General features: G+C 33.1%; 2 protein-coding genes and 1 pseudogene across 2 annotated transcripts; all 3 read left to right on the forward strand.

Annotated features, from left to right (window-relative positions):
- Positions 1 to 22,145: 22,145 nt before the first annotated feature.
- LOC145633117 (shikimate O-hydroxycinnamoyltransferase pseudogene) lies at positions 22,146 to 24,939 on the forward strand (annotated as a pseudogene).
- Positions 24,940 to 28,492: 3,553 nt separating this feature from the next.
- On the forward strand, positions 28,493 to 37,086 carry LOC145632241 (putative elongation factor TypA-like SVR3, chloroplastic). Its single transcript, XM_081684566.1, has 14 exons — positions 28,493 to 28,846; positions 29,540 to 29,649; positions 29,758 to 29,961; positions 31,470 to 31,646; positions 32,120 to 32,272; positions 32,730 to 32,819; positions 32,936 to 33,070; positions 33,196 to 33,312; positions 33,517 to 33,668; positions 33,752 to 33,836; positions 35,185 to 35,279; positions 35,791 to 35,956; positions 36,143 to 36,338; positions 36,556 to 37,086. The coding sequence occupies exons 1-14, from the start codon at positions 28,597 to 28,599 to the stop codon at positions 36,687 to 36,689; spliced, it is 2,064 nt and encodes a 687-aa protein (XP_081540692.1). The 5' UTR covers positions 28,493 to 28,596; the 3' UTR covers positions 36,690 to 37,086.
- Positions 37,087 to 41,611: 4,525 nt separating this feature from the next.
- LOC145633119 (putative mitochondrial protein AtMg00310) lies at positions 41,612 to 42,334 on the forward strand. Its single transcript, XM_081685405.1, has 2 exons — positions 41,612 to 41,947; positions 42,029 to 42,334. The coding sequence occupies exons 1-2, from the start codon at positions 41,612 to 41,614 to the stop codon at positions 42,332 to 42,334; spliced, it is 642 nt and encodes a 213-aa protein (XP_081541531.1).
- The last annotated feature ends 27,351 nt before the right edge of the window (positions 42,335 to 69,685 follow it).

Below are 69,685 nucleotides of genomic sequence, written 5' to 3' on the forward strand. Positions count from 1 at the left end.
TTGGAATTGGAGGGAAAAAGGAGAGAAAGACAAAAAAAAAGAGAGAGAGTTTATTTTTAAAGTCGCGCGATCTTTAATGGCCGGAAAATAAAGTCAATTGTCGGAAATTGGTCAAAGATCCCTCGTTACAACCTAAATGAGATAAAATTTATATAAGGACTTTTCTCACAAAGTCAACCACTTAAACTTTCTTTTCTTTATACTTCCTCTAATCTATTTTACTTGACTTGTTTCTTTTATCACATTTACCAATGCACAATTTTAATGATCAATAACTTTAATTCTCTATAAGTAAAAATTATAAAAGTTGTATATTATGATAATACTTATTGAGACGAATTCAAAAAAATCCCACGTGTATAGAATTCGAATGCTACTATCTATATGACTATATCACAGGTGAAATCGCTGCTACAACTGACGGTCTCTTTAAATTCACTAAACATCAAATTGATGCATTAAAAGTACAAGCAATATCCCCTGAAATAGAAAGCTACAAAGCAAGCACATTTGAAGTGTTAACCGGGCATGTGTGGCAGAGCACTTGTAAGGCTCGTGGCTTAACCGGTGATCAATGCGTGAAGCTCTATCTCGTAACTGAAGGACGTTCAAGGCTAAAGGATCCAACCATACCAGAAGGGTACTTCGGAAATGTAATCATGAAGACGGTATGCATTGCTAAAGCAGAAGAAGTCATTTGTAAACCATTGTGGTATGTAGCCAAAATGGTTCACGAAGCACTAAAAAGAATGGAAGATTCGGAGTATTGGAGATCTTCCATTGATTACCTAGAATCCCAACCAGATGTAATGGCTCCTTTTCGTGAGGGTAAGGCTATCACATGTCCAAACCTTTTGATGAATTCTTTTGGTAGGTTACCATTACATGAAGCAGATTTTGGATGGGGTAAGCCATTGTTTGTAGGTTATGTTGCACTCAAAAGTGAGAGCTATACCTACTTGCTTCCAAATCCTAATAGGGATGATAGTTTTTTATTGGACATTAATCTTTTTACTGCTCATATGTCTAATTTGAAAAACTATTTGTATGACTTGTAATTTTGTAAGCTACTTTTACTTTTATCACCAAATTTTTGGAATATTTTTACTTTAGTATTATTCTTATATTCATTTTGAGTGCAATTTTTTCGTTGTTTCAAACTGATGTATTTATATAACTATGGCCCTGTTCTATTCATCTTTACAAAATAATATTAAGTAAAAATAATTCCAGTTCAGTAAAAATAAGTCCAGTTCAGTAAAATTAGTTTTAGTTCAGTAAAAATAATTTCAGTTCAGTAAAAATAAGTCCAGTTCAGTAAAATTCATTTTTCTTAAAGAAGAATTATAATAAAAAAATCAGTAAAAATAATTTCAGTTCAGCAAAAATAATTTCAGTTCAGTAAAATAAATTTAATTTAAGTAAAAATAATTTAAGTTCAGCAAAAATAATTTCATTTAAGTAAAAATAATTTCATTTCAGCAAAATTAAGGTGAAGAGAACAGGGCCTATGTAAATAAAATAATGTTATATATATGAGATACCGAAAAATTTGTGTCATATATTTTCCGTATATATTTTATTATGAGAATAATATATTTAGTTATATTTATGTTAACATAATATTTAGTGAATATATCATTAGGATTATGGTATATCTTTTAGGAAGATTATTTCCTATCTTATAAGCGTAGATTTTGTATAAATACTTTACGATGAATAACAAACAAGCAATACAAAGTCATTCCATCATTCTCTCAAGGTGAATAGAACAAACTCTTATTAACACAACATTATCTACTTTTTGATTGTTTTAGTAGTGACTACCGTATTATTTAATGATATAATATGATCGGTTTATTTTTTCACGTTATAAAATGGCCACTGTTAATCTTATGATATCTATAATGTAAAAATAAATTTTGAAAATTTTTATATAATATAAAATAAATATTTTTTGAGAAACTATTAAAATAAAAATAATTATTACATAAATGAAACTAAAAATTTGATAATTGATAAGTACTATTTAATACTAATGATAAAATAATATAATTAATTAATTGAAAAAATTATGTCAAACTATATAATCATTAAAACATTATAGTAGTTATATTTCAAACGACTACGGTAAAATTTTCAGGTTTGAAGACTTTAATTAGTCATACAAATATTTCTTAAATAATTGCATGTGAATGGTAAAAAGCTTAATGTTTAATGATAAGCTACGATCCTTATTTGGACGTGGAACAAAATATGCTTCCCCTTCTATTCTTCAAATCTAATACCTCCACGACCAACAAATTTGGGCTTTCCCCAACCAAAATCAGCTTCATATATGTTTCGGATGAACTCCGATACCGTGATGTCCTGGGGTTGGTAAAGGTTTACCGTCCAATTCGCTACCTGCACAGTCAGCACAGATTAACTAGCCCGGGGGAGGTTATCCGGGAATAACCACTCCGATGCTAAAGTCAGTAATCCGTGGAAGCAAGAATGAAAAGAGAGAAGGTGTTTAGAGAGAGAGAGATATTTTTTTTTTATCGTCCCCCTGTTGTGAGAATGCACCTGGGTATATATAGGGAAAAACCAAGCTGGTGCCACCTTGTGATGTTAGGTGGCAAACCAACTTTGAACGTAGCAGGTGCCAACGTGGCCGGGAGCAGCTCTCCACGGGCCGGGAGCAGCTCTCCACGTGGCCGAGAGGAAAGCCGTTAAGGTTTATCGAGTTCGGCTAAATAGGCATAGGCAAGATTTTAACTTTCGGCCTATTTACATTTCTATCGGTATTATCCCGTACAATATAAGGGCAATCGACCCCAAGAGTTAATCGAAAGATTTGGACATGTAACGGTTTGAGCCCGTCGAGCACACGTTGTTAGCTCGGGTTGTGATTCAAGGTAATCGATTGCTGATCTCAAGTACTCCATGTTTGCCACTGTTTTGGGAAATTCCCTGTTTCTCATAGTGAGAAACGAAATTTATTTTATATGGGGGCATTTTTATGAATAAATCAACAACCTTTTCATTATTGTGGGCTCTACAATTGAATAAAGTTGAATAAAGTTCTTGATTTATTTACGAAATGTCATATTAGTCCACTATGAGAAAGTGGGGCATCCTCCACTCTTTTTAGTGCGTCGTGCACAACACTGACCCCATACCATACTGGTTTTGAAATTCTGTCACAAGCTCTCGCGGTAAATGTTGTAAAGAATAGAACATTGCCATAATACCCTTGTGGTAGTGTTGGATCTGCCCGTCTTGAGCGTCCATCGGTTGGTATGTAGAGCTTCACGCACGTATTGATCACTTGCTATGTTGCGCGGCTTTCATGCACATCGCCATATAGATGTCCGGCTAGCACCTCGTATAAACTTAGCTTGTACTGTAGCTTTGTTCTTCTTGGGAATGAGATGTTGCTTCTAACTTCAAGGAATTAATTTGATCACTAACACTTTGTTTGGATAGGAAGAAATAGAAGGAAAAGAAGAGAAGAGAAATGGAGGGGGACAAAATCTCTTGTTTGGGTAAAAGATTGGGGGAAGGAAGAGGAAGGAGAGGGAGGGATCCATTTTCCCTTTCTCTATAATAACCATAATCTCTCCAAAATTGGAGAGATTTGGAGGGAAAATGGAGCTCACCTCCCCCTCCCTTTCTTTTCCCTTCCCTTCCTCCATTTTCCCTCCCCTTCTTTTCCTTCCTTCTTTGCTATCCAAACAAAGCGTAAAAGTTTAAACATGCACTCCCTAGCAGTTTCCATGAATGTCACCTTAATAGAATTAAGAAAAGGGGAAAATGACATTTATTAGATATCATTGAAAGTTGTCCAAGATTTAAATTAAGGATTTAATAGAGCAAGATAGGCACGATTATCTTAAGTATAACACATATACTTTGTATAAATTTATACATGACTATATTACTATTTTTTTTTAGGAAAAATGTTATACATAGCCCTTAGGGCTACATATAAGCATTAAATTTATGCTTGAAAATCGTAAAAAGTTAAGAAATCATCAAAATATAAACACTAATAACACTGATTTACGTGTGTTTTTGTCATAAATTCCTAATTTTATACAATTTTCAAGAATATAATTAATGCTTATATATAGCCTTTAGGGCTACATATAACATTACCCTTTTTTTAAAAAAGATTAATGGAAATATATGATGATTAAATTTTTTGGAACTTTAATCAAAAAAATTTATTCGTAAGTAAACAATCTTGAATATATTTATTTATAATTAAGAAGGAAGTGTGTTTATCTCAACAAATTATTATTATTATTATTATTATTATTATTATTATTATTATTATTATTATTATTATTATTATTATTATGTTCCACCCTATTCATCCTTCAGGCTAATTCGGATTTGAAATCAGTTTTAGATGGTTAGGTTTCAATCCTCTCCCAATTGTTATTGAAGTGTGTTTATCCCAGCAAATTATTTGGTATTACGAACACCGAAAGCTAACATCAAAGTGTGAAATACTTTTTAACTAGATTAGGTCCCGTGCCATGCACGGTTAATTTCAGTATTATTGTAAAAAAAAGTATGAACTAAATTATTGAAATATTTATTAAAATGAAATATATTCATGAAAAAACCGATTAGCTAAATATGTAATTTAAAGTTAAACAGTTGAGCATATGATTATTTTTTGTATTTCTATATATGTGGTAATGTAATAGTGTTATTTTTCTTATTAACTAAATGAAAAATTTTAAAGCTATGTACTAACCCTGTGAATAAATTTTCTTTGTGCACATAAGTAAGATCACCCTATTATTTCATTCAAAACCATCCAACCTAAAATAATATTATTCTAATCATTATTCCAATAACATCTTATTTCTTATTCAACTTCTCCTACTATCAACTCTAATTCAAATATCAATGTATTTTAAATTATATTTTGGTATTATATATATACATACATTATATAATAATTAATAGTTATCAATCAATAAGTTATATAGTTAATTATTGATATTTTTACATATATAGATATTGATTATCAAGATAAGTTGTTTGACAAAAATAAGTAATGAAAATCTTATGTTGATAATCTATATGATATTTTTTTTCCTAAAAAAATTGTTTATTTATTCTTTCTATAATTAAATTTCTAGATGATAATTAATTTTTTTGCAATTAAAGTTACTTACGTTTTTTATAACTTTTTTTTTACCTCATTTAAACTTTATTAAAAAGAAGATCCAAAATATATATATATAGTATATTTTTTAGAACACATCAGGCGATGACACGTGTCATTGCTGGTGTGTCTTTTAGTATATACTAGGTTAACTCCCGTGTTATGCACGGTAATAATTAAACTTTATAACAAAAATAATACAGAATGATGTTAAAAAAATATTTGTAACAAAATAATACTTAAGGATATTGATGATTAAAGTTATGTCTCGACAAATGTGCAAATCCAACTATAACATATAAAAAAACGGAGCAGTATAATATAATAAAATAATTTTGTTTGGTTGTTCTTACAAACATTATGCATAATTTTAAGATTTATACAAAGTATGCTATCAAAATATTTTTTTCTATTTTTAATTAAAATAAATTTTAAGTTGGAGGAAAAAAATTGATAATATTATAATAATCTTGGATAATGATATACGAAGTATTTCAATACCTTAATTTTAATCTATGTTACTATATTTGTAACTAAAAGATTCCTAGTATATAAAATATATATTACAAAAATAATAATAAAAAAATTAATTGAGTATGATTGGATTAAATGTGTTGTCAAAATGGAAATAAGTATAATTGTAGGTTAAAAATTGGAAGTCATTCAAATTTGGCAATAAATAAAGAAAAAAAAAAGGCGGGAAATTTTTTAATGACATCATGACAAGTGTCACTTTAGGTTCGCTTTTAGTATAGGTTAATTGATTGATTGATGATTATTGATGATTTACATATCTATACTCTATACTTAGTATTTAAAAACTATAACCAAGGAAAACACATGTCTCTATCATATTACACTTCAATATCTTTTTCTCTAATCCAAATGCCACATGTATTCTTACATCATTAATTAATTTTTTATTACACTATATTTCTTTAATTTTTCCATGTACATTTTATCTTCATCTCCCCTCTTCAATTCAACCTTTTGCTTTTCTCTCTTTAATTTTAACCCCTCCACCCTTTTCTCTCTTTAATTTTAACCCCTCCCTTATTTAATCCCCATTTTCAATTACAATTCCAAAAATTAAATTTCTTTAATCATATTGTTATCACACATTATGACCATAGTGTGTGGGTTATTGATATTTCATAATTCATCTTTCAATGCAATTGTTTTATGAATAATCCGTGCATTGTACAGGTCAAAAGACTAGTTGCATTTCAAGAAGTAAACAGTTTGATCAATCAGCGACAAAAATGGTAGGGCAGCAAAGATTTTGGTGTGTGGTTTTACTTTTTAAGTTGAACAGAAAATTTAACAAAATTGGTGTAGGACAAAATAATAATATTACCAATAATGTAGCTTTACTTTTTAAAAATGAATTCTCAACAATGTCTTTTAAGGCTAGACAGCAAAGATGCTAGTACAGTTATATCACATAGTAGGTCTTTTTTGAACCAAAAAAAAACAACATGGTAGGTCTTTTCGGCTTAACTATCACATGATCAAATTCAATTTGGCCCAAAATACAAGTTTGGGCCACACCCACTAACTAAGAGAGAATCCAAATTACAAATTTAAAAAAAGTTACATCCTATAATCATATGGCAATTAAAAAAAGTAATTTCTTAGCTTTATAAAGTGTTTTGAACTCTCAACTTTTATCAATGTATGACACTTACATGTATTATGTGATAAGATATACTTCAACAATAAGTTTAAATTACCTTAGTAATTCCAAAATGTACATCATAATTTCAAATATTTTAAATTTTATAAGCTTAGTTAAGATAAGATTAGGGGCTAATAAGTTCAATTATATTAGACAATACGAGAGCTAATCATATAACTAATATATAAAGCTAAACTATTAGCCAGGTCACGAAATAGCGACACTTGGCATTCCAACTTTTCGCCAAGTGTCGCGCCACCTTGGATAGATTTAAATAGACTTCATATGATAAAAAACCGTAGTGTCGCGCCACATTGGATAGATTTCATAAGATAAAAAAAATTAGATAAAAATCCTATTGGTGGGACATATATATAAATTATACTACTATATAAGGTCTCAAAACACTCATGATTCAGGAACATGTACCCCTAGGCATATGCGCGCATATGCAAAGGTACGTACTCTAGAATAACTAAGTAAGCTAATAATTCAAGTAAGCCAATACTCGAGTAGAGGTCGGACCTGCTGAATGAGGGTTAGTTACACCTACACAAAAATCTTGAAGGGGTGGAGGATCGGATGCAATGGCTACGTAGAACATAAAACTCGTAGCAAGGGCTACGTATAACGTAGTCACACAAAAATTTGACATAATAATATAATAAGCAAAGTAAATGAACGAACTTATAATCCTACGTATCTAATTTAATACTTGAAATTTTTGATTTGTTGTAGTATAAATGATATTATATGGGGGGTATTTATAGCTGAGATTGCAATAATTAAAAGCAATTTTTCTTGAAATAGTCATACTTTTCTGTTGATTTAGATCAAAAAAAGTATTTTATGGTTGACAATCTTATCATGTACAGTAACATAAGCTAATGAATAATGATAAATGAACTCTATTAGGCAAGTGTAGATTTTTTTTTTAAAAGTCGTACTACGTAATAACATTAGTAGTGATATTGATCTGCATGAATTTTTGAGGAAAAATTCAAAATATTGCACGTTAAACTAAATAAATTTCTTAACCAATGACTGCATTTGCTATTGCAGCCATATATATTTCCCTTGACAATTGACGTGAATCTAATCGAATATAATTGACTACATATAAATCTTTTTTTTTTTTACAAAAATATACTCATACAATGTAAAATGTTTGTTATCCAATGAGTCCTTACGCTTTGTTTAGATAGCAAAGAAGGAAGGAAAGCAAGGGGAGGAAAAAAGGAGGAATCGAGGAATTGAAAGAAAGGGAGGGAGGAGGTGAGCTCATTTTCCCTCCAAATTATTTCAATTTTGAAGGAATTATGCTTTTTAAAGAGAGAGAAAAAATAGATCCCTCCCTCTCCTTTCCCTAAATAACATAGAAGTAGAGTTTTGTCGTTCATATGCGAAAAGTGTTTTACTTTTTTTCCTTTCATCAACGATAATCTCAATTGCTTGTTGGTCAATCTCATTCTCTTTGTGGCTATCTAACTAAGATAAAATAAACGTGGATGTACACAATTTAAATTGTGGGTAAAATAAAAATGGATGCCATGAAGCGCATTGAGGTGGAGTGGGATGTGATTCGGCGAGTTGTGTCCGAGGTTGTACTCAATGGCTTGCAAGCTACTCGACGTTCAATTTTGAGTATAATACGTTTGGCTTGAAGGTGATAATACGAAGTGCTCAATCATTCTCTCCATCTTTCATCCTTGTATCATGGAAGACTCCTCCCATTAACTTCTTCAAACTCAACTTCGATGGGTCAGTTCGCAACAATTCAGCAGCAGCAGGAGTCATCATCAGAGATAGCAGTTTATATATAATAGAATTTTATTACTATGTAGACCTGTCAATTAGGGTCGATTTATGAGTCATCTCGGATTGAATCACTTCAGGTTATGAGTCAAGAAATGTTCAACCCTTACCCAAAGTTTTGGGTTCGGGTCAATCCAACTGGTTTTGTACATTTATTTAATTTAATTTATTTTTCGCTAATTTTTTTACCTTTTTTAATGTATTAAATCGAACATTTTGGAAAGAAAGTCAATGTTCTTGCCCCTGATTATAAAAATTGTCTATTTTTCTTAGACCCACCCGCTTTTTCAAGCTTTTTTGCTCAAACAAAAATTTCTCTATTAAAAGTTCGCCATAAAAAGTATAAGAATAGTCCATAAGTCAAAGCGTTACGGATACAGAAGACATAATTTCTTAACATTTGTATAGTTTCAAATGTTAAAATCAAAGGAGGTAGCATAATTCACTTGACACGTGATTTTAATTCATCCAATAAAAAATCATAAATAGCAATAAATTTGTAAAGCAATTGAAGAAAGACAGAGAAAATACCTGGATAAGAAGGTTGAGGCCAAGAAGGAGGCTGAAATGGAGGAGAATTAGGGTTTTCCAAATTACGAAGCCAAATAACATCATCAACTTTCTTACCAATTTTGGGAACATGTAAATCCTCATTTGCCTAGAACTCTCATAAATTATCATATAAATGTATTTTTTATATCATAATATTTTTCTAAAGTGAAGGAATTAGTTCAAAATGTATCGCATCCATTGTTTATAATATATTCTAATCGATTAAAATAATATACTTCACATTCTAATATAATTTTATTACTGTGTTTTAACCAGTAAAGGTCAGGTCACCGGTTATTTCAGGCAAGGTCATTATTTCAAGTTACGGGTCAAGAAATATTTTTCACCAATATTATTATTAGTCATTACATGTCTACAAGTTTAAATCGTCACACAAGCACATCAATTCCTAACTAATTTTGTATCAATGATATGTTTTAAAATTTGACATATAGATTAAAAATATATTTTAAAATTCAATAAAAAACCCGAGCATCGCACGGGCACAAAACTAGTAACTAATATATAAAGCTAAACTTTTAGCCAAGTCACGACATTGCGACACTTGGCGTTCTAACTTTTCGCCAAGTGTCGCGCCACGTTGATAAATTTAAATAGATTTCATAAGATAAAAAGGTTAGTTTAGAATTTTATTTGAATAGAATTTTAGGATAAAATTGTTAGTCTAGAGTTTTATTATCGATAAAATATCAATATTTCAGATGTACAAATTGAATTATAATTTTATCCAAAAATGTATTAGATTATAATTCTCAAAAATTATCATATAATTTATTTTTTATATCATAATATTTTTTTGGAGTGAAGGAAGTAGTTCAAAACGTAAAACATCCATTTATAATATATACTAATCGGGTTAAAATTATATACTTCACAATCTAATAGAATGAATATCTGTCAATTAGGGTTGGGTCATGAAACATCTCGGATTGAGTCACTTCAGGTTATGTGTCAAGAAATGTTCATCCCTTGCCCAAATTTTTGGATTCTGGTCAATCTGACGTGCTTTGAACATTTATTTTATTTAGTTTATATTTTACTAATTTTTTTAATTATTTTTTTTAATGTATTCACTACGTGAAAAAATGAATTTGGCACCGGTTCAAACTCGGCCTAAGGCACCGGTTTGAACCGGTGCCAATGTGGGGGGTGCCAAAAAGGGGTTTAAAAAGGCACCGGTTCAAACCGCTGCCAAAACTTGAAATTGGCACCGGTTAACCGGTGCCAAAAATGGGTTTAAAAAAATGTGGAATTGTTTTTTCCACCGGTTAACCGGTGCCAAAAGTGCCAAATATTTTAATATTTTTTTTTTTATTAAAGAACATCAAACAATTAAAAATCGACTTAAATTATTTAGAACATCAAAATATAGATCGAATTTCAATCAACATAATAAAATATTTACAATATATAATCAAAACAATTTTACAATATAGATTAATACAGTAGTAGTTCAATTACAACATATTAAAAAAAAATATTACAATATAAATAAAAAAAATAAACTCAATATTCTTGCATCTTGATTCTTCCATTTAAGATCTAACTCAAGATACCTGCACCAATTAAAGCAAAAAAAAAAATTAATATAATTAAGCTTCCCAAAAAATTAAACACAGAAAAAATTTGAAATCACAAAAAAATTGAAATCGCCAAAAAAATAAACCGAAAAATACCCAGAAATAAAAAAACCCAGATAAAAAATACCCAGAAATGGAAATAAATTGAAATCGAAAAAAATATCAAAATTGAAATGGAAATAAATTGAAATCGAAAAAAATTGAAATCGAAAAAAACCCAGATAAAAAATATAAATTAAAAAAACCCAGAAATCGAAAATAATTGAACTCGAAAAAAAAATTGAAATCGAAAAAATAAGAAAAAATATAATCCAGAAATCCAAAAATAAAAAATCAAAAACGAAAACAAAATATATTAAAATCGAATAAACAAAAATAAAAAAAATCAAAATTGAAATCGGAAAAAAAATAACCAAAAAATCGAAAAAAAAAACATCAAAATCGAAAACAAAATGTATTAAAATCGAATCAACAAGAAACAAAAATCAGAAAAAAAAAAAAATCAAAATTGAATTCGGTAACAAAATAACCCAGAAATCGAAAACAAAAAAATCGAATTAAAATCAAGAAATTATACCCTAACCTTGCTCATGCATGTGTTCGTGGTGGATTAAACCAAAATTTTTTTGATGAAACCCATAAAAAATTAAAGAGAAGAGATGGTGGCGGCGGCTTTGCGGTGGTGTTGTTGTTGTTGCGGTGGTGTTGTTGTTGTTGTTGCGGAGATGTTGTTGTTGTTGTTGCGGAGATGTTGTTGTTGTTGGTGTTGCGGAGATGTTGTTGTTGGGAATGAAGGAGAGCTAGAGGAGAGAGAAGGGAGAGCAGAGGAGAAGGGAGAGGCGGAGTGAGAGGAGAGAGGATGTTGACTGTTTTAGGGTTAGGGGTTATAAAAGAGGCCGGTTTTTTAAAAAAAAAATTATTAAAGGCCCGGTTCACAAAGGCACCGGTTCAAACCGGTGGCCTTTATGATTTTGGCACCGGTTTGAAGTGAACCGGTGCCTTTTACTCTGGTTCAGCTTCCAACCAATTTTGTAGGCCATTTTTGGCACCGGTTTGGACTGAACCGGTGCCAATTAGGGGGTGCCTTTTTGATATTTTCTACTAGTGAATAAAGCGAATATTTTCACCAACATTATTAATAGTCATTACATGCTTATTAGATAGCAAATCGTCAGAAAAGCACATCAACTCCTAACTAATTTTGTATCAATGATATATTTTAAATTTTGACATATAGATTATTTTATTTTAAAATTCAATAAACAACTCGGGCATCGCACAGGGCACAAAACTAGTAAATAAATAAATTAAACAAAAAAAAAAAGTTTTAGGGGGCGTTTGGTTCGCAGAGTGGTATAGGTTTGGAATCAGGAATAGGGTTAAGGTGGTATCGGGTTGGAACTTGATACTTAATACCATGTGTTTGGTTCAATTCTGGAATGAAATATCATCCCCTTAATTTCAAATATTTGATACCTAAGGAAATGGAATGAGCCAAACACACCTTCCCCTAAGGTTTCTAAACCCCATACCTCATGGGTTTGGGGTATGAGTTTAAAAATCATATTTTTGACAACCAAACATATGGTATGGGTTTTGATCATTTCAAAACCCATACCTAATATCTATAATCCGCGAACCAAATGCCCCCTTAGAGTATATCAAGTTTGAAATTTATTCTTCAAAAAAAAAAAAAATTAAAATTTATGAACTTTCCCAAAATAAAAATATTAAAACTTATTTGGTAAACGCTTATTGAGCAAAAGTTTTAATTATACTACATAAGATATAATGCCATTTACCGAAAGATTTACAAAAATATAGCTTTAAAAAAACTTATTTACGGTTTTGCGTTGGAATGAAACTTAATTACAAAAATACAATTCACGACTCCACGTAGGCTTGGTAATACATTTGGGGATAATTTTTTCTGTATAGATAAACCGCTACCTTAGGTAGCGGTTTGTGTTTAATACTCCAAATAAAGATACGGAGTAACAATTTATGAAGGGTAAAACCGCTACTTATCCGAGTCTACGTCGACAATAACTCCGTAAATAAGTTTTATTCCGACGCAAAAGTGTGAATAAGTTTTAAATTTACCATATTTTTGTAAATCATCCCCATTTACCCAAGTTCTTTGGTCTACTAGATAGATTTTTCATATTTCTATTAGACGCTAATATTAAAATTTTCCATCTTGCGGTTGTGATAGCCTTTGTACTGTTGTACACCTTAAGGTTGGCTTTCCTCATAAAAATAAATTGGCCAAAGATTTGCGGCATCTAGGTCTATTTTTTGGGTATGCACTTCATAGATTGAACAATCAAGAGTCGCAAGATATTAATATTAAGAAAGAAAGTGTCAACACACACAAGAGATTAATAAAGTAAAAATAAAATCACACCCTAAAAATTCGTTATCTGTGAAGTTGGCCACGCCATGTCTACGTTTGTAAAAGAACAAATTAATTCTTATAACATTAAGCGAGTAGTATTCGATCCCCCGCAACAATAATTGGGAGAACACTGGATTCTAACTAGACCAGAATTGATCCCAGAATCCGAATTAACCCAAAGGGTGAATCGGGTGGAATTCTGACAAAGATTAAATAATTATAATAATAAAATAATTTTATATAAAAAATAATTATATATAAATGTCATAACATATACACAAACCAACAAAATATTGATTATAAGTCATTTTCGAACATTTAGAGGTGGAATTCATGGTGTTGGATGCTGAAACAACATATTTCCTTTTTTTTTTTTTTGCTTTAATTTCATCGCGTCCTTGGAAATCTCGCGCTTGCCAATACAAATTGTAAAAAACGAAGAAAGTATAAAACTAGGTTAAACCCCGTGCAATGCACAAATATTAAATAATTTTAATAATAAAATAATTATATATAAAAAATAATGAATCAATTCATTAGGTATTTAAACAAATGAAATATATTAAAATCACAAACTATTGGGTCAGTCTTGCCTGACCCAACGTTGTGTCAGTCGCGCGGGCTTTTACAAAATATATATTATATTATAATTTATTCAAAAAAACTATTAAATTATAATTTTCAAAATTTATCATATAAATTTATTTTTTATATTATAATATTTTTTTTTGAGTAAATGAAATAGTTCAAAGCATAATACATCCATTTATAATATATACTAATCGGTTAAAATAATAAATACTCGACTCTTTAATCATCTATTCTTAAATAAAAAATTAAGGTCTCATTATATATAAACAAAAACAATGGAAAGAAATTTTTGCTACCACTATTGCATATCTCGAGCATCTTTTTAAAAAAAACAAAAAAAAAAAATCAGTTTATTAATCAAAAGTCATACGCATCTACAAATGAAAACCTAAATTAACAAATACATAAGATTGAATCAAAGACAACATCATTTAGCGTTTTAATTTTTCGCCAAGTATCGATCGTACCACGTTGGATAAATATAGATTGAGTTTGTAGCAAAAAATAAATAAATTTAGAATTCTATTTTCAATCAAATTGAATTATAATAGTATAATTTTATCTTAAAAAAAAGTCCATAACTACCCGAGTATCGCCGGGGCACAAAACTAGTAAATTCATATAAATACTATAGTAGATCGCTAAGAGTTAATAAAGTCCAATAAGACCTTTATTATCATTTAAGGTCCAATAAAGTTTGATCGATAAAGTCTGACAAGATAAGATAGATTAAAGATATTTCAGATAAGTTTACGTTCAATGTTAAAAAGATGAAATAAGTTTGATAAATTTTTTCCACGGTAAACTAGTCCAGCATCTGTAATACCTGCAAATCATGTAGCGAACTTGCAATAAGAATTTGCGATAGAAATTGAACCAAAAGATCATTTATGGATTTTGCAGCTTCTTTAACCGGAGAGAATCCAAAATAGCACAAATAAGAAAGCCAATAACATTAAAGTTGTGGGGACTATGAAATCGATGATGTTAAAGCAAGGTGTGGTACTTTAGAGAAAATTTGGATGAATATAAGTTCCTTTCACCTGATTTAAGAAGAAAAAAACCTAAAACTTCAAAAAGAGGACCAAAGGTAGGTGCTTCAAAAACCAGAACAAAAATGATTATTTTTGTTCTTTCAATATTAACTCAAAACATAAGAATTTTTGCTTATTATTGCATCTCAGTTTCTTATTGTTGCTCATTCTTCATTACTCCAAAACACAAAACATTTAACATGTAATTCAAATTTCAAAACCACTAGCTGATTAGCTAAACTCCCTTTCTCAAATCCAAAATGAGCTAAATCATTGGGAATACTATCAGTGAAAGCTTCACCTAAGAAAACTCCCATTATATAACAATAAACACAACACCAATTAATTTTTAATCTCAACATTCAACATTTAAGAGCTCATAAACAAGGCAGGACTACATAAACTACATTGAACTCAAACCCAATTAACAACTCTTTATCTACCCCCCCCCCCCCCCTTTAAAATTTCCAAACAGACGATTATTAAAAAATCAAATAACACCAAAACCTGTCAAATTTCCACAGAAATGACAAGTTGAACTCTTTCAATAAACCCATATACAACTCAACATAAAACATCAAATTTCCAATCTTTCACACAAAAAACCCACCAATTTTTTAAAAAAATTACCTTTACAATTGCACAAATGGAGAATGCGCAAACCCAATTAACAACCATCAAAATTCCCTCTAAAGTAAAACAAATTTGTTACAAAACTAATCAACAGGACACCCCTTTGTATATACCACCCCACCTTTCAAATTCCAAACAGACGATTATTGAATAATCGAATAACACCAAAATCTGTCAAATTTCCACATAAATGATAACAAGTTGAACTCTTTTAGTTGATTAGGCAGAGGAGATGACCATGCAGCAAATCTGAAGGTTTTGAAGCTCGGTAATTGTCTAAAGATCACGTTGTATGGACTAGCCATAATTTTAATTTTGTCATTATATATACAAAAGTATGAGCACCATATCTTATGTCCTCTAACATAATAAGCTAACTGTAGACACCCAAATATGTCTCCCCAAAACCAAACCCAGAAATGAATATCTTTCATGTCATTTGTTATCGAACAAAGCAAAAGTGTGAAAAGTCTAATGATGAGGATGTTTTTATTAAAATCTCTTCTTTCTGTTTTTGAAAATATTTCTTTTCTTACCCTATTTATGAAAAATGTGCATTCTAGTTTAGTTTGGTCCATGATATGGGTCCAATAATAGTGTAGTTGGATGGGTTTGAAAAGACCTTTCCAACGATATATTATAAGCCCAATTCCGATGAATAATGAGGAAGTTATGGCCAAAATACTAAACTGGGCCCGATTTGGTTCTTATATGCGGCCCAATGATCTAGAGTAGGGCCTATTATGAATTATCATTCCTAATGCAATTAGCATTGATCATAGTTTTCTAGAATCTTCTAGAAGGTTCTTTTAAATCCTAATGGGATTAGGATTGATAATTATGTTTTATGAGTTTTATTTGGAATAAAAGAAGTGTTTTAAATGAAATTACAATTTTACCCTTCGTACGGACTTTACGACTTGATTTTATCAAAAAGTAGATTCCGCGTTAAAAACGTGTGGAAAATCTTCTGCATCGCCAAATGACAGTTCGCGACGAAGTTTGTCGCCTAGCGACAATCCCCTGTCGTTGGCGACAGAAGCGTGTTTTATTCCTTTTCGAACTCTGATTCTTTTCTATCAATTCCGGACTATTTTCTTATAAATAGGGTCCTTGGACCTCTGTTTTCAATCACCAATTCTCAACCAGAATTCTCTAATTATTTTCTCTCTCTAAGCTAAAACTTATTCTCTCTCTCCCTCTTTCTAGCCTAGCCTTTTACAAATACAATTCCTCATGTATTAGCACTAGACATATTGGAGAATTTGTACATTCATCCCCGAACTTCCATTCTTGGTCCAGACCTATTGGAGTTAACGATCTCCTGGATCGTTAAGGAGTGTAACCTTCACCCTGTGAACGGTTTACAAGTTCCTAAAACTTGTTGGCGACTCTTTTGCTCTAGCTTCTTTCCCTTTGGACGCCACCATGCTTAAGTGTATGATCACAGTGGGGTTCAAGTTTGGGGTAATGCTTGAAATATTCTCTACACTAACATAACCATGGCATGAAAATGCATCCACATGACAATTTTATGTAAAGAGTAAGCTAGAAAATATTACCTCTATCAAGCACGCATCAAGGCCAATCTTCTCCACGACTAACCGAAGCTTTTGTTCTTGGTCATCTTGTTTCTTCTTAGAAACTTCCATTTCAGCTCGCATCATATTATTTTCATTTTGTAGTTGTTCCTAGAAAATCACATGTATACATATTACCAGGAAGATCAAAAAACAACAGAAGGATTTCCATTAGAAAAGATAAATGTAGCTGTATATGAAAATATAAACTGAAAATATAAAAGATATAAAGAACTCATCCCTCGGGAAACAAAAAGATATAAAGAACTCTCTTTTGGCTACGAGAAACAAGAAGGTTATAAATTCAGTGCACAACTAGGATGAATAATTAAGGACAATCAAGAGATTAGTCCAACTAGGAGTTTGTGTTGCAATCATTATTTGATCAAACTGGGAGAAATTAGTTGCAATCATAACATATTTACCTTTTCTCTTTTTGAAGTTGTTGAGACTCTTGAGAGGTAGACCCATCAGGCTCACTCATTGTTCTTTTTCCTACAAAATAAAGGAATCAAAAATAGAAGATAGAAACAAAACTATAAACAGTAACATAATATGTAGATCTAATTTGCAATGTAAACTCAAGGACTAGTGCAACCAAGCTTTCTGGGAGAAATCAAGGACTGACTATAATATACTTCAGGAATGTAACTATACACTACAATTCTCAGCATAAGCATCATAATTCATAATTACATAAAGTTAATTAGTCTCAAGCTAATCCCAAATCAGATAATTTATATAACATGCCCTTGAAGTAAACTCAATGCCTAACCATTCATGATGTGCACACTACAATATGTTTCTTGATTGCCCATTCTCTCCTAAGAGCAACACAAACACATAAAAGTAAAACATAATCCAGAATCCTAAAGATGCAAAAATAGTCACGAAATTGAAAAGCTAGAATATTTTGGACCAACAATCCAAACACAAAAGACCAAGTCCAATCAAACAAATTCATGGTGTATAAAGTTATATTTTTTAGGAAATTTTGACAATTACCACCTTCTGTTTTGTCCATTTTAGCAATTACCGCCTTCTTTTTTTTTTTTTTTTGAAAATTACTACCTTCTATTTTCAAAAAATCAAAAATTACCACCTTCTTGCCTCCCAACTACCACATGACGTCATTTAGGGCTCATTCTTTCCCTTTCCTCCCTATTTCCCTCACATTTCTCATTCCTAACTCGATTCTCATCCCCCCTTTCACTTTTTTCCCCCAAACAATCAAAAACACTTCAATTCACTCCTCCAAATTAAAATTGACGAACAATTATTGGTGGTTTGGGAGGGAAAAAATGAAAGGGGAGATGAGAATCCAAATAGGAATGAGAAATGTGAGGGAAATAGGGAAGGAAGGGAAAGAATGGGTCCAAAATGACGTCACGTGGTAGTTGGGGGGTAAGAAGGTGGTAACTTTTCACGTTTTTGAAAATAGAAGGTGGTAATTTTCAAAATAAAAAATAGAAGGTGGTAATTGTTAAAATGGACATAACAGAAGGTGGTAATTGTCAAAATTTCCTATTTTTTAAGTGCACCAATAGGGCTGGCACTTGCATGTAAGAATGCTCCAACACTCTCAACCCAACCTCTTCCATTACACTTCCACAAAAGCATTAACACACTACTCAAGAGCAATCCATATACCAATACAACAAAGACAAGCACATCAGCATCACCCTTGTGGCCTCAAGATGATTGAAGGAATTAAATAGATGCAACCTAATCCCTCAAATAACAGAGAAGCTATTACTGATAGACCTTTCACCGACTCACTGCAATCAATGCCTGTCTATCCTTTCTAATTAAATAAGAAGCACAATGTGTTTGATAAAAAATTATAATCTAGTCCATTACAATCCAAAAGTTGGATAATACTAAATAATTCACAATCTTCAACACCGAAAACTAATATAGTCCAATAATTTAATACTACCTGAGAAGCCGCTTCAATGGATGAGAAAGCTCAAAGTCGCTTCAATGGAGGATCGAGAAAGCTCAAATTCGCTTCAATGGAGGATCGAGAAAGCTCAAACTCATTTCAATGGAGAATTCGAAGTGTAGTTATCGCATTGTGAGAAGAGAGAGGGGTTTTACAATTTTTTGTTTTGGGGTTTGTTTTACGGAGTACAGTAGAAGTATTTGTTTATTTGTGCAAGAAAGGACGATAGCTTCTTTTAATTCATCCTCCTTATTGTTTATCAAATAGGGCGATTGTTTAAGTCGCCCTTATTGCTTGATCAAAGAGGGCGAATTTAATTCAGTCGCCCTTATTGATCAGCTATAAGGCAACGACCAAATTTTCGCCCTTTTTGATAACAATATAATAGGGGGGAGTTCTATATGCCCTATTTGATGGTGTTTAAGAACGCAAAATTAAAGTCGCCCTCTTTGTCAGAATAAAATCGCCCTCTTTGATCTATTTTTTTGTAGTGCAAACCATGGAAGCGAGTTTACCTCGCGGGGTCCCATCCACTCGCGCCAACCCTTCCAAAGGTAAGGCTTCCGCACGGTTCATCCGGACTCATAACCATGGACCCTTTTTTACTAACCCATATCCTGAACTTTAGAGAGCTAGAGCCATGGTTAGGTTGCAAACTCATTGCATCATGTTGTGAATACTTGACTACTTGTGCATTATTTGCTTGTGCATACTTACATGTGATTAAACTAACCGTTTGGTTTAACTTGTAATTATGTATATGCTTAAATAAATTAACCAAGGACTAAAAGACTTTTCTTAATTCATTAGTTAATTAATTTGGCTAATAAATATGTCTAAGATCAAGTTTAGCAGACTTGGGGTGACATCATCATTTTGAGTCTTAAGATTTATACTTAATTAAGACTTTTCCCATTTTTCTTCAAAAATCTCAAGCAAGTCTCAAGTTGAGTCTTGAAATTTCAAGACTCAACTTAAGACTTGAGATTGAGACGCACTTCACCCACTTCACTTTTATTTTTATTATCCTTTTTTTTTTTTTTTACATTTTTCTACATATAATATGTCAAATTAGGACTAAAGTGATAAATTTGTGTAAGTCTTAGTGAGTCTTAACAAGAATTTGATGATATCATTTTCAATGGGGACCACAGAAAGTGATGTCACATCCAAGTCTTAAGACTTGGGGCTAAACTTGTTCTAAAATCGAGTCATAGTTCCTTTGAGTCAACCCGGTTTTTTATTCCCGTATACTGCACAAGCGTTAACTTGTTTTGGTCATAGCTGGAGTTCTAGGAAGAGTTACAAGTCGTACAACCTATGGATCTGTAGCCCTGGGTTTTATCTTTCATTTGGCATTAGTTTCGTCCAATTTGGAGTCACAGATAAAATGTTATGACCAAAATACTACATCTTGTCCAGTTTAGTACACATATGTGAAGTCTTAACTTAGTCTTTGTTTGAGTCTAGTCACATAGTCTAGTCACATAGTCTAGTCACATGGGCATGACACGAGTCTTGAACATATCACTTACACTCACAAGTATCCACACACTTTATACACACTCTTTTCTCACCATGACCATGTCTTACCATGTCTTAAGTTCATGCATGAGTCGTCCTTTCCGTTCTTTGAGTTGGGGGTCCACTTTATTCCTAAATTCTTCTATATATTCCCATATATATCATTTTTTCACTTTCTACATTCTTTTTCCATACCTATCATTCTCCCCTTTCTTCCATGATCTCTTCCCATCTATTGCATGTTGAATAGAGCTTGAGTCAAAAAAAAAGAAAAAACTTACCCCTAACTTCCCTTTCCGCAACGCTTGATATAGGAGAGAAGAGTGTTTAACCAAGACAACACTTTTTTGTATCACTCTTTGATAGAAGAAAAAGGGTCGTAATAATGACTAGTGAAGAAGAAGTTTTCTTAAGTAATATCGAGGAAAACTCATCAAGTTTGAGAAGGAAAGTTCATGAACTACGCAATAATGTTGTCATGCTTATGGGTGCAATAGAAGGACTAGCAAACCGGATAATGTTTATCGAACAAGATTCCCATTGTCTAAACCAAAAGGACAAAAGGGAGGATCACTATTTTTCCTCTTCCTCCCGTCAAAGCTTTAATGAAAAACTCAATGCTCCTAAGCTTTAAATGTGGGAAATCTACATGTGGTAATACTTGGAAGGTTTATTTTTCAACACTCTCCCTCACATGTAAAGTCCCTTTTTAACTTTGTCTCGTGTGATTTTTCGGGCTAGAGTGCTTCTTCACTCCCCCTCACATGGACCAACTCTTGGCCCAATGAACTTTAGCCATTTAAGGTCCCATATCATAGGCCTGGCTCTGATACCATGTTAAATTAGGGAGAATATATGATTGAATGACTTGAATTTCTCATTGATCGTAATGTCAATATATAATAGTTACACCTCCTAACAATAGATTTAAAATATACTCCCTTCGTCCCTTAATACAATGCTTCTTTTGAGCGTTTATTCCTCATATATAAAGAGAAAGAGACATTGTATTAAGGGACGGAGGGGGTATACTAGAATCCAAGGAAGATAACTAAAATACAATAGATGATATTGGCAAAATATAATCTTCCCAAAAATATATGATAGGATATCTATGTTTTTTATAATTTAAAACTGTTCTTTTTGCTAGCTTGCTTTTATTTTTTTTATTTTTTTTTTCCCGGGTGTTCCATGAGCACAGTGTACCCAGGTTCACAAATCAAGAATTACTCCGAGATAACTGATAAGAAGAACATGTAATACAAGAATGTGACTCAACACGCATTGAAAGTCCATCTCCCCATGTTTGCTGCATTAATCTATAATCGGCCTTTAAGGAGATATATTCCACTTACATTAAAAATTAGATATTTTTTTTGATAAACATTATTAATTAGATGAATAAGAGGCAATATTAATGCGACTAGAACAAAGGGTTATGGAATCAACATATTTAAAGACTAACGACAAGTCAATATTATCTTTTACGGCACTTGATAGGGCGGTATAGTCGCCTAACACATCGTTATTTCTATATAATATAAGAGCCTAAGAGGAAGAGACCTATATATGAAGCATCACCAGTTCACCACTTTCGATCTACTCCTCCGATCCCTTCACAAATATGAGCCTCACCGTGAAAGAATCCATTCTAATCCGGCCATCGAAACTGACTCGAAAGCATCGTCTTTGGCTCTCACACCTTGACTTTGTAGGCTCAACTCATGCCCATGTTCCTGTCATTTACATTTATAGCCCCACCCAAAGTAATAGTAACAATACTGATACCTCAAAAGTTTTATTAGACACAGATGTTATAAAAGAGTCTCTAAGCGAAATACTAGTACCATTCTATCCGGTAGCAGGCCGGTTAATTAAGAATGAGAAGAGTGGTCGAATCGAGATCGATTGCAATGGTGCAGGAGTGTTATTCGAAGAGGCCGAAGCAGCATATCCGCTTGCTCATTACGGAGAGTTTATTAAGCCCAACCCGGAACTTCGTGAGTTGGTGTTGCCTACATGTGACTACACGGGTGGGCTCTCGTCATTCCCGCTGTTATTAACACGACTCACTCGCTTTAAATGCGGTGTTGTATGTCTTGCCTATGTTACACATCATTTTGTTGCTGATGGAATAGGGCACACTTACTTCTTTAACTCATGGGCGACGCTCGCCCGAGGAGATAACCTCGCGGTTTTACCTGTTCATGAAAGGTCTGTCTACTTGAACCCTCGTGACCCGCCTCAGATGAAGTTCAACCATGTACATTTTGAGCCACCTTTGCCACCCTTACCGCCCAAAGGTTTATCATCAGGTAATCTAGTTATTTGTTTGTTTTCTTTATGGAATATTTGTCAGAAAGGTCGTTTTAAGTAGTCAATTATGTGAGTAAGGTCATTATATTAAAAATGTGGCAAAAAACCCTTACATCTCATGTAGATTGTTAGGATGGATCTTACTTTGACCAGTTTCCGACGGTTGACTTTTGATTTTTTTTTTTTTTTTTTTTTTTGGTCTTTGTCTTTTTGTCCCCCTTTCCTCTTTGTCCTTCAATTCCAATAGACCCTAATTACTCCCCCCTCTACACCACCTTTATTTCTCCTTTAAAGTCCCGTGATGTTTAATGGCCGGAAAATAAAGTCAATCGCCAAAAGCCGGTTAAAGGTCCTTCCTTACAACCTAAATGGGATAAAATTTATACAAGAACTTTTCTCACAAACCTTTTTGAAAATGTTCATTTCTTTATATATTTTAGTGTGTAAGTTTGTTTATCACGTGCCATTTAAGTAAATAAATCAGATCGTGAAATAAAATAATACAGTCATTCTCGGTTGGGGTCTTGGGGAACTTTTAATGAAAATCTTGTTGATTGATTTGCAAAAATGTTTTGAGATAAACAATATTATTTCATTTGTTTTTTAAGTGCTACATTTTGATTTTTAAAAATTATACACATACACACCATTTTACCCTATATGTTCTTACTTTATACACAAGATTAAATACAGTAATTTAGGTAACGTACTTGTTAGAAAAATCATCTAACCAACTTTTTTTTCAAACATTAATTTTTGATATTATTATATTAATGATCAAAGTTTTGTTGTGACAAATGTACTGGATAAAGTGAATTACGTTTTAAAAAATACGAAAGGATATCAAATATTAAGGGTATAGTAAAAAAAAAAATTGTGCAATAATGACTTAATATAAAATTCTTTTTTTTTTTTGGTGGTTTAAGAGAGAAAATAAATTAATTAGGCAGTATGCGAATATAAAATTCAAAATGTTACAGTTTACATTTGTATTTGCGCAGTATCCAATGAACATCTTTGAATATGAATATCTTCAGCTATATATAAATAAAAATTATAATAAGTTGTTATTTGAAAATTTTATAAGTAAGGGAATTTATTTATTTTTTTTATTTTGTTTTTGAAAGAAGGGAATTTAATAAGATCCCACATGCTATTTTAGTCTATAAATCTTAACATGTGGTCAAAGTTATTTTATTTTGACCACAGAAGGGCATGTTAGCTTCAAATTATTTTCAGTTCAATTCAGCTCCAATAAGTTCAGTTCAGTTCAGTTTTAATTTCCTTCTCTCATAAAATATCCAGTTCAGTTTAGTTAATCAGAACAGACCCTTAATAGTAAATGAGTCAAACTTTCAGGAACGGATATAGTAGATGAAATGATTTGTAAATGTATGTATAACTATGAGTGTTATAATTCAAATGCTACTATCTATATCACAGGTGAAATCGCTGCTACAACTGACGGTCTCTTTAAATTCACTAAACATCAAATTGATGCATTAAAAGTACAAGCAATATCCCCTGAAATAGAAAGCTACAAAGCAAGCACATTTGAAGTGTTAACCGGGCATGTGTGGCGGAGCACTTGTAAGGCTCGTGGCTTAACCGGTGATCAATGCGTGAAGCTCTATCTCGTAACTGAAGGACGTTCAAGGCTAAAGGATCCAACCATACCAGAAGGGTACTTCGGAAATGTAATCATGAAGACGGTATGCATTGCTAAAGCAGAAGAAGTCATTTGTAAACCATTGTGGTATGTAGCCAAAATGGTTCACGAAGCACTAAAAAGAATGGAAGATTCGGAGTATTGGAGATCTTCCATTGATTACCTAGAATCGCAACCAGATGTAATGGCTCCTTTTCGTGAGGGTAAGGCTATCACATGTCCAAACCTTTTGATGAATTCTTTTGGTAGGTTACCATTACATGAAGCAGATTTTGGATGGGGTAAGCCATTGTTTGTAGGTTATGTTGCACTCAAAAGTGAGAGCTATACCTACTTGCTTCCAAATCCTAATAGGGATGGTAGTTTTTTACTGGACATTAATCTTTTTACTGCTCATATGTCTAATTTGAAAAACTATTTGTATGACTTGTAATTTTGTAAGCTACTTTTACCATATGATGAGTACATATAATGTACTACGAAGTACTTGGAATATATATTGCTTCATTTGTCTCATAATATGGTGACCGTTTCTCATTCGAAATAGTTGCTGAGGAAGGAGGGAGTACCAAAATTTCATAAACCGCAATAATTGAAGTATTTTTTTGGGCACAATATTCTTTGTATTATGCTCTAGAGGCGTGAGCAAAAAATCAGGGTACCTTGATTCGAAACAAAAATTAAGAACCGCAAATTCTAGAACCAGAATCTGTACAACAGATTCCAGTTTCTGGTAACAAAATGGAGAAACTATTATAATACTACAAAATCTGGTTCAAGTTCTCAATTTTTTGGACTCGAAAACTATAGGGTACCTTGTAACCTGATAAAACTATCACTTAATTCAAATAATACACCAGTTCTAACTTATTTTTTAAGTAATAAATATCAAAATTACAATTATAAATAGGAAAAATTAGAAATAATAATCCCAACTTTAGATTATTCTCGAATACTCCGAACTTTGAGGGGCGTTGATTTTCTTCAATCCCTAACCGGTCAACAAAAAATCAATGACTATAATATCAGGTCACTTGACACGTGTTAAGTTCTAAAAAGGTTAAAAAAAATTAAAAATAAAAACAAAAAAATCAGCCAGTTTCCCCTTCCCCCACCGTGCACCCTTACCTCCACCACCACAGCTAAACCGCCACCTCTCCCCTCGTTGGACCACCGCCTATCCCCCACCCCTTGCGTCGTTGTTTACCCCTTCCCTGAAACCCCTTCCTATTCCCCCACGCAACCACCAAAACCCCAAAACGCTGCCATCGAAACCCCAAAATCACAGCCACCGACACCCCAAATCGCAAATTCAAAGGAGTTTTGCAAATTCAGGGGTGGGTTAGGTATTAGGTATTTTCGGGGATTAGGGGAGGGGTTTCAAGTGAATTTCGTGATCGGTACGCCGACCGGAGTTCGTAGAGGGGGAATTGAGAGGAAAGAGAAAATGAAAGGGGTTACGTGTACGTTTGGCATATTTCGTGGTTGGGGCCAGATTTCTTGCGTGGTGGCCGGATATCGTGGATAGTGGCTGAATTTCGTGGTTGGTGGTCGGGTGACATGGTTGGCCGGATTTCATGGATGGTGGCCGACGTCCGTGGTTGGTGGTCGGATTCAATGATTTTTTTTTATTATAATTAAATTTTTAACCTATTAATTTACGATAAGTGTCACTTTAACAAAAAAAAATAAAAATCTAACCCATTCAACCGTTAACCGGTATTTGGGATTGAAGAAACAAAAGACCCCCTAATTCGGATTATTCCAGAATAATCCAAAATTGGGACTATTATTCTAGTAAAATTCATGAAAGTTGGGATTACTATTTTTAATTGTTCCTTGAAAATATATGTATTGAATTTGTTAGACAATCACTATTAGTTTGTTTTATTTGAAAGTTGTAAACATTATAAATTAGTGACCAAATAGCATTATTTTTATAGAAAAAAAAAACACAAAAAGTTAGTAATTGTATTACAAGACAGGGTACCATAAGTTAGTGAGCACTTCTAACGTAATTGGTATTCCCTCTGTATTTTATTACTTGCTTCACTTTCCTTTTGTCGTTTTGCAATCGTATTTTATTCCTCCGTACTTGTTTTATTTCTTTTCTCTACTAGATCTCCAACTATCATTATTTCATATTTCCATATTCTCTCTAAGCTAACTATCATACTTTATTCTTCTACTAACTCCACTTTCTTCATATTTTATGACTTTTACCATATCTTCTAAAATTCCGCGCATGAAATAATGGATCAAGTAATAAAATACAGAGGAAGTATGACTTATACCTTCTCATCTTATATTGCCTAAATCATTACCTTTGACTACTCCATATTAATTAGAGATATCAACATAATCTCTCTTGATATCAATATTATTATCAAATCCTGTTTGATTTTAATTTGTGAATCATAGTGATTGTACTTGTGAATCATAGAGATTGCGTTAGGATCATTCACCTTGGCTGATCTTCATCACTTGCCACAATTGCATATGTTAATGGGCACTCAAGTGAAAAAGATTTTCGATGACCGCCTGTATGTTAGTGCTTGGTGCAAGGATATCTTGGCTAGGCCAGCTTGGGAAAAGACTGTGGCCTTGCAAAACAAAGCTTGAGGGATTACATCCTCAATGACAAATAATATTTGCTTATGAAATAATTTAATAAGCATTTTCTTATTCGTCTACATCTAACGTTTAGCAGAATTATCATATAGTCTCAAAGACTGGTTTGTTTATGAAAATTATGGTGACATTTGGAGATTAAATTTATAATTATGGACGACATCTATTTTCTATTGTGATTTTTGAGTATTGAATTTTGCCTGCTTTGTCTTGAACAGTATTATTGGGCCTGAGACAAGTTTTTATGGCCCAAGAGGCCCAGATTGTCTATATTGGCTTACAAGTTGCAAGCTTACAACTATCCACTTAATTTGGCCTTATAAAGTTATGATGGGTTCACTAGATCATTTTTGTAAGTCACTAGAAAGGAGGGAGCCCCAATTTATCTTGATGATAAATCTAATGACATTTTTGTAATTATATCAACAATTTATCCCATTTAGCATGACATTTTCGTAAATAAGTGAACAACTTTTATTAATATGCGGGTCCCACAATGTTGATTTATTTACGAAAATGCCATGCTGACTGAGATTTTTTGTTGATTTATTTACGAAACTATCACTACATAAACAAAATCATCAAGATAAACTTGTATTTTCTCTTTCCACTAGAAATATGTGACCACTTAGAGAATTGCTAATTTAGATTTTTAATTTGAGATTCTTTTTAATAACTTTTTTTTTATTTTTTATTAGGATTCCTCTTTAAGGGGAGTTTTTAATGTATCATGAGAAAGAATATTAATTATTAAATAAACTTGATTTATTACAAATATTAATATACATACTACCAAATACCTAATGGCCTACATTAGCAATACAATTAGAAGCCCAATTAGTCTCTCGACAAATGTGATAATTACAATTAGAAGCCCAATTAGTCTCTCGACAGGTCGAATTCGGGTTGTTCGGTTTGGGTCGAGTTCGGGTTTCTTTCAGTAACCTCGGGTCGAGTTTGGATCGGGTCAGGGATTTCCAACCTTAGTTTTTTTTGCCCGACCCGAAAAGACCGCACGACTCGAAAATTTTGGGCGGGTTTAGGCATGAACTTTTCAACCCGGAGTTTGGCCCAACCCGACTAATGATCACCTCTATATGATAGATGCCTTGATGAGGGTTTCGATGCTATCCTCGATAATGACTTCTTCTACTAATTTATACTATACTTCGTATGAAATATCAATTAGTATTGAATACCAACATATGAGACAGTCTCATACAAAATTTCCGTAGCTATTATCCACATAATTAGTGGAGTACCAAACGGCCACAAGTTCGAATCATAGCCGCCACCAACACACAAAAAAAAATGGATAACGCAACATAAAAACCCAACTCATTTCCCTCTTTTCATTTCCCTCCGTTCATTCTTCTCCTTCAACTCTCACTCTATCTCTCCACAATATTCCTTCGCAAGTAGGAGAGAGAAAGAGAGAATTGTAGGAAGAAGAACAAAAATGGAGTCTGCTATTACTATCTGTAATCACAATTCTCTCGCATTTTCTCTCTCTAGAAACCCTAGTTCTTCGACCAAGACTGCTGCGAAGATTGCTTCATTATCATCTAAATTGTCTAACCAATTGCTTAATTCCAGCGCTTTATCTTCGTCTTCTTTGTCGAAGAAATCATCGGTTTCTCATGTTTTACAGCGTTCTAATGGAGGTTCTGTTCGGTGTTCTGTTGCTGAAACTGCTTCTACACCTTCTGGTAACTCATTTCTTATCAATTTTGAGTGTTTTTAGTAAATAGTGGTGTTTTTTTGGAGTTGATTAGAGTGAATAAGTTTGATATTAGATTGATGATGGATTGATTATTGCTTTATTAGTGTATTGTGTGTAATTTTGATTTTAGAAAGGTAATTAGCTGATTATTGTTGTTTTTGAAGTATTTGAAGTGTATAATTTTGGTTAGAGAATGTTGATTGAATGATTGTTGCATTATTGGAGTAAATATAAATGTATACTTTTGATTAGAATGGATAGTGAATGTGTTCGTGCACTATAGTTTGGCACTGAATTCGCGGAATATACGTCGTAACTTTGATGATAATGCATCTTTCCTTGACAAAGGAAAAAAAGTTGTTTAACTTTGTCAAGTTGACATAGTAGTTATCGAGTTCATGTTAGTATGTTACAGTACGAAGTTACGAACCATACTATGCTGTTCACGGTTTGTGAATAAAAAGATGGGTGTCAAGGGTTCATGTATGCCAAGGATTAATGTGCAGTTTCGAATTTTAATCGACATAAATGCCACATCGATTATTTGGTTGCACGATGTGTTATGCTTGTGTTGTATATTTGTAATGATGTGTGCTAAATTTTTTAATAAGCACTTTTGTATTTGTGGTAAATTTTGTTATTTAAGTTGCCAATGCTTCTTGTCGTGATGTTTTTCCAGAGAAAAAGGGTCAGTTGATGAGGAGAAACGACATTAGGAACATAGCTATTGTTGCTCATGTAGACCATGGGAAGACAACTTTAGTTGACTCTATGCTGAAACAAGCAAAGGTGAGAATGAAAATAAGCTAAAGAGTGTCCATTTCAATTAATTTGGCTTTGTGTCCTATAGTTGCTTCAATCACTTTTCTTATGCACTCTGCTTACTATCATATCCAGGTGTTCCGTGACAACCAGTTTGTACAAGAGCGGATAATGGACTCTAATGATCTTGAACGTGAAAGGGGAATCACCATTCTCAGTAAAAACACTTCAATCGCATATAAAGATACCAAAATCAACATCATAGATACTCCAGGGCATTCTGATTTTGGAGGTGAAGTAGAACGCATATTGAATATGGTTGAAGGTGTTCTTTTAGTGGTAAATCTCATATGCCTTTTATAATGACATGTATTTGATTGCTTTAGCGTTACCTAATATGGTCACCCAACCCCCTCTGCGAACCATGATCTGGAATGTGCATTCTATAACATAATATGTGTTACAATTGTTGAATTTTACACTTGTGGAGTTATTGTGTTTTCTTTCGTGTAACAAACTGTATAAAGCTTCTGGCAACACTAATGCGTACCTTTTGTAAAAAAGTCCCAAACTCAATATTTGATTTACTATGCGTTGTTATGAAATTGTCAGCCAAGCATTGCTCACAAGAACATTGAGATAATGGCTGAATAGTTTAGTGAAATTGTTGCTTGATTCTTTGCATACCCCATCTTTTGCTAGGTTTTCCTGTTTATGACTTTGTGCACCACATCTAACAAATATACTTCTTTGAAACATATCAATCATTCAATCTTTTCTATATTATATAGGATCAGTCAACTTTGTGAAAAGTTTGATGTAATGATCAAATTGCCATTGTTAAAAACTTATCATTTGTAAAAGCAAATTTTAAAATTGATGCTTTTGCTCCGTTGATCAAACTTTAGATCAGAACTAGTCCTCTTTAGTACACTTCTGAGCTCTGACTAACAGAAGGGGTACGCGAAACTGTAAGTGGAAGATTCACATGCTCTTCCCTATCTATCCCCTCAATTGATACTCAGTGCTCACATGTTCCTTATGTACAATTATGTTTCTGTATGTCTCTATCTTATCTGTAATTGCTTTCAATCATCATTATCAGTCTTATTAAAAATAGGATATTTGAAATTGTAAAAGTAAATGAGGCTGTATACACATAATCTCTCATGCCTTGCATTAGGCAGGGGTCTGGTGAGAAGCAGTGATAGACTGAGAGGTACTAGAAAATTTTACTTCATAATTATTAATTTATGATCTTGTAAGTGCAAGTCAACCATTCTTGTTAATCAGTCTTTTGTTTTACTTTACCTCATCATCTTGATGACTCAAATATCTGATATAAGTAAATGAATATCCAAGCAGCTCTGATTTTTCAATGAGTATAATGTTCCTTGAATCCCTGTACATCCTAAATTTATGTGAAAATATGTATTTATGTAATGTCTGTTATGTAGAGTTACTTTAACTGTTGCACTTTTCACTTACTTCCTCCGTTCTTTTTTAGTTGACATGTTTCTTTTATCATGTTTGTCAATGCACAAATTCAACGATTAATATCTCTATTATCATTGTAAAAAGAGTTGATATCGTGAAAATATACACTGAAACCATTCTAACAAGTTCCCACTTGATTATGTTTTATCATAACTATAAATCACTAAAACTCATCAAAATAGAATATTTGAATAATGGCAAAAGTCAAAACTTGTCAACTAAAAAAAATGGAGGAAGTTTTTTTTTATTTTTTTTTTTTAAATGGATTCTATTAAGGGTCCTATGCCACAGAGAAGATATCTGTTATGCAGAGTTATTTTTAACTGTTGCACTTCTCACTTCTTATTTAGGTGGATTCTGTTGAGGGTCCGATGCCACAAACAAGGTTTGTTCTGAAGAAGGCTTTAGAATTTGGACATGCTGTAGTGGTGGTGGTTAATAAAATAGATAGACCATCTGCGCGTCCTGATTACGTCATCAATTCTACATTTGAACTTTTCATCGAATTAAATGCAACAGATGAACAGGTTAGTTTTCTTAGATATTAGTTGCCTTTCTGTATATATTTATGGTGTAGTGTGTCGTCTTCTCCTGTATTGGACTAAGGGTCAACTGGAAGCCCTATTTGTAATTGTAGAGATTTGGCTGCACACATTTGACTGATCTGACCCTTAACCTACTCAGAAAGAGATCTCTTAGTTTTATTTGGATTATGACAATGTTGTTGTTTCTATGGCTTCTAGTGATAAAATTGTGAACCATTGATTATATTGCTCCTCTAAAGAAAAGATGCCAATTTATTAATTTAATTTTTTATTTATTTTCCCAGTAACTATGATTGAATACATGATTAAGGCTAAATAAGCTAGATTCAAGACCCAGTACTTCTACAGATGCGTAGAGTCTGGTCAATTCTGCTATTGACTGCAGTGATTTTACAATTTATCATCTTGTATTATCCTGAGACTAACCTGATGTTTTTCTTACTGTTAATTTGTAGTGTGATTTCCAAGTAGTATATGCAAGTGGCATCAAGGGGAAGGCTGGACTCTCTTCTGACAAATTGGCAGATGATTTGGGACCCCTTTTCGAGTCTGTTATCCGATGCATCCCTGGGCCACGTATTGAAAAAGATGGTGCCTTACAAATGCTTGTTAGTGGTTGTTCCTTACATCTGGTTCTGGCATTGTATTCATATTGCTCTTTTTTATGATCTGGTGATAGTAAGACCAACTCCATCATAAGAGTATAGCTGGTTGTTAGGGGGGAAGTGATTATGATCTTTAGGATTAGAGTTTGTTGGTGTTCTTCACCTTTCAGTCAAAAAATTACCTCTGGGAAGAACTTAGTTTACATAAATATATAGTATGAAGCATCTCATTTCATAGCAACATGCAATTGCAGCTTATACATTATTCTTTTATTCTTTGATTTGTCCAGCAGTAATGTCCTTCAGGGGAACGTTCTTTAGTGGGTAGTAATTTTGTTATCCTTTCATTTCCTCTTTTCTTAATTTATCTGTGATTCTCATATCTTTGGTTTTTTTTGTTCATCTGCTTCTTCTTTGTACCCACCCACCTTAACAGTATATATCTTCCTGACGTGAATAGGTTACGAATATAGAGTACGATGAGCACAAAGGGAGAATTGCAATTGGACGCTTGCATGCGGGTGCTCTTGAAAGGGGAAAGGATGTCAAGGTAAGACTTGCAAGATTGGGTATCATTTTACATTTTTATCCCACAATTGTTTCTGAGTATTTCCTTAGGGAAAGAATAGTAGGTATGGAAAACATAGCTAATACTTTTGTGTTCAGGTATGCACGTCAGAAGATTCATGTAGATATGCACGAGTAAGTGAGCTTTTTGTTTATGAGAAATTCCTAAGGGCTCCTGTGGACTCTGTAGAAGCAGGAGATATATGTGCTGTTTGTGGAATTGCAGATATTCAGGTGAGATTTCGTTTGTTTGCTGGATTTTACTTCAAGTATGACTTACGAGACTTGCAGAATTGTTGAATGTAGTTTCTCTCTTGTTATAATTTGTTTCTTGATCCTAGTTTCCATGTTTTCTGTAGATTGGAGAGACGATTGCTGATAAAGCTTTTGGGAAACCTTTGCCTGCAATAAAGGTTGAAGAGCCAACTGTGAAGATGTCATTCTCAATCAACACTTCTCCGTTTGTGGGTCGTGAGGTGTGTATCATGACTGGTGCAGAGGAAATTCTCCTTGAATATGTGATTAAGTACATTGGAAGTTACTGACACTTTCTTTGCAGACTGGAATGAAATTTTCACGAGTCTTTTCCACCTCATACTAAATTGATATGTATTGACTTAATCTTTTAATATGTTCGCAATGGTTACAGCATTAAAGTACCTTTTTTTTTTCCACCTTAGGGAAAATATGTAACAAGTAGAAACCTCAGGGATCGACTCTATCGGGAGCTTGAGAGAAACTTGGCAATGAAAGTTGAAGATGGGGAAACTTCTGACACTTTCATGGTTAGTGGGCGAGGAACTCTGCACATTACCATACTGATTGAAAACATGTAAGACACTTGTGTTTTATTTTATTCTTTTCATACTTTAAAGCAGTAGAGCTCTTGTTTGACTTGTACAACGCTTTGTATAGGAGAAGAGAAGGATATGAGTTCATGGTTGGTCCCCCCAAAGTTATTAGCAAAAAGGTGGATGACAAGCTGCATGAACCTTTTGAGGTAATTATTCAGCTGCCAGCACCTGTCTTTCTGGTTCTCTTCTTTTATTATTTTCATTTTCCTTCCTCCCTTCTAGCAGTTAATGAAATACATGAGCGGCAAAGAGTTGCAAAGCTATAAATTAAGGAAACAGAAGTACAAATCTGAAGAAAATTATTAAATATGATATGAGTTATTTTCATAATTTGAAACTAAAGACAATGTTGTCAAATTTGCTCAGCTGAAGTCGTAACATATGGTCTTATGGACATGTACTCTTTTACCTTGCTATGTTCACTGCTTCATAGGACTTGTCATATTTTGTTTTGCTTTAGTCTCTGAGAAAATGTGGATGAGTGTCATTAATTCAGTGATAATACTCTAATTCTCTAAATCATGTTGCTCTGTTGTGATCTTTCTTATATGCATTGAAGTGTATGCAGTTACTGAGATGGTACTGAGTTTTGAAAGCTCCTAGGCATTATGCACTTTTGATTTTTGGAATTAAAGGCTTTAAATTTAGCAAACTGTAACATTAACCCTGCACAAATCCATGTATTTATTTTCGAAGAACCCACTCTCTGATTGTTAAAAACCACCCCTTGTGTCATGGGAGGTTGAGCTCTTTGGAACCTACCCATCCTAGAACTACTTTTGATTTAGCACGCTGTTCTGCAAAGTATCCTAATATATGGACTTATAAAGAGGAGAGTAACCCTTGCTGATCCATTAGTATCATCAAGTCTTTTGAGTACTTTTTAACTATGGTCTTGCTGTGAGGTCACTGAAGTGCACTCCTGCTTTTGGTCTATATTTCCTTATTGCCATTGGCAATCATCAATCCATGTTCCAACATCATTTGTCCTTTCCCTTGGCACTCCCATTTTTAGGCATATCTTGCTGTTTTGGGTCTCTGATGCCATTTATAAGTTCTAAATCTCTTATTGGTCTGCAATTAGTTGCCAAATGTTACATACTGGACTTCATTGACCTCACAAAAAAATGCAACTCTTTGTAGCACATTTTGCTCCATCAATCAACTCTTGAACACCTTTTCTGTCACCCATCTTAGAACCACTCCAAACTGAGCAGGTCTGTCCTACTATGAATTCTAAGTTTTTTGCTTCCTGATGCAACTGAAAGGGCTTGCATCAGTGCACTAAGGAATGTCTTTACTTGTCAAATCAAGAATTTGAAGTTAATAAAGTTATGTGCTTGAATTCACTGAACATTTTGCTGTTATAATTTTAAAAAGCAAGTCAGTGCCTAGTATACACTCTGGTTCTTGGATAAAATGAATTGTGTGATGGTAAACAAAAAAGTATGCTACTCAGTGCCTAATAAACAGTTCTGTAAACCCATTCTGTAGATTGCAACAGTGGAGGTACCAGAAGAACATATGGGTGCTGTTGTTGAACTTTTGGGTAAAAGACGTGGACAGATGTTTAATATGGAGAATTTTGGGTACGTGACTGCTTTTTTGCTGTTATCCTGATATTTTCTATTTCTAACTTTGTTGCTACTATCATGTGATTCTTGTCTATGGATTAGTGATCACATGACTCCTTGACAGTTAGTTCCTTTGTGTTTTTGTTTAGTTCCATGATTTTGATTTCTACGGTTTCCAATACTTAACGTTGATGTTTAAATTTCAAAACTATCTATTGGTAAACTATGAAATTCTTGTAGAATCATTCCTAGTTGTAGCTTATCTGTTAATGCACAAATTATGTTCTAGTGGAAAGACTTCTATTTTAGCAAGCACACCCAGTGTACAGTTATAATATGATATTTTCTCGTCAAAAAAAAAAAAAAAAAAAAAAGTTATGATATGATGTTTGCCAAATTTTTTGATGTTATAGCTTGAAGGAAGTTTAAGTTGCTGTTGACTTTGTTGCATTATTCATATTAGCTGCTTAAATTTTTTCAGTAGTTTGTGCAATGACATTCGTCTTCAACTTTGTTTTTACCCCAGGTCTGAAGGAACAACAGTATTGAGATATAAAATACCAACCCGTGGTCTTTTGGGATTGCGAAATGCAATTTTAACTGCTTCTCGGGGCACTGCAATCCTGAACACAATATTTGAAGGTTATGAACCTTGGGCTGGTGAAATCAGTACTCGTGATCAGGGTTCGCTGGTAATTTCTTTTGGTTTTTCATTCATTGGATAATGCATATATGGCATCTTAATGAACGCTAATCTTATTGCTTTAGAATTCAAAAGAGCTCTTTAGCAACTGAAACCTTGAACAAGCAGCACTTGTTTTGACTCCAACATGTGTTCATTCAGTTTGATAAGCTCTGTTTAACTTGTGTTGAGCTAGGTTGCATTTGAAGATGGTACTAGTACATCTTATGCCCTCGCTAGTTCACAAGAGAGAGGCAAGATGTTTATTGCTCCTGGAGTAGATGTTTACAAAGGTCAGATTGTTGGTATCCATCAGAGACCTGGTGATCTATCACTGAATGTGTGCAAGAAGAAGGCAGCAACAAACGTTCGTTCAAACAAAGAACAGACAGGTAAACTCTAAGTGTTTTCTTTTTCTCTTTCGACCTCATAAATCAAATGGATCATTAGATTCCACAATCCATTAGAAATGCTAAACTAATTCATTCAGAAATCAGAACATATATTTTATATAACTGCTGTCTTTAGACTCATTTGCATCTATTAGTCATTTAACCATCTAACCTTTTAAATCCTCTCCTTGCCCCCTTTTCCAATTTTTGTACACAGTGGTTCTCGATACACCAATTGATTACAGTCTTGATGACTGTATAGAATACATTCAGGAGGATGAACTTGTGGAGGTCACTCCATTAAGTATCCGAATGTGCAAGAATCCAAAGTTTGCAAAGAAAGGCAGGTAAAGCTAAGTATCATCTGCTCCTCAAAGTCTACCTGGGAAAATATTGCAATATAACCTAAGCTACAAAGGTTTTGATTCAAAAACAATGATTGAGTTTGAGGTTTACATCAAATTTATATAATGCAAGTATTTCGACAAAGTCTGAGGAAGGACATCAGGAACGTAAAATATAGCAATTTGGATATACAGAGTACCATATTGTTTTTCGCCTGAAAGCAGGCGAAATGAAGTCAGCAACATCAACAGTTGTTCTAGTGATCTTTTTGGCGCTGATGTATATGATTACAGATATTCATATATGTATTACTACAGATCAAAACAGTACATTGCTGATTGTTACCAAAAAATAGTTCTTCCATTTTAGTATATGATGGCCAATTTCAATTGTTGGATACCTATCTGCCTGCCCCTTTAACTCTTGTCTATTTATCTTAGTCGGTTGTGAACTTGTGATTGTAGTAATGTATGGTTTGTGGGGTCGCTAAAGTTTTAAAGTGATACTCCACTACTTTGTGTTAATTTTGGGCATGAGTAGTTGTGTACTTGTGTTACGATTTGTGGCCATTGCAACATGGATTAATAAACAAAATTCTCCACTACTTTGTCATTGTGATCCAAAAGATTGGAGCACACATTCTATATATTTATACCTGTTTTTTTAACATTTTGTTTATATTTTGCGCAAAATATAGAATACTCCCACCATTTCAAAATAATTGCAATAATTTGATTAAAATGACTAACATATATGTTCAATCACAAGTTTAACCATTTGTATTGATTTAACAAAGATTTTTCACTGTAACATTTATATTCAGTATATTTTTAATATAGTTATAGCCAAAATTAGTTCTTTAAGAAGTTTTACAAATTTTGCAATATACACTTTTAAAGAACATAAATTCTCTCACTCAAATACTCAACTTGTCAATACAATTGCTGCTTTAATTAATGTTTGCAAGTTTCAATCACATAGATAAAATCTCATAATTAAGGTCCCCCTCTAGGCTCTCCTTGGGAAGGTTTGTTTAGGTTTCTGCTAGGGTTTCCTTTTTCATAAAGGTTTTCTTTGTTTTTTCTCGTTTTCTTTCCCGTTTTGTCTGTATGTTCCTCTTTCATGGCAATCGAACCTTCTATAATTAACATAGAGGAAGCGCAATTGAGTTAATAAATTCAAAATAATTCTGAAATAACCAATGAAGAGACTAATGTCAACAATCCAAAGAGGCATGAAGCCCCTGACGAGGAAGAAGCTATTGAATGGAAGCAAGGAGAGGAGGATGAAGAGGATGCGAGGTTGGAGTACAGTTAGCTTTGGTGGGAAGAATTTGGACATAGCACAATGTAAACACCAACGCTTTCAAGACTACGATGAAAAATATATGGCAGCCCCAAAATGGCTTGGAAATTAGCAATATAATATAGGTAATAACTCTTTCGTTTTTCAATTCTATCATTGGAGGGATAAGTTGAGGGTTCTTGAAGGATAACCATGGCATTTCGATAGATATACCCTTATCTTGGGTGAAATAGATGATAAAATAAAGCCAACTGATGTGATTTTGAAAGATATTGCAATATGGGTTCGGGTTTACAACCTACCCTTTAAGGGTAGACTTAATGTGGCAAATGTTGAAGCTATTGGCAACAAAGTTGGAAAATTTGTGAAGTTAGATAACTCGGGATGTATGGGGATTGATAAGTCTAAACCCTTACTTTAGAAGGTCTAGGTGAAAATGCATGGACGTGAGGAAGATTTTTTTGATGTTAAGTATGAAAAACCGCCCCTTTTTTTCTTCCATTATGGTAAATTAGGGCATGGAGTGAAAGATTGTGATGAGATTCAGGGGGAGGAGGAATCTAATCTCACCTATAGGAATTGGCTAAAGGCTTCCCCCAGGGAAATCAACAAAACCGAGGTTTTTGCCGATGTTTTGAAGCTAAATACAACTTGTGCTAAGGGTTTGTTCATTACCAAACCAAAGGCAAAAGTTAGAGAAGTGACTAAGGAGCAGCTGGTAACGGTCCTTGATAATAAGTTGTCTGATTTCTCAATAACAAATAGTGCGGTAGAGGGAAAAGATATGTTTGATGCTGCTGCTCATCCCCTTGTCGATACTAGTACTACAAATGTGACAGGGAAAGATCCCTCAAACTCTCTGATGAAGCAAAATGCGCCTGATTTGGATGTGAAAACTCTAAACCTGCCACCCTGCAATGTGGATAACTCTTCTCAAATCATGAAGAAAAAATGGTGGAAAATTCCCAGAAATAACAAACCCTCAAGCGATTTAAAAACGCCTCTTAGTGGGCTTGTTAGAAAAAGGAGTAATAAGGGGGAGGAGTTAGACGACAGTATGGAGAATGATGAATGTAGAACCTTAAAAAAGAGAGCTTTTGAGAATGCTTTAAGTGATGATAGTATTGATGTAACCTTGACTCAAGATGTGGCGGGCCCCACAAAATGGGCTTTCGGTTATCAATGAGACACATCCTTGTTTGGAACTGTCGTGGGTTGGGGAGCCCTCGCGCGGTTAATGCGTTAAGGCGCATTGTTATCACTGAAAACCCCGGATTGATTTTCTTGCAAGAGACAAAACTCAGTCAACATGAAATGCAGAAAGTTAGAAACAAGCTGAAATATAGTAACATGATTGCAGTTAGTTGTGAGGGTAAAGGTAGAAGAAGAAGTGGTGGTCTGGCTTTGTTATGGAACGAAGATTAGGAGGTTTCCACACAATCCTTCTCGAAAAATCATATTGAAAATTTGATAAAGATTGATGAAATGATACCTTGGAGATTTACTGGAATTTATGGCTTCTCGAAAGAGGAGAATAAATTTAAAACGGGATTGTTGCTTGACTCGTTAAACAAAGGGGATGATGTGTCGTGGATTTGTGGTGGTGATTTCAACTTGATGCTATGGTCTTCTGAGAAGAAAGGGGGGGCTGACTTTGATTTTAATTATGCTGCTATATTGCGTGAGGCTCAGAACAGATGTGCATTGTCCAACCTTGGTTTTGTGGGATATGTAGTTCACATGGAATAACAGAAGAGATGGCGAGGATTTCCTTCAAGAAAGGTTGGATTGCTTTGTTGCCAATCAAAGTTGGAGAGAGTTATATGCTGGCTCCTTTGTGTAACACCTTGAAAGAAGAAAATCTGGCCATCTTCCTTTACTCCTTTGCATCAAAGATCGAGTGCACGCCCCAAAAAAGAGAAAGAAGGTTAGATTGTTCCGTTTTGAAGAGATGTGGTGCGGGAAGGATCGTGTGATGATGTGATTCAAAGTGCCTGGGAAGAGGGGGATAATATGACCCTCAATATTTATCGTACTGCTAAAAAGCTCAGGAGATGGAGCTAATAATATTTTGGGAATGTGGCCAGAGAAATGCGTGATTGTAAAGCTCAGCTGGCTAAATTAATGGAGGAAGAGCAAAATTCTGATGTTATTTCTCAAATGCGTGCGATCGATGAAAGGTTAGATAAACTTGAGACAGAGAAGAGTCATATTGGAAGCAAAGAAGTACACAAGATTGGCTTCGAAATGATGATAAAAACTTAAAGTTCTTTCATGCAAAAGCCAAACAACGGAAGCATTGAAATAACATTGATGTTATTCATGATGAGGTTGGGAATGTGTATTACAATCAAGAGCAAATTTCTGAAATTTTTGTGAAATATTTTGAGAATCTGTTTGGGTCTTCTTGCAATATTGAGACGGAGCAGATCATTGAAAGGTTGACAGAAAAATCACAAATACAATGAGCTCTATGCTTACTACTCCATTTCGCGGGGATGAAGTTTCCGAAGCCTTGAAGCAAATGTATCCAACTAAAGCGCCTGGACCCGATGGTATCTGTGCTTTATTTTATCAGAAATTTTGGAGTATTGTGGGTCATGATGTGATTAAGCGTGTCTTGCATATTTTAAATGATGGGTGATATAGCGTCTATTAATTAGACTTACATTGTTTTAATTCCCAAAAAGAAATCATGTAAGTGTCCTGCTGATTATAGACCTATTAGCTTATGCAATGTTTTATATAAAATTGTGGCTAAGGTTCTAACTAATAGAATGAAAAAGGTCCGCCCTGATATCATTCATGAGTCACAGAGTGGTTTTGTTCTGGCCGATTGATTTCGGATAATATTGTTGTGGCATATGAGTGTTTTCACTATTTGAGAAAAAATAAGAAGGGGAAGATGGGACATCTTGGGATGAAATTGGATATGATTAAAGCATACGACATAGTAGAGTAGAGTTTTTTGGAGCAAATGATGAGAAAATTGGGGTTTTCGGACACTTTTGTAAACTCAATAATGAAATGTATTTCGTCTGCTTCTTTTTCTATCCTTATGAATTGTCAGCCCTCAAAAACTTTTTGCCGACTAGGGGCCTCTGACAAGGGGACCCTCTCTCCCCTTTTCTTTTTATCATCTGTGTCGAAGGGCTATCTGCCTTACTAAGGGATGCCGAGAAGAGGAACCTTATTTATGGGGTGAAGATTGGTAAAAGAGTGGAGCCAATCTCTCATTTGTTCTTCGCCGATGATAGCTTGTTGTTTATTTGACCAAATAATGATGAGGTCGAGAATACTCTTGATGTTCTCTCTGCTTATGAAATAGCTTCTTCGGGCCAAAAATTGAATATGGGAAAATCCGAAGTGTCCTTTAACGGGAATGTTAAGCTCAAAAAGAAAAATATGCTTCAATTGAAGTTATCTTTTAAGGTCGGCGAGGGACACGAAAAATAACTTGGGTTGCCAACGTACCTTGGGAGCTCAAAAAAACGGATTTGTTCTATCATTCAAGATAAGGTTTGGAAGCAGTTGAAAGGGTGAAAAGGAAACTATCTTTCTCAAGCGGGTCGAGAAATTCTTAGCTTATTAAGTCGATTTCCCAAGCCATTCCTACCTATTCTATGCAATGCTTCAACCTCCCTTCAAGCATCCTCGATGAAATTGAAAGAATGTGCCGGAATTTCTTTTGGGGCCAAAGAAAAGATGAAAGAAGGGTTGCTTGGGTGGCTTGGGATAAACTGCAGTATGCTAAGGATGTGGAAGGCTTAGGTATAAGAAACCTTCATATCTTTAACAAGGCCATGCTTGCAAAACAGTGCTGGAGACTTCTTACCAACCCGTACTCTTTAATGGTGAAGACTCTCCAACAGAAATACTTCCCTCACACTGGTCTTTTTGATGCAAAAGTCACCCCTACTGCCAGCTTCACTTGGCGCTCTATTTTGTCTGCAAGAAAGGTTCTTAAAAAAAGGGCTAGAAAATTGGTTGGTAAGGGGTCTTCAATTGAAATTTGGGCTGACACATGGGAGCCTTCTTAGCCTGAGTTTCGGGTTGCTCCTAGGCAGCAGAGTTGTGATAATTCTCCCAGGTACGTTTTCGAGTTGATTGTTGATGGTGAGTGGAATCTGGACACCCTTAATAATCTTTTTTGGCCCTTGGAAGTGTCTAAAATTCTGAAAATACCTATTGATCGCTATTGTGGTGATGATGCTTGGTTCTGGGATTTCACAAAAAGTGGCAAGTTTTCTATTAGAAGTGTCTATCATGCTGAATTACAGGCGAGGATAAACTCCAATGCCTCCTCATCCAATGTGTGCAACCTGCAGGCTTGGAAGATCCTCTAGGCTTCTCCTTTGCCCCCAAAAATTAAACACTTTAGCTAAAGAGCTCTTCATAATGGTGTTGCTCTAAGATCAAACCTTCTAAGCGGGGTCTCAGTGTTGATCAGTTGTGCCATGTGTGTGGTGAAGAACCTAAGAGTTTGCTGCACTTCCTGGTAACTTGTTCTGCTACCAAATAAGTTTGGTATTTTTCCCCCTTGCGGCTTGATGTTAGCTCTGTTGTACAGCTTACACCGAGTGGATTTCCTCTTTGGCTTGTGCAATAAAAGATAAAAATTGGTGGACTATTTTCTGGATTTTTCTTTGGGTTTTATGGTTGAAAAGAAATGCTTGGCTATTTGAAAAAAAAGTTGTGGCCACTGATGATACTATTTGAAGAGCTGTGGGCATAATTGGCGAGTTTGAGAAATCTAAATTGCAACTTGATGGCAATTTGTTTGATCCTGCAATTGCGCCACAATGATGGAAACCTCCTGAGTGTGGGGTGCTCAAGGTGAATTCAGATGCTGCTTGCTTTGAGGACAACTCAATGGGTCTTGGGGGAGTTATTCGTGACAACAAGGGAGTTGTCTTGGTGGCTACTTGCTGCAGGGTGTAGGGCAGTTTTGCTATAGATGTTAGTGAAGCTTTGGGTACTAGGCATGCCCTACAAATCGCTATGGATGTTGGCCTAAGCAGAGTCACTTTAGAGACGGACAAATGCTAAGATGTACAACCATCTCAAGAGTGACAAACGAGAAAACTCTAGCTTTGGGTTAATTGTGAACGACATCTTACATTTAATTCGCTAAGTCTTGCTCTGTTATTAATTACTCTCATGTACATATTTTGGGAAACGAGGTTGCCCATAGATTAGCTCATTTGAGTAAATGTTATGTTGAGAGGAGAGTGTGGTTTGATGAGGGGCCCAATGATAAATCGGATGTAATTGCTCTTGACATTTCAAGTCTTCCTTAATATAGTGGGGTTGTTTGTTTTGTGTCAGGAAAAAAAAAAAAAAAAAAAAAAAAAAAAGAAGGTTCCAATCACATAGATAAGTTAACGAAAATTTCACCAAATGCTCTTGAGCTATTTTTTTATTCACAACATTCTCAAATTCACCATATACACTTGAATTTCACAAAAATGTCACCAAATGCCCTTAATGACTAACAACAGTTAATTACGTTTGTCATTAAAGTTAATAATGACATGTGGCAGTATGTTATTGGTTATTGTTTATTTTAATTAATTAGTTTTAATAAAAATAGTTTTAAATATTTTTTTTAAAAATAAAAAACCCCACCTCTAACCCCCCACTAGCCAGCCACCTTAGCTGCCAATTCCCTACAACCGCCATCCAGCCACCTCCTGCCACCAGCGCCTAGACCCCCTCCGCAGCGCGCTGGCGTCGGTGGTGCCATTCCCCTCAACCTTGAACCAATACTCGCCTATTTCCCAAAACCACCTTACCCCCTCCCTTCTCTTGAACCGTAAAAACCCCTCCCATGTTTCTACCATAGCCGAATGTCAGGCAACTACCACAATGCCTCTTCGTCGACATCCTAGGTACCCCCCCCCCACGTCATCTCTTACCACTTTAACCAAAAACCACCACTCCAAAACCCTAAAACCCCAAAATCGAAACCCTTAAAATCAAAATTTAGGGTTTTGAATTTGGGGTTTTTTTTATTTAAGGCTTTCGAGTGGCCGTACAGGGCGGAGATAGTAGGGGGGGCGGTGGTTTTAGCTCGTTGGCAAGGGGATGGGAGTTTAGGTGCCGATGATGGGGAGAGGAGGGGTTCTCAAGGGAGAGAAGTTTAGGATTAGGGAGTGGGTGGTTAAGGGGATGAAGGGGGCATTGGCATGTGGGGTTTCGAGTTCAGGCTAGCGCCGGGGGGGTTATTAGGCGGCATCCGCGACGGCGAGGCGTGGCGGTCTAGCGGGGACAAGGTGGTGGCGAGGCTAGGTGGTGGTGGGGCTTGGCTGTGGTGGGTGAATTTTTTTTAATTTTTTATTATATTTACTTTTTTATAATTAATAAAATAACTATATAAAATTTAATTAATATAAATGTTAGGCAATCAATGGTTTCCACGTGGAAAATTTACCCCTTAATGACTTAGGGAGTTAGCATCCGTTAGTCATTTGGTTATTTGGTAACATTTTTGTGTAACTCAAGTGGATATGGTGAATTTCAAAATTTTCATGGGTATATGGTGAACAAAAAAATAACTCAGGGACATTTGGTGAAATTTCCGACAAGTTTATACTCTTTTTTTTTTTTTTTTTTTTTTTTTTGCTTTACCCATTACATATAACCATGTGCTCTCCTTCTATGATGCAATGTTAATGATAGTGTATAGTTAAAATGATGCAATTATTCTAAAAGAGAGGTACCAAGGGCTTGTTCTGACTACTGAATTCAGCTGAACTGAAATGAGCTGAACTGAATTGTTTATGAGAGAAGGAAATAGAGAACTGAACTTAAATTAAGCTGAAGAGATCGAATAGGTCTTAAGAGTGGTATGTATTTACTTATGAAGACTAACTATGAGCATAAAGTTGCCTCAAGTCCTCAATTAGCTTCACGAGTATGTCATATTAGGTGATTTAGAATAGATAAAAATGTTTTTCAGAATCAATATAAAGAGGCAAATGACAAATCGGATGATCGATTGGGAAAAACATGCAAGTAGGTTAATTGCTTCCCAATGGTAAAGATTACGCATACAATTGTTGCATGTGGTCCCTACATACAACTTTAATTTTTCATGTTTTTATTGGCTAAAATTATACGTCCAAGTTCCTTTTAAATTCAATTTATATTTGACTCCTAGTTTTCTCCTCTCCTTTTCAATCACTTTTCCGTCGACAGTTGTAATTATCATCTAAAAGTCCTTTAGAATTAGGACTTTGGCTAATACCACACATGCCCAAATATTAATTGTTAATAATACCATCGATGTGATCATGTGGAGTGACTTATATTTAAATTCATTTCTTTTGGGGGGTGTGCTAAACTCTACTAGTTTATAGTAGGGCATTTTGTGTGGAAGGGCGTATTGCGTAAGTAAAGGTTGTATTTAGCAATCATGTTCTTTTTCTTCTTTGGAAAAATCGTCTAAAATAATACGACCTTTGACCGGTCCGCCAAAACAAGTCAACCTTATAATTATTTCTAAATAATACAACCTTTGGGGGTTTCCGCTAATAACAAGTTGTTATCGATTGGTAACCTAGTTAACAGGTTCTAAGGAACACATGTCAAAATTTTATTGGTTAAACAATATAATTTGAATTTTTTTAGTTCTTAAATCATTTTAATTTTTATAAAACAATAATAATAATAACCAACCCTCCACCAGCTACCCCCTTCCCTGGCAAACCCAATTTTCTAGCACTCCTTCTCTTTGCAACCCAATGTCGACCACCTCCCATCCCCTTCCCTGCGACCGGTGACCCAAGTTCTGCCATCCTTACCCTTCCTTGACTCCCAACTACCACGAAAACCCCAAGAATTCCCCTTCCCACACCATCAAAAGCCCTAATTGCCCTCTCTCCCGCCCTTGAAACCCTAGCGGCTAGGGTTTTTGAGGGGTGATGGAAGGAGCGTTGGGGGTTTTGGGGTTCAGGGAAGGAGATTTCTAGGATTTCGTAGGCTGGAGGAGGGAGGTTTTTGTAGGATTTCGTCTGTTGGGAGGGGAGGTTTCTAGGGTTTCGGTAATGGTGGTTCGAAGGAGGGGCGACGTACGACCGCCGGGCTAGCGACGTCAAGGCGGCTGGTATGGTGCCGACGGGGATGCTAGGTTGGCATCGGTGGGTAGGGAGTGGTGGGGAAGAAAGGTGGCTGATGGTGATTGGTGAGGGAGGGGTTTTTAAAAAAAAAAATTATGTTAATTTTTTTATTAATTAATCATTGTTAAAGTTTTGGTTAGGTGTAATTGTAGGTACACAAACTTTTAAAAAATTCGGGTGTACAATAATTATTGTACATCCATTTTAAATCTCTCTTAAAGTGATCAAAAGTTACCCCTAAAATGAATAAAAGTTACCCCTAAAATGAATAAAAGTTACCCTAATATGTATAAAAGCAATCCAATACAAATAAAAATAATCTACGTTTTATTGGTAAAGAATCACATTTTAAATGACTAAAATTCAATTATTAGTGATTGAAAGTAATTTTATCACCCTTATAAAACTTTTCTAGTTCGATTTATTAAAAAAAAAAAAAATCATATTATGTTCAAAGTTACCCATAAAAAGGTAAAAAGTTACCCTAAATTGGCTTAAAGTTACCCCTATACTGCTCGATGTACACTAATATTAGTGTAAACTGGATGTATACAAAAGTTTTTGTTGTAGGTAATATATCTCATTTATAGTAGAAACCTCTCAAAGGTTATATTATTTAGAAATAATTAAAAGATTGACTTGTTTTTGGCAAACCGCTCAAATGTTGTATTATTTTTGACCATTTTTCCTTCTTTTTATTACTTCGTACTTTTCTTATGATGCATAGAAAGAGAATAAATAATGTAGATGTGATTTTGATCTTAATTCCTCACTATCACCTTTTAAGACTTACTCAACTAAAATAGTTGATCATTCACTTCCTTATTTTTCTATAAATCGTTGCAGGTAATCTGATCTAGAGCAATTGTTACAAAAATTAGTGCAACTAGTGGCGGATCCAGGAGGTACACAAAAGGTAGAGTTGTACCCCCCATTCAAAAAAAAAAAATTGTTAACTAAAGAGGCCAGTTAATATGAAGAACTAGTCTCGTGTAATACGAATAAGACAGACAATCTTGCGTGTTGCACTGTTGCGCCATTTGTACTCTCTGTATGACTAATTAAAGAGACCTGTGAGACTTGTCCATTCCTGATCCGAACCGGTAACCCGATCCGACCCGATTCCAAACCCGTTTCATTAAGAGAAAACCCGAACCCAACCTGACCTCAATGACCCAAAATGGACCTGATTTGACCCATTATCATAATTTGTAATGATCCAAACAATCTAAACCACTTGAACCAGATGACTCAAACAGTCCGAAATTTGACCCGAATCCGACCCATTAACTTGAATTGACAGGTTTACCCGTGTGTATGGATACCCGATCGTTTAGGTGTGCTCTTTTAATTTTATTTAAAAGTAACTTATTTTGTGCTTTTTATATATTTTTATTTTTATCTTTATCTTCTTCTAAATAAATTCTATATGCTCATTGCCTCATGGGTGTAGCAAATTTAGCAATAATATTATTTGTACTTTGTAATTTTTTCACACAAATTTATATAAATTCTTTGAAAAAAAAAAATTTAGGTATTTTTTCATTGTAAATTTTCTTGTATTCCGTTTATATATCCATGTATCCTTCAAGTAATATACTTGTGTGCTAGACTATGGTAATATATCCAAAGTAAGTGTATGTGATAAAGTATACTTAATACAATTATATATTTACAATTAGGGCTGAGCAAAACTATCCGAAAACCCGATACGTAATCGTTTCGAAAATTAGGGTAGTCAATCCGTTAACCATTACGGTTCGGATACCCGTTTTGATAACTTGTTATCGGGTATGGTTATTGAGTCTTTAAAATTAACGGTTATCCGATCCAATTCGATAAGCAATTTTTTTTATTTTTTTTCCTACTTAAATTTATTTATTTATTTATTTTTTTCAAAATCTAAACTCTTACTTTACTTCATAATCACTTTATAATATCAATGATTAGTAATATTATTAATATTAGGTCAAGATCATGTGGTATTGTTGTTAATTAGTGTTAAATGATATTATAACAACAACATTATTAAGTTTAATTATCATTATTATTGGATATCTTATTGGGTATCTGATAACCAATCTGAAATTACGGGTACCCGTACTTATTGGTTCGGTTTATGGATATCACTTTTAGTGATATTGTGTTATTTCAGATGATATACTACAAGATGGGGGGTGAATTGTAGTAAGTAACTTAGTGCCTAATTTTCGCGGAATATAAAATAGTTATAGTTTGGAACTTAGAGAGTGCAAAGCAGATTTTACGAGGAAACCTTCCAGGGCCCAACTAGAAGTAAAACCTTGACCCACCAAGGAATTTTCAACACAACCATTTCACTATAATAGGGCAAAACACCTAGTTACATCCTATTATACACGGACCTTTCTCACAAGTTCCACCAAGGACACTTGCTACTTGATACCTGATAGGAATGAACCTATCCTACCCGACCCAAGACACACTCAGGTTCCTTTCACCCGACCCAAGAAACACTCAGGTTCCTTTAACTCGACCCAAGACACACTCAGGTTCCTTTAACTCACTGTGCACTCACAGCTACCACTTGAATTTTAGAAAATTCAAACTCAAACACTCAAATGTGAATTTTCAAGTATTCACAAACATCCCTAAACCCCAAAATACTCAAACCCTTTTTCCCATTACAAGATCTCATTGAATAACTCTAAATACATATATATGAATAAAGAGATAAAACTAATATATTGGACACTCGAGATCTATCTAGAACTCAATGCACGTACTGTAACCAAAACCTGATAAGAACTTTGACCAAAAGGACTGACTTAGCTTCGTGGTGAAGGATAAAACCATTAAGCACGACCACTACACTTCGTTGGCCTCAACTTTGAATGAGTACATATGAGCATATTTATAGTACACTCGAATTATTCATTTCTCCTTTAAAAAATAGATTTTATGAAAAGATAAGTTTAGAAGAAATTTTTCTAAAAATAAGTTTTCCAAAAACATACTTCCTCCGTTCTATTAATATTGCAACAAGGAGGAAATTACGCATCCCAAAACACATTTTATATGCTAAATATCTATAATTGTGTAAGAGTAAAAATTAGAAAAAGTTGATATTGTGAAAGTATTTTATGAGACGAATCCAATAAGATCCCACTTGACTATATTTTGCTTAACGTATAACTCATATTATGTGGTCAAACAAGAGTGATGAATAGTGCAAAAAGTCCATTGTTGCAATATTAATAGAACGGAGGAAGTATCTTTTTGTTAAGAATAAAATATGTCAATAATAATAAGATATAATTAACATAAATCATATTTTATTCAAGACTTATCTTTTTGTTTAAAAATACTTTTTAAACAAACTTATCTTTTTTTCAAAAGGAATTTATTAGAAAATAAATATCTTTATTCAGTAAAACCAAATCCCTAAAAGATATACACCGACTTTAAAACCGACTTTTAAAACTGACTTTTAAAGACGTGTATACTTAAGTTCCTATTAGGTTCAAAACTCTGACAGTCTCTGAGTTCCTGACAAGTCAGTAACTCTAATTTCATTGACTGTCTGGAGTTCACCTTGGTTCTATATAAGTTTATTCTAGACCGACTTTTATGTCCACATACTTACATGAATTCTAGAGCAATATACTTCTATTTCCCCGTCTTCATGTTGCTTCTTTGAGACTCTTGTTCTGGAATCTTGTAGTCTTGATGTATTCTGGATCTCAGGTTTTGCCCCAGCATTACACCGGAACCAGGTCGTTACAACCCATAGCGAAGTTTCTGTAAGGGAACTCCTTGAAATTCCATTTCTGCAACTCTTCTTCTGCTTTACTTGTCATCCTCAGTCTTCTAAAGTTCCTCTGTTTTAGTCCTCACTTCAACTTCCAGATTTTACTTATCTTGCAAACATCAAAACACTAAAAGACTCTTATTATATAGAAGTTTGCTCAATCATTAACATCATCATCAAGACCTCTTTTGATGACAAACTGAGCAAACTTCTGAGGATAACAGAATAAAACATAAGATTATTTTTATTTATAAAAACAATAAAGAAAACTAACACAAAACCAAACTAAGCTAGAGCTATCAAACTAAATTAAAAGACTCCTACACATACATGACCTATATATGCATAGGATACTTACCTCGTGAAACTAACATATGTAAACACCTATTTACATAGTTACCTTCATGGTTCCTTCGCCATCATCATGTCCATCAACCATCACTCATCATTGCTTTCTTGTTCCCTTTATTGCTTATCATATATTGCTCAAGTTCCTTATATATATACATGTCATTACTCGGGTTCCTTGTACCCTATTCCAGCATAACTTGTTCTTTCTATGCACAACTAAACAAACATGTTAGATAAATAATCATTATTAGTTTATAATCATCAAAACCTAATTACTCAACATATTGTTTATTGGTTACCCAAACTGTTAATACTAATAATACGGGTACTCGTCCCATGTCCATCCCTAATTCAAGTATTTTTAATGTATATGTATAGTCGTTAACTTCAAATTATAATTTATATGATTGGACGGGTATTTGTTCTGTTCTTTTATAGACAAATTTAAAGGTGGACGGAATACATGCAATGACGACGAATAAGAGTAAGAGAGTGGAATAAATAATTAGTTGAAATTTTAATATGGTAAATTTGGTGTTTTATAAACCTAAGTTCCCGAATCCACCACGGGGTGCAACTAATCTAATACGTGTCTCTCAAGTTATTAATTAATACCATTAATGTGATCATGTGGAGTGACTTTAATTTTAATTCATTTTTTTTGGGTGGTGTGCTAAACTCTACCTAAGTTTATAGTACGGTATTTTGTTTAGAAGGGCGTGTTATTAAGTAAGGGTATGTTCTCATACGATTATTTTCACTTCAATTCAGTTCAGTTCAGCTCTAATAAGTTCAGTTTAGTTTAGTTCAGCTCTAATAATTTCAGTTTAGCTCAGTTCAGTTCAATTCAATTCAGCTCATTTCAGTCAATGAGAATGGACCCTAAGTGAAGGTTGTATTAAACTTTTTTTTTTTTTTTAAATGGTGCAGAGAGGGCTACAAGAAGAAATAATGTAGATGCGATTTAATCTTATTAGATTTTGAGTATCACCTTTCAAGACTTAATCATCTAAAATGATTGATCATTCATTGCAAGTAATCTAGAACTAGAAAAAATGTTTTATTTAAAAAAAAAAAAAAAAGTGGCTCAACTAATTCAATTTGTGTCTCTGGAGTTTTAAACTCCTACAATTCTAATATTACTAACAACTTTGATTTAATTTGTTGGTTGTATGATATCTTACACTAATAATGACATAATGATTCACAGAAATTGTTGTTCGTTGGATAAGATCTTAATGTACGTAATTTTAAAGCAATAAAACACCCGGAAAATGCAGAGAAACCAAACTAAATTTACCAAGTCAAAACTAAAGTATTTTTTTTGGAATGATTATCTAGATTCTATTTCATTAATTTGTCATCATCTTTTCCTCAAAAAAAAATTGTTTTCATCCTCGCATTTATTAATTCGATTTTGATGTGCATGTTTGGCTGCCTAGCAATACTTTGACCGGACGCCTTGACCATTTCCACCGTAACAATCATTCGAAAAAAACAAGTTGGCACATAAAAGTTACAAAAATAAAAATTTGGTCAAACATTTTATTTGAAGGGTGGGCAGAATAAGATTTCTTGGAGGTTTGCAAAGTCAAAGTTGTCATCTAGAAAGAGTTTGTTAACCTCTCTTTCTTATGAAAATATTTGGAAAGATTAACAAGGCACCAAAGTAAAGGTGACAAGTCTAGACAACTAATATATAATCTCTATTCTGACTTTCGCAATCACTTTTGTTTCTCATAATTAGATTCTAATACTTTTTAAATAACGGAATGTGATCTTATTTGATTCATTTTAATGTGCAATTAACAATAATAATAATTTTTATAATATATATATATATATATATATATATATATATATATATATATATATATATATATATATATATATATATATATAGAAATGGGATCACATCCCTTATGTGAGAACCCTATTATATGTGAGGACTAATTATAACCGTTGGATCAATTACATCCAACGGCCACAATTAAATCCCGGTCAAACAAAACTCCTGCGTTTTTTCCCTCTTCTCCTTCCTCTTTCACGCGCTATTTTCTCTCTCCTCACAATTTCTCTATTTTCTACTCTCTTTCTCTCTGCTATTCTCTCTGATTTTTCATCATTACTCCTTCAATCTTCATCAATTCTTTTTCAAGGTGAGTTTATTGTTTATATTTTCGTGTTCTTCAATTAATTTTAGGTCACATTCAGTTACATTTGTTGATTTTCATTTTGATTTTCGTTTGATTTTCGCTGATTTCAGCTCACATTGTTTATCAATTTGTGTCGATAATGTTTTACTTTGTTTTTTTCATTGATTTTAGTTTTATTTTCGTTTTTTTGAGTAGTTATCAAGTTGATTTTGCTTATTTTCGTTATTGTCCAGTTTTTTCGTTTTTTTGGAAACCTAGAATTCACTGATAATTTGTGCTATTATGTTTATTTTAGCTTGATTTTAGGTATTTTAATTATTTTGTGTATTTTAATTTGATTTTCGGTTTACTTTAGTTCTCAATTATGTTTTATTTTCTGGTTTTATCTTATTTTTTGTTTGATTATAGCTTTATTGAAGTAATTATTAGTTGATTTTAGTTTTAATTTTGCTTCATATGAGTAATTATCTTACATTTTCTTTGTTTTTTTTGGAAACCTAGAAGTAATTGCTATGGATTCTGCAAATGTTCCTCAAGAAAATACAATGTATGTGTTTCTGCTCATTTTATTTTTATTATTTGAGTTATTATTATTTTTGTTGTTGTAGATTAGTTGATTAGTTGTATTACTTGTATGGGAGTTCTTAAAGATTAGTTGATAACTTGTTCATTTTATGTTTTGTTGTTCATTTATGAAATATTAGCTTTTTAATTTACATTTACAAGCAATAAAAAGTTGTAGATTATGTTGGGAAGTAATTTTCAATACATCTAAAACTGCAACTGGTTAATACTTGTATGTGAAAGCAAATAGGAAAAAAAAAACAGTTTAAGATGGGAGTATAGAGCTCTCATCTCTTATGTTTGTCTTAGAAATTATAATCACAATCAAAATTCCCTGTGCAATGTTATTACTATCGTCACCACAAAGCTATCAACTTCGTCGTGTACTTAGTTCGGATTTTCACATTAGAAGCCAAGAAGCTGATAGTTTGAAGGCGTTTTACTGTTCGGCTTTTCACATCAGAAGCCTAGAAGTTAGTTCATTATGTTGCACATCAGGTCTTAAAGTAGATATCAGTGAGAAAGAATTTGAGTTTAAAAACAACTTCTCTAACTTCTTCACAGCTTTGAAAGTAGTTGATAACTTGTTCATTTTATGTTTTGTTTTTCATTTTAGCACTAAGTATTTGCTCATTTGACAAATGAGCATTTAACTATTTGCTCATTTGATAAATGAGCAATTAACTATTTGCTCATTTGAGAAATGAGCATTTAAGTTTTTGTTCATTTTGTTAAATTAGTAGCTAAGTATTTGCTCATTTGACATCAAGGATACCTATTTTGTTGAGCAGGACATCTGATGAGACAAATTCTGCTGTTAATGTTGGTGAGCAAGATGCAGCAGGGACAGGACAGTTAAGAGTTATTGGTGGTGACCAAGATGCAGCAAGGGCAGCACAGTTAAGAGTTGGTGGTGACCATGATACATCAGGGGCATCAAAGTTAGGAGTTGTTGGTGGTGACGAAGATGCAGCAGGGCCAGCACAATTAGGAGTTGTTGGTCGTTCTACACAACCACAATATAAAGGAATGAGTTTCAAGACAGGATCTTCTAATGACAAAGGAAAAATGGTTTTAAAGGACACTTTAAAGAAAGAAAAACAGATGATTAAGGTAGTGGAGATGAAATCCAGCAATGAATTGCAAGGTTTGAAGTCAGGCAATGAAGTGGAAGGTTTGAAGTCTCACATTCATGGGACATTGCATAGTCGGATGTCACCCTCATCCATTGTTCAAGTTATGGAATCAGTTTTACTTTCACAAAATCAGTTGAAAGCAGTTAGAGATATAGGATTTGGGTCGATGGAGTTTTTGAAGGTGACCCAACTGCCTTTGCGGTTGGGTTTATGGTTGGTGCAGCACTTTGATGCTAAGACGTGCTCATTAAATATTCCTGATTCTGATCCTTTCCGTATTACTGAAGACCATGTGCATGAAGTTCTTGGGTTGCCAATAGGGGGCATAGAGATTGATAAAAATAATTTTTCCAGAAATAAAAAAGTCATTCAGCAATGGAAAAAGCAATTCCAAAGCAACTCACTCTCTATCAAAATAGGGGAGCTTAAAGAGTTTTTAAAGGAGCATAAGTCAGCTGGTGCTATGTTCAAACGGAACTTTGTAGTTCTTTGTGTGTCTACACTGATGGATGGTAGTCTTCTTATTTTTATTATGCTCATTTTACTTTCAATTTGCTCATTTTCAATTTAGTTTGCTCATTTCTATTTTACTTTTCTCACTTAAATTTCTATTTGCTCATTTCTCTTTTGTTTTGCTCATTTTTTTGCCAGGGAAACAAAACATGAATATTAATTCTGATATTCTTACATTTCTTTCTGATGTTGATAAAATCAAGGACTTGAATTGGTCAAAGTATATCCTTGATTCTCTCGTGAAGGGCAAGCTTTTATGGGAAGAACGTCCAACTCGTTCTTTTCCTGGGTCTTTATTATTTCTTATGGTATTACTTTAATGTTTGTTTATTTTTAATGTAGTATTTCTTACTTATTTTTTATTTTTAATTTACTAATTTTTCTTTTCTTACTTGTTTGTAGTTATTATATGTTGATCAATTTGTACTTGAGGAAGTTCGAGCTGCACGTGAAATTCCAATCTTGAAAGGGTGGACAACAGCTATGCTGTCAACACGTGAGAAATTGGAACTCTTTAAAGGGAGGCTTGGAAATATTCGTGCTAAAAAGCTTGATGCTGGTTCTTCTAGCATGACACAGCCTAAAATGGTGTTTAACTATAATTTTCTGTTTTATTTTTTTCCTTTTTATCCTACTTTTTTTAACTTTTTTGTTTTTTATTTAGGAAAAATTCATTCCTTTTGAAGTGGAAACTCAAGTAATTGCCAATAAGGTAACCATATATACTGTAATATTCTTTGTTCTTTTTGGAAATGACCAACTAATTTTTGCTCATTTGTCTAATGAGTAAGCAATTACTTGCTCATATTTGAAATGAGCAAATAATTTTTTGCTCATTTGACAGATGAGCAAATTATGCAATTGGTTATGTGTTATAAGTAAGCTTGGTTTATATTTGTTAGGATATTTGCTTTCAACTTGTTCTAACTTTCTTTTTTTTTGTTTTTTTTTTGTTTTTGTTTGTCTTTAGGAACAATCTGATCCAATTCGTACAAAAAATGAAGAAAGTGAACAAGATCCAAAGAAGGTATTTATATGAGTTTTCTGGAAACCAATAATAATTTTTTGTTCATTTTTAGAGTTCTTCTCAGTATGATGCATAGAGGCAAGTGGCCATATGTGTGCTTTTGCATTACTCATATGCATCTCATGAATATAGAAAAAGTATTTTATGTAAATGTTGGTCTTTGGTTACTGCAATTTTGTGAAACTCATATATGATAAATATGTGGATATTTCTTGTGAGCAGGAGCATTATAGTTCTTAATTTTTTGCTCATTTGTCAAATGAGCAAAAACTTCAATGCTCATATAAAGTTCAATTTGCTCATTTTTATATGACTTTGCTCATTCCATATCCACTTTGCTCATTTCATATCCACTTTGCTCATTTCATATTTACTCTTCTCATTTATATTTATCTTATTATGTATTTTTTTATTTTTATTTTTTTTTACAGAAATGCCTTATGGAGCTTGCAACAGCATCTACAAACCTGGTCTTGGCATACATGCATTTCAGTCAAAAACATGAAACTGCCATCAAGTATTTTCCAAACAACGAGAAGATACAAAAGTTAAAGGAAGATGCCATGGGCATTTGTGATGAGCATAAGATGAGCTCCAAAACTTTGACTAAAGATAATACTCTTTCATTTAGCCAAGATGAAGAGTATTGGCAAGATCCAGCAGTAATTGAAGCTTGGGATAGGTTTTATGAGATTTCAAGCAACAAAAAGCATGCTGAATCTTCAATCAATGCAATGGTTGTTCATCCAAATGAATCGAAACCCATTGATGTTACTAAGATTGCTTCTGAAAGTGTTCAGATAGCAAGTTGTATCCCTGATGTTGGATGTTCAGATAGGGCTGCTAAAAATGTGTTCAAAAAAATTGGAGATTCAAGTTTCAAATCTGCTTCAGGACGTTCACTTGCCAAAGAATCTGGAACTCCTACATTCAGTTTAGGAGTCTTTTCTCAAGAAACTGATTCTCCCCCTAGCAATGCGCCTACTTAACCTGTAGTTGCTTCTGTCAGTGCACAAGTTGGTGCTTCTGTTGCTGATGCTTCTTAAGATGTTGGTGATGCTCTGATTGCTAATCCTCAAGATCTCATTTCTGATGCTCAAGAAGCTTTAATTGTGCATAAGAGAAAAGGTGATACTGAAAAGAAGAGTTATATTCCAAAGAAACGCAAACCTCAGCCATCAGTGCTTCTTAGATCACCTTTTAAGTCCTGCATTATGATAATTTACAATCCATTATCACCAGTTCAGATGAGCGTCTTGAGAGCAATGTTTGATGATGATAAAAATCGTTTGTAAGTATTTTTTTATCCATAGAATTTATTATCTTGTACATTAACTTCCATTTGTTTTAGTCATACTAACTTTCTTTATTCTTTTTATGCAGTGAACCAGTATTTAATGGAGAGAATGGTCTTGAAATTTTGAGATTACATCTTGAGAAGTTTTATAATAAATATAAAGTTGATACAGAGATCATTAATGCTTGGTGTAGCATTTTGAATTATAATGAGCAGTTTAGAGATCCAAATTCTCCTGCTCGTTTCTTTTTTGACCTTAGTGCTAACGTAAGTTCAAATTCTTTCATTTATTTTGTTTTATTGAATTATTTTTTTTTTAGTTGTAATTAATTTTTTTTTCTTTAACATGTAGGACTGTCTTATTCACTATGAGATAGATTCTGTTGCCCATCGGAATAAGATGTTTTTTGAGGTTGCTGAGAATTTGTACATAAAATCAGTTGTACCACACAAGGATATTCAGCTTTTTTTCTTCCCAGTTTATGAAGAAGATCATTATTATTTGGTATGTTTTAACACTACCACACTGAATGGTAATATCGAGCTTTTTTATTATAACGAAGATGCTGGAGATCATAAACAGCTTTTAAAACATTTGGTATGGCTTAAAAGTTAATCCCTATTCACATTATGTTTGTTTCTTTTACTTGAATGATCAGATTTTATTATGTTTGCTTATTTGATGTTTTTATTTTCAGAGAACTGCTTTTTCAAACTTTATTCGATGTGAAGGAAATGTACAGAGTTCTATTTTGGCAAATGATATCAAGCGGATGGAAATTTCTGTGATTAATGGTTCATGGAAGTCTTCGGATAAAAATCATTTGCATTGTGGAGTTGCAATGATGAGACTCATGGAAACATACATGGGTTGTGCAAAGTGGGATCCTGGTTTGAAGAAAAATAATGTAAGTCTTTCAGATTAGTCTCATTAATAATAAGATGTTTTGGTCTATTTGCTTACTTGTTCATTTCATAAATGAACAAAGAAATGTTTGCTCATTTCACAAATGAGCAACTAATTCTTTGCTCATTTGAGAAATGAGCAATTAAATTTTTGATTATTTGCTAAATGAGCAAGAAATTACTTGCTCATTTATCAAATGAGCAAAGAAATGTTTGCTCATTTGACAAATGAGGAAGGATTTACTTGTTCATTTCATAAATGAACAAAGAAATGTTTGCTCATTTCACAAATGAGCAACTAATTCTTTGCTCATTTAAGAAATGAGCAATTAACTTTTTGATTATTTGCTAAATGAGCAAGAAATTACTTGCTCATTTATCAAATGAGCAAAGAAATGTTTGCTCATTTGACAAATGAGCAAGGATTTACTTGTTCATTTCATAAATGAACAAAGAAATGTTTGCTCATTTCACAAATGAGCAACTAATTCTTTGCTCATTTAAGAAATGAGCAATTAACTTTTTGACAAATGAGCAAGGATTCCTATCAAATGTTTACTTTATTAGGTGAAAAAGTAAACATTTGATAAATGAGCAAATTTCTGTGATCAAATTTCTGTGATTAACTTTTTAACAAATGAGCAAGGATTTACTTGTTCATTTCATAAATGAGCAAGGATTCCTATCAAATGTTTACTTTAATTTTGAGGTCTATGGTCCATTAATCTAGCAATACCGTAGGCCATTGCCTTACAAGTTACAACTGCAACTTGTGGTGTTACTTTTACATGTTTGCTCATGTTATTGAAATCTCCTTAATTGTATAGGGTTTGATTATGTTATTTGTTTTGCAGCTGATAATCTTGACTAAACTTCGTGAAAAGTACACCCTAGGAATAATTACAAGGGAAGTGAACACTATTCAATCTGTTAAAGAAATTGCTCAGAAGAAGAAAAAGCAAAGTAAAGTTTCTGTTGCTGACAAAGAAGAAAATGCTGAAAAAGAAGAGCCTGAAGAAGAAAAAGTTCAAGGAAGAAAGAGCAAAAGACTAAAGAAAGCTGAATGTTAGGGAATTAAATAGTTAGTAGTGATGATTTGTCTTTTTTGGTTTAGGAAATTGGGTAAATTAAGATTTTATCTACTTTTAAGTAGTCTTTGAATGATGTAAAACTGATTTATAAACAAATTTTACCAATAGAAGCCTACCCTTTTTTACTATAGTGATGATTATATTTGAATTAAAATTCAATCTTTTATTTGTTTTTACTTCACATACCTTGTTATATACAGCCAGTGTTCATTTGAAATATTCTTTCATTTGTTAAATGAGCAAACAGATGTTTGCTCATTAAATGATAGATCAATGAATTCTTGCTCATTTGATAAATGTTCAAAGAATTTCTTGCTCATTTGATAAATGAATAAAGAAATGTTTGCTCATTTCACAAATGAGCAACTATTTTTGCTCATTTAAGAAATGAGCTTTTACCTTTTTTGATTATTTGCTAAGTGAGCAAGGAATTACTTGCTCATTTGATGATTGAGAAAAGATATGTTTGCTCATTTGACCCAAGGAGAGCTGATTTTGGACTGGGAGATGAAACAAGAGTGCAATTGTTCCAAGTTCATATAATAGCTAATTTGCTCACTTGCCAAATGAGCAAATAATTATTTGCTCATTTGACAAAATGAGTAGTTAACTATTTGCTCATTTGATTAATGAGCAAGGAATTATTGTTCATTTGAGAAATGAACAAATATTTAGTCACTCATTTGAATATGTTCTATTTTCAATTCAACAATATTGCAAAGCATTAAACTATGATTAGTACAAAATTAATAATATATTATTAAATATAAAAATTCAACAAAATCTTATATGTATATAAAAGTACCATCACACTTTTTTTGGACAATTTCTAATATCATGATGACTCAATTCACCACAACCTCTACATAATCTCTTCTTTTTTTGGTTTTGTTCTACAACCTTTTCTTTTTCTCCCTTAAGCCTTTTTGCACTTCTACCTCTTGTTTCAACATTTGACACATCAGTCTCACTCGCTTTCTTTTTTGAAGTCTCTTCATTTGATACATGAACTCCAGTCCCTTTATTCTTTGAAACTTTTAGAGGTTTGACAATTATTTCAGTTGGCACACTAGCTCCAATCAATAGCTCAATGTCTTGCTCTTTGTTTTTTGCACTTCCAGCTGTTGTTTCATTATTTCTTGCAATCCTCTTTGCTTCCAAATCCTTTCTTATTCCTTGAAGATTTATCACAAGGTCTTGAATATCTTCATCTTTGCCTTCTGCCAAACTTACACAAGTGTGTATCTCTGACCATAAATCATTTAACAATTTTTTCTTGTCTATTATATTAGCACATTGCTCCAACAGGTTTCCTCCCAAGTCAAAAATTGGTTTCTTTAATGCCATAGTAGTCCACCTGTGTAGCATATACTGCTCGGGAATGGTTTCAAACCTTTTTGCTTTCCAAACCCAAATCATATGTCTACATGGAATTCCTTGCCTATAAAATAGCTTGCAAGAACATGTGGTGTCATAGTTAGTTGGATTAAACACAACATCAAATGTTCTAGTCCGATTTCCTTCACTTACTGTTGAAATTGCTTGTTTTTCTTGTGGTGTTGATGAATTGAAGAAAGAAAATGAATTGGAAGTTGCAACAGTAAGTGAAGGAAATCGGACTAGAACATTTGATGTTGTGTTTAATCCAACTAACTATGACACCACATGTTCTTGCAAGCTATTTTATAGGCAAGGAATTCCATGTAGACATATGATTTGGGTTTGGAAAGCAAAAAGGTTTGAAACAAAATAGAAATGAGCAAATAGAAATTTAAGTGAGAAAAGTAAAATAGAAATGAGCAAACTAAATTGAAAATGAGCAAATTGAAAGTAAAATGAGCATAATAAAAATAAGAAGACTACCATCCATCAGTGTAGACACACAAAGAACTACAAAGTTCCGTTTGAACATAGCACCAGCTGACTTATGCTCCTTCAAAAACTCTTTAAGCTCCCCTATTTTGATAGAGAGTGAGTTGCTTTGGAATTGCTTTTTCCATTGCTGAATGACTTTTTTATTTCTGGAAAAATTATTTTTATCAATCTCTATGCCCCCTATTGGCAACCCAAGAACTTCATGCACATGGTCTTCAGTAATACGGAAAGGATCAGAATCAGGAATATTTAATGAGCACGTCTTAGCATCAAAGTGCTGCACCAACCATAAACCCAACCGCAAAGGCAGTTGGGTCACCTTCAAAAACTCCATCGACCCAAATCCTATATCTCTAACTGCTTTCAACTGATTTTGTGAAAGTAAAACTGATTCCATAACTTGAACAATGGATGAGGGTGACATCCGACTATGCAATGTCCCATGAATGTGAGACTTCAAACCTTCCACTTCATTGCCTGACTTCAAACCTTGCAATTCATTGCTGGATTTCATCTCCCACTACCTTAATCATCTGTTTTTCTTTCTTTAATGTGTCCTTTAAGACCATTTTTCCTTTGTCATTAGAAGATCCTGTCTTGAAACTCATTCCTTTATATTGTGGCTGTGTAGAACGACCAACAACTCCTAATTGTGCTGGCCCTGCTGCATCTTCGTCACCACCAACAACTCCTACCTGTGATGCCCCTGATGCATCTTGGTCACCACCAACTCTTAACTGTGCTGCCCCTGCTGCATCTTGGTCACCACCAATAACTCTTAACTGTCCTGCCCCTGCTGCATCTTGCTCACCAACATTAACAACAGAATTTGTCTCAACAGATGTCCTGCTCAACAAAATAGGTATCTTTGATGTCAAATGAGCAAATACTTAGCTACTAATTTAACAAAAACTTAAATGCTCATTTCTCAAATGAGCAAATAGTTAATTGCTCATTTATCAAATGAGCAAATAGTTAAATGCTCATTTGTCAAATGAGCAAATACTTAGTGCTAAAATGAAAAACAAAACATAAAATGAACAAGTTATCAACTACTTTCAAAGCTGTGAAGAAGTTAGAGAAGTTGTTTTTAAACTCAAATTCTTTCTCACTGATATCTACTTTAAGACCTGATGTGCAACATAATGAACTAACTTCTAGGCTTCTGATGTGAAAAGCCGAACAGTAAAACGCCTTCAAACTATCAGCTTCTTGGCTTCTAATGTGAAAAGCCGAACTAAGTACACGACGAAGTTGATAGCTTTGTGGTGACGATAGTAATAACATTGCACAGGGAATTTTGATTGTGATTATAATTTCTAAGACAAACATAAGAGATGAGAGCTCTATACTCCCATCTTAAACTGTTTTTTTTTTTCCTATTTGCTTTCACATACAAGTATTAACCAGTGGCAGTTTTAGATGTATTGAAAATTACTTCCCAACATAATCTACAACTTTTTATTGCTTGTAAATGTAAATTAAAAAGCTAATATTTCATAAATGAACAACAAAACATAAAATGAACAAGTTATCAACTAATCTACAAGAACTCCCATACAAGTAATACGACTAATCAACTAATCTACAACAACAAAAATAATAATAACTCAAATAATAAAAATAAAATGAGCAGAAACACATACATTGTATTTTCTTGAGGAACATTTGCAGAATCCATAGCAATTACTTCTAGGTTTCCAAAAAAAACAAAGAAAATGTAAGATAATTACTCATATGAAGCAAAATTAAAACTAAAATCAACTAATAATTACTTCAATAAAGCTATAATCAAACAAAAAATAAGATAAAACCAGAAAATAAAACATAATTGAGAACTAAAGTAAACCGAAAATCAAATTAAAATACACAAAATAATTACAATACCTAAAATCAACATAATAGCACAAATTATCAGTGAATTCTAGGTTTCCAAAAAAACGAAAAAACTGGACAATAACGAAAATAAGCAAAATCAACTTGATAACTACTCAAAAAAACGAAAATAAAACTAAAATCAATGAAAAAAACAAAGTAAAACATTATCGACACAAATTGATAAACAATGTGAGCTGAAATCAGCGAAAATCAAACGAAAATCAAAATGAAAATCAACAAATGTAACTGAATGTTACCTAAAATTAATTGAAGAACACGAAAATATAAACAATAAACTCACCTTGAAAAAGAATTGATGAAGATTGAAGGAGTAATGATGAAAAATCAGAGAGAATGGCAGAGAGAAAGAGAGTAGAAAATAGAGAAATTGTGAGGAGAGAGAAAATAGCGCGTGAAAGAGGAAGGAGAAGATGGAAAAAACGCAGGAGTTTTGTTTGACCGGGATTTAATTGTGGCCGTTGGATGTAATTGATCCAACGGTTATAATTGTGGCCGTTGGATGTAATTGATCCAACGGTTATAATTAGTCCTCACATATAATAGGGTTCTCACATATGGGATGTGGTCTCATATGATCCCATTTCTATATATATATATATATATATATATATATATATATATATATATATATATATATATATATATATATATATATATTAAAACTCGGTAAGAATTGTAATTATGGCACGTGTCATGATTTTTGCCACGTGTCGTCATGACTTGATAAATGATGTGGGGTTATGTGACTCATGTCATATTAAAATCTATCATCAATGTTTCCTCACAAAAAATTTATGTTAATAAATTCTAAATTTTTAATTGAACTTATATATATATATATATATATATATATATATATATATATATATATATATATATATATATATATATATATCAAACTGATTTCAATATAATTCCATTCTTTCATTTTATTCATCCATAATTCATATAGGTTATATGTACTACATGTTTAAAATATGTAACACAAAAATATATAGCAATTTTAAAACCACAACATGTGGTTTCTTTGAAGAAATTTATAATGGTAGATAAAGATTCATGTAACAAATAAAACAAACTAATATGAAGTATAAAAGTTAGGTTATTGCAAATTTCATAATGAATTTTGAAAAATTCAATAATATTTTTTTAAATTATAAAACCACCAATATATTTCACTTTAATTTATTATAATTTTTTACATACAAAAAATGACTCGGGGCATCGCCCAGGCCTAAAACTAGTTATATACTTAAAGATGTACTACCTTCGTTAAATATTATGTGCAATTTTGAAATATTTTATATATCACAAATAATACCTCAAAGTTGCACATAACCATTAAACAAGGTAGTATATGATTAAATGTGTGCACTTTAAAATGAGCAACGAAAAAAAAAAAAAAAAAACTGCCAAATTTGTTTTTAAACACCTTTTCTAATAAGTTTCATACTAATGGAGTGTGTTTCCAATTGTAGGGAATTCTTCGCTTTTTTTTTTTTTTTTTTTTTTGTGTTCCACCTGGTCCACCCTTTGTGTTTTCAATTTTAGGGAATTCTTCGCTTTCTTATTCATTTCATGTGAGACTTAACTTACATACACCATCAAGTTGAGGGCCTGTTCATAGTTACTTATTTTCAGTTCAGTTCAGTTCAGCTCTTAATTTCCCTCTCTCATAAAATATTCATTTCAGCTTAGTTCAGTTCAGTTCAGTTACAATCAGTTCAGTTCAGTTCAGCTCCAATCAGTTCAGTTCAGTTCAGTTCAGCTCCAATCAGTTCAGTTCAGCTCAGTTCAGTAAATATGAACAGGCCCTGATTCTATAGTTTTAGTATTAGGAACATATGTTCTAAATAATGTCATTTAATTAATTTCTAAGATGACATACACAACTATATACAACATCAATATAAATCACATGAGGTACATAAGGCATGTTCCAATTTACTGAAAACAACTGAACAGAACTGACTGAATAGAGTTGAAATGAATTGTTTAAGAGAGAAGGAAATTATGAATAAAACTAAATTGAACTGATTGAAGCTAAACTGAATTGAAATTAAGTTAAACAGAACAGGGCCTATTTGCTAGTTAGGAGTTTATGACAAACTAAATTGATTTTTTTGGTGTTTAGAGAACCACTAGGGCTAGTAATGAAAATCGATCTTAATATCACATGGAAGCGGAAGGAGAGTTCTAATCATTTGATCTATCCCTCACTCTCACTAAATTGTTGAGAATATTAGAACATCAATAAGATAGGGACATTTAAAATGCTTTAAATATAAGAAGTATTTCACTTCGATTTTCCACTATTAAATTTTAAGTAACCATGTTAGTAGTGACGGACCTAGCGTTGGTCACGTTGGGTCATGTGACCTGGGGAATTTTTTTTTTTTTAAAAAAAAAAAAAAAAGAAAAAACAACAAAGCTATAAAAAGAAATGAAAGCATATAATTAGCTATTGTGCATTGGTGGTTCAATGATCTAACATTACTCTTTATATAGACAGTTGGCGCAGGTTCTAATCTTGAGACTAGCATTTTCGGAACTTGTTTTTTAAACTTGACAATTTATATAAGAGCAAGATTAGCCCTCAGGATGACATCATCATTTTTTGATTTTGTGATCTTAAGACAAGACTTTGTTTTTTTAATGCATTTAAGAAGCTAAATCTTAACAAAATCTGAAGTGGAGTCTTGAAAACTCAAGACTCAACTTAAGACTCAACTCTATATACTATACACAGTGTTTTCCCTATATATACATCAAAACACAGTGTTTTGATAATAAAATAAACCTTTTTTTTATTTCTTTAATACATTAAAATCTATGTACATTTCTTAAAAATAAAAAAAAAAAATTATGTATGTTGTTTTAAAAAAAAATGTATGTATATTGTTTCAAATTTTTTTTTTTTTTTTTTTTTTTTGTAGATATATACGTTGTTTTTAATTTTTTATATACAAAGATCATATTTTGTTTGTTTTATTTTATCTTAATTATGTACTTATCTTGTTGCAAAAAAAATAAAAATACATACCAACCATGATTCAACAACAATTATAAATTTAAATTATCTTGTATTTTAATTATCCTATTTTTTTGTTATTGTTTGTTGGTTTTTAATATTTATCATGTATGTACCTAGTCATAATAAAACTACACTATATATGTATTATTAAAGCTAAATATCCTATTGATTTTATTATCATTTATTTGACTTCTTTAAAAGCCTACTAAAAATATAAAGAACGTACAATATTATAGCTTTTTTTCTGAACATGATTTGGTTGAACATTTATGGAGTCATTTTGGGGGAAGTGATATTTAAATTCAGATCAATTTTACATTAGTCATTTTTATTTTACATTTACAACTATTTGATGCAATATGTGTATAGCAATTATAAAATGCATTTTTAAATCAATTAAATTCATGTAGTTCCATTATAATTGATTTTTTTTTCTTGATCTATTTTGCTATTATTTTTCAACTATGACATACATCTAAATTGGGTTAGAAATTGTTATCCCACTGTTTATTTATATCATATTAAAATTATATATGTATTTCAAAAAAAATATATATTGAAATATATATGTTAAAAGACAAAAAAAAAGTAATAAATAATTTTAAGAAATCTAAAATTAGTCTTAGGATTGAAGAGATAAATCTGATTGAGTCTTAAGCAGTCTTAACATAATTAAAATTAAAAAAAAAATATTTAATATAAAATCTGATGTGACAATTAATTAAAATCTTAAGACCGGACAGGACTAATCTTGCTCTAAGTAGCAATGTAGCATTATAAGATTAACTTGACAATTTATATAAGTAGAATTATAAGCTTTATAGACCATTATGGATTCATTTGTATGATTTCTTTGCTTCATTTATTCTTTATTATATATTTTTTTCTTTCCATAAAAAAAATAATCAAAGCATATACTATTAAGGAATAATTAGTAATTGTTATAATTCTAATTATTTTGTTTATTAGTTTTTTCTATTTTTACTCTAGTCAAGGATTATTGTCATTAGTTTTACCTTTTTTTCCTTAATCTATACTACGTCTAATTTTTAACACAATCATACTTTAAGTGATTTAATCTTAGCTATATTTTATTAATGCGATCCATGACGAGTAACCTAAATTCATTATATGAGCTATATCAATTAATTATATCAATAACTATTATTGGAACTGTGACTTAATTTTCAGAATGAAAAGGAAAAAAAAGTGTGATATAACGACAAGTTTCTTTAGTCCAAAATTCATCCTCCTCTTCCACAAAATCATCCTCTTCAATCACAAAATCATCCTCCACAAATTAAAATTCACCTCTTGAATCGATGGGTATGCGATTAATGGGTGACGGTGACCCAGTACCCATAAAATCCTAGACCCGCCACTGCATGTTGGAGTTATCAATTTTTGTCTTTATTTTTTAAGTTATAGGAATGACAAATATACCAAAAAAAAAAAAACGAAATAAGGTAATTCAATTAATAACATAAAATTACAAGTAACTGATGCATAAGTGACCATTTTATATTTATACTTTAAAGGAAAATTTGCGAAAAATCCTTTTATGAAAAAGGTGGCACAAAAAGTCCCCTTATTTTATTTTCCCTCCCTTATATCCCTACAACTCTTCTTACGTGACTAGTAGCTACCCATCAATGGCAGTTCATAGTGGAAGGAATTAATTGTGAAATTAGGGTTTAATAATGGCGAAATTAGGAAGAGATTAGGAAGTTAAGTGAGGAAGAATTGAAGATATGAGATTTATTTTATTATGAAATTAGGGTTTAATAATGGGGGAAAAGGGGAAAAATGACGAGGAAAAAGGGGAAAAAATATCATTTAAGTGGTCACGTTCTATGCACGTGACTTTTTTGGCCGGAAAAAACTATCAACGCCGGAGTTTGGTTAAAGGACCCTGCTCACAACCCAATGTCGATAAAAGGACCTTTTGTGCCACCTTTTTCATAAAAGGACATTTCTCACAAGGTCGACCACTTAGAAGGACCTTCCTTGTAAATTTCCCAACTTAAAAAGTATTATAACATTTTACAACAAAGAGTAGCTAAAAACATTAAACATATTGATTTCAGTAATATAATTGTAAAGTATTTTATTTATTTTAGTTTATTTTTTGACAAGAAAAAAAAAACTACTTGAAAATCTAGAACGAATACTATTGTTCACGACCACAGTAGCAAACCAATGAGCCGAAGCAACCCTAGATAGAGGAACCTTCCTAATACAACAGATCCATACTAAATTTGATTTACTATAAGTACTTTGATCAAAATAAATATCTATGTAAACCAAATTCATATAAAATTTTGTACTCTCAAATTTTTGAATAATTTTTACAAAGTATTGCACTATTATTATTATTATTATTATTATTATTATTATTATTATTATTATTATTATTATTATTATTAAACATATCCCAAGAGGCTACTCATTCATTAGTAGGGAGATCATAACCCAAAAAAGGAACAATACAATAATCAGGGAAATTCGACAACCAAACTCTATCCTTCGACACCCACGGAAAGCAGTGAGCTAACTTGTGCGCGACTTTATTCCCCTCCCCACTAGTAAAACACCACGAAACAAACTCGACGGAATGTATTACATGATAAATATCATCAAAAAATGAAGACTACTATCACCTCTCTCATGTGCCTTGATTGCATTCAAAACCCCTAAAAATCACTCTCCGCCACAAATTCTTCTCGCACCAAAATCAGCAGTAGCTTGTAAACCCAGCAGAATTGCCTTCGCTTCTGCTATGCTGGGCTTCCATTTGTCTTCGAGCATCCATGAGGCAGCCATCAGAGCTGCACCCTCCGCTCCCCGCAACACATCAGCACCCAGCCCCTTCCTCATTCCTCCATCGACATTCAGCTTCAGAAACCTAACTGGAGGTGGCTTCCAACGCTATTGCACCCTTCTACCCCCATAAGTCGTCCTTGACTCCTCCTTAGCAAGCTCACCCATGGTCTTCTTTTACATACTGCAACTATTTACTAGTGTTAGTGGATCAACTCAACCAAAAGTTTAAATTGATGATTAAGGCCCAAGAATATGTTTTATACTCCATCACGCCCCCTTATACGAGAGCCCGTTGGGATAGGAGTGTGGATGTAGCATGGGTCCCCCTCACACTCTGCGCTTAATATTCCACTTGAAAGTGGGGGGTGGATGAGATTCGAACCCGTGACCTTTGAGTCACGCTAGCTCCGATACCATGTTAGTGGACTAACTCAACCAAAAGCTTAAACTGATGATTGAGGCTTAGGAATATATTTTATACTCTATCACTTAGGATCACATCTATCCCTCACCCTTGAAAATCCAGCAATTTCTTGCATTCTAAATAGCCCAGCAAGCCGTGATAAACAAACCATGATCAGAACCAGGAAGAATTCAAGACATGACATTACCATGATCGGGTTTGGGTCGGGTTAACTTCAGATCGCTTCATGTTTGGTTCGGATACAATCACATCGGGTTCAAAACAGGTTTGACCGGGTTATTCTTCGGTTGAATGACTTTGGACCGGGTTGCACAAGTGGGTTCATTTAAAATATTTGTTTATTATATGAAAGATTCTCTTTTGTATTTTTATATTGTAAGAAAAGAACAAGTGGGGTGAAAGTGGAGTAGGTGAGGAGAAAGAAAATGTGGGATTTATTTATTTATTATTATTAGTAGTTCCATTTCATATTTAGTAACGTGTCAAGTATTCTGGGACGGATGAATATAGAAATTGTATCGAGTTTATGGAACGGATGGAGTACAACCTAAAACAAGAGATTAGGAAAAAAAGTTTTTAGGGTTTAGAAATGTAGAGGCTCTGATACCATGTCAATAATTGATTTTCCTTAGGGCTTGTTTACATTTACTGAACCGAGTTGAACTGAACTGAACTGATTGGAGCTAAACTG

Source organism: Chenopodium album, chromosome 5, assembly GCF_948465745.1.
Source record: "Chenopodium album chromosome 5, dcCheAlbu1.1, whole genome shotgun sequence".
In the NCBI taxonomy this organism is placed as follows: Eukaryota; Viridiplantae; Streptophyta; class Magnoliopsida; order Caryophyllales; family Amaranthaceae; genus Chenopodium; species Chenopodium album.

What these genes read in the sequence shown, in the direction of transcription:
- LOC145633119 (XM_081685405.1), top strand. Translation starts at nt 41,612, where the DNA reads ATGCAATGCTTCAACCTCCCTTCAAGCATCCTCGATGAAATTGAAAGA. An exon ending in CTATTTTGTCTGCAAGAAAG is followed by an intron (nt 41,948 to 42,028) that starts GTTCTTAAAAAA and finishes GAGCCTTCTTAG; the next exon opens with CCTGAGTTTCGGGTTGCTCC.
- LOC145632241 (XM_081684566.1), top strand. Translation starts at nt 28,597, where the DNA reads ATGGAGTCTGCTATTACTATCTGTAATCACAATTCTCTCGCATTTTCT. An exon ending in AACTGCTTCTACACCTTCTG is followed by an intron (nt 28,847 to 29,539) that starts GTAACTCATTTC and finishes ATGTTTTTCCAG; the next exon opens with AGAAAAAGGGTCAGTTGATG. An exon ending in AAAGGGGAAAGGATGTCAAG is followed by an intron (nt 32,820 to 32,935) that starts GTAAGACTTGCA and finishes TTTTGTGTTCAG; the next exon opens with GTATGCACGTCAGAAGATTC.